Raw genomic sequence first — 71039 nt, 5'->3', positions numbered from 1 at the left:
GAGGGTGAGGTCCCCCGAAAGAAAACATGAACATCTAGTCAAATCATAATTGTAAGCAGGTGAACTGTCTGCTCTTGTGTTTTGCAATGTTTACACATTTTGCATGAATTATTTTTCAATTGAGGTAACTGCATTGAAATCACACCCACGTTGATTGTGCAAATAATGTAATCTTGTAAGCTCTGCTGTTTGATCAATGTTCCTTTTCAGGTAAACATTATCACCCTAAATGCCTCATATGAAAGTGCTGTGAACTTAACTCTGATGCTTCCAATCTACCACAAGTGTTCCTGTATTTTCAAGCACCACAGAACATAATGCCAGCCATTGTTTGAAATTGTTCACATGTACACTACATTGGAGAGGTTTGTGCATGCACAGGAGGACAAAGAGCGTTAAATAGTGCAACAATGGAGCTGAATGTCAGTGGCACCCAGCTCTCCTTTCACGTCATTTAAACACCTGGTTTCTTAACAAAAGGCACATCCAACAGATGGTTCCAGTGTGTATGTGTGTGTGGTGTGCTGAGAGAAGGGGGGGGCTTGCTATTTGTTCTCTATTGCTTCCTCTATTGTCCTCAATAGGAGGCGCCTAGATGACGTCAGAAGGAATCCCAACAGACCAACTCACTTGAATACCCTACTCCAGAGGATCAAATTCATCAATGGAGGGCATAGTGTCTGCAGTTTTTGTTTTTCCTAACCTGTTTTTCCTTGGAATTAAGGCCTAGACAACAGTGTGCGCTGAGTTACTAATTTGTTGACCTTAATTCATCAGTCAAAGTATAAGGGACAAGCGAAAACCCGCAGCCTTGCTCTCCGGGAATGAGTTACACCTGTGCCCTTACCTCCATCTGAAGTGTGTCTAAAAAAACACTATTGGCTCAAAATGTTATTGTTTTTACCACTTTGTGTGCTCACTTTACTATATTTATACTTGCACTATTGTGTTTCAACAGTACAATTTCAAAAATAGCGAGGACCTCTAAATACAAAGAGGAGGAGGAAACATTGGATTTATTAATGAGCAGTTATGCAAATACAGCTTTCATCCTAGGTCAATTTTCTCCTTCTAAATAAAGCATAAGACTTACCAACCTGCTGACTTTTACTACATTCAGATTCATATATTTTGACCACTATCTATATTAATGTGGATGCTACCATATAACGATAATCATAAGCATCCCGAGTGTAAAGCGTCTAAGGGGCTGCATCTCAGTGCTAAGTGTCACTACAGACCTGGTTTGATTCCCCAGGCGTGTATCACAAACCGGCCTGTCGGAGTCCCTAAGGTAGGCCGCCACAATGGCCCAGCATCGTTAGTTTGGCTTGGTGCAAGCTCGTTATTGAATAAGAATTTTTTTTATCTACTTGCCTACTTAAATAAAGGTTAAATAAACATACATTAAAAAAGGAATGAATATGGTGAGGAAAGTTACAGAGGCGTTAAATATATACCCCAGAACCAAATGCTAACCTCCGTTTACTCCCATGTAAAGGAAGGTTATCACATCTTGGGTTCAGATCTATTGCTGCATCTTGTTATTCTCACTCAGGTAAATGAACAAATTACTCAACTTTTGACAAAATGGAATACACTCAAATAAATTTGTCCTATTGCCTAATAGACATATCAAAAGTGGGACTAGATACATAAGTGCATTCATTTCTAAATTGCATTCATGTAGCCTGATATAAAAACATTTATATCAAATCCAAAATGCTGAGTATTCGACCAAATGAAACGTTTTAGACTTCACTGCCAAAGAATATGTAGGCTTGGTATGATCTCAGACTTAACTATAGCTGTCATTAGCATGCCATACCAGAATAATCTGGTTGATTAGTTTCTGTGTGAGATAAGAGAGAAGAAAAGAGGCAGGTGAGAAAGGTGTGATAAAAAACTAAAATGCTCAGTAGGCTATTCCCTTCCATTCATTTCAATGCCACTTGTCCATAAAAACCTTGAAGACTCTTTCAGCTGCCCATACATGCTGAATGGTAGATTTTGGTTAGTGATAAGAGAACTAGATTTGTTGTGTATAAGTAAAGTAAAATGCACTTCTTAAAACTAGTTTTACCTCTTGAGGTTTGCAGACGAATATTTTTGGAAAAAAAAAATACTTTAATTAGCATTACCATCCGCGAAGTGGCGGCTTCTTTTTGTTAATCCGTATCATTAGGAGCCCCGCCACATTACGCACTCGTATCCGACCCGTTGATTTGCTCCTCTGTAACTTTGTGCCTAATGCTTGTGTTTCGCTAGATTGGAGTCGTGATTCTAATGGTTGGACCAAACGCTGTGCAGACCTGACCACTGACACTTCCTTGAGTCTTACTGTTGCAGCGCGATAAGCAAAAATGGCGTGCTTGTCAGATTTACGAAAGGAGCGAGAGACGCCTTACCTGTTTCTAAAAGACATGTAGCGTAGTCAGCCTGCAATTTACACGGGTAAGACAGTCAATGTTTGTAATAATTCTGGAGCACGAACCTCAAATTATACCTTTACTACTGTTCACAGAGCTAGGATTTTCATAAGCAAGTGTTCATGATGACGTGGGCAGGTGACACTTTACTGTCTTGAAAGCCAATATCTGCAAAAACGTGACTGCTCGACATGCAGAAAACATTTTGGGACTGTGATCAACAGTTTATAAGATGATAAAAAATACCAAAAGATAGTTTTTGCATGAAGTCATTCCTTTAATGTTAGTGGCTTTGTTTAATAGGCATACAGACAATATCATTGCGATAAAATCTATTTCAATATCTGCCCAAATACAAAAAAAGATTCTGGACTAATGGAAAAATACCAAAATATCGTTTTTTTGTGGATTTTTCCTTGAATAAAGAACCAAGTGTAAAACTAACATAAAATTATAAAGAATTGTCATCTTCCCGTCTTTATGACGCTGACGTTTTAGAGAATTTCAATATCACAAACGAAAAAATATCTTGTTATTCGGCTGCTTTTACTCCTTAGTATGTGACAATGACACTTTTCTAGGTTAGTATCGGCCTTTCCCCCCACCACCTAATAATATCACATTGAGGGGTGCTGGCCACTGTCTGATCCTATAGGTGAGAACATATTAACAATATGAACAATCCATTACTAATTACCCATCTTTAATGGAATGAAGACGTGGCGGGGCAATCAATTGTGGTGCAGTAGACTAATTATAATATCTAAACTGAAGTGGGTCTGGGTATGGTGTATAAAGTTCCACTCTGGGGGATCGAATTCAGACGAGTCTTCCTGCAGGAGAAAGCCGTAGTGACCTGTAAAAACGAAGCGTGCGTAATTTACAATGGCGAAATGGGGAAATTCAATGGACGTTCTAAAATGTTTGCGGTTGCTGAGCTGGATGACAGGATTCAGACGGAAGGGGGGGAACTTGATGAGATGTATCAAGAGATCTATGATGATAAATATTGGCATTTTTCAGTATATTCCGATTCTGACTGTGAGACGTATGGATCCCTGCCAGGGTGCCAGCGGCACCCAAACGCAAGCAGCAAAACTCCCGCAGTTGCTACAGTCAACATGGGCGCAAAAAAGCCCCTACGTTGCCCACGTGGAGCCGTCACCAACTGAGATGGAGAGCGATAACAAGGGGTGGACGCACAGTTTGGGTGAAACAGCCTGTTGGTAACGCCACGGGTCGATTATTAACACAGAACGACACCAGAGTGGATCAGGCCCTACACCATATGCAAAAGACAGAATCGACGTGCCTACTCCAGCTTTCATGTTTGTGTACATGGAGATGTTGCAGCGCATCAGGACTGTACTGTGGCTGAGGCGCACCGGGCGCAAGGAAAAAACACAACATGGACTTGTCTGTGAGGAAATTGGAAGCATTCATTCGGTCCTGTATGTCCGTGGGCTATACCGCAATAGACAAGCGTCTTGGATGGCTACTGGTCATGTTTAAAATCAGATTTCTTTCGAGACACAATGCCAATGGACCGCTTCACAAAATCATGCGTACTGCGCTTTGACACAAGAGAGATCACGCCCCCGGACAAATTCTAACAAATTCGCCGTGGTCTCAGAAGTTTGGAACGCGTTTGTACGCGAACTGCGTTGCATGTTACAAGCCAGGGTTGAACATCACTGTTGAGGAGCAACGGTTCCTTACAAGTGGGGAGGTCATCAAGTTTTCGTTGACCGCTGACGTAGACAGCAAGTACGTGCTAAATGTCATTCCCATGTCGTTCCTTATTCGTGGGAAGATGAATCTCAAGCCTGAAAATGTGGCATTGAAGCTTGTGAACCTTACTCTTGCGGGGAGAAATGTCACTACGGACAAGTTCTCGCACATCCCTGCCATTAGCAAATAAGTTGATTGCCAACAATACCAACTTGGTGGGCCGTGAGTCATTGCGGACGAGAACTGCCTCCCGTGATGCGTAATCAGGCACAGACAAAGCTATACTCCACTACCGTGCTAAAGCATGACAAAGCAACCCTTACGGTTTACAGGAAGTAACCCAAGAAAGAACGTCTGTATTCTGGACACTATGCACCCGACTGTCGCCATCGGGAGCGACCGAACGAGAGAACCGGAGACCGTGACGTTCTATAATAGCAACAGGGTAGTTTCACAGTACGATATTTTTTAACATCATGCCATACACGTGTCATGCACTTGCAGACTACCAAATGGGTTGTTGTTTTTCATTGGGGATGTAATGCTAATCAATTGTATTCTATCCCATAGGTTGACGTAAATAGGATGACAAGAGAGCGTACGGTGGAGTGTGTGACAGGGTTGGAGAAAGGAGGTTCACACCGCTGCCCCTTGCGGTATTCTTCAACCTTCTTGACCTGGCTGCAATCAACGCATATGTTTTGTTCACGCAATGCACCGCTAAGACCGTGCCAAGGAGAGATTTCGTCATGATCTGGCATTCGAGCTTCGCGAGAAGCACATGAGGGCCAGTGCGGCACCGCCTCCTCCCCTCCCACCCATCCAGGACACATCTGTGAAACGAAGACCCGGACAAGTGCGCAGATCGACACGGAACAAGGCTCCTGAAGCTGTGGGTAGTGGCAACGGATTTGCTTGTGGTCTTGCGCACGCAATATCCAGAACAACAGAAGACGAGAGATGACTTCATGCTTTGCTAGGCCATATCCCAAAGCACAAGATACTGTGCTTCCAGTGAATTAACAACCGAGTCTGTGTTATAGCATGGATATATTGCCACTAATTCTCCTGATGCATGTGATGTTTCAACATTGTGTTTTGCACCCTACCAATTGTGTTACAAATAAAATGCAGAAACTTGATAACGTTGTATTTTTTTTATTCAAAAAAAAAAAATTAAAACACAAGACAGGTTTTACACGAATTGTCTATTATCAATTGATAACCATACATTTATGAGTTATGTAAAAAATGATGATTGTGACATTACCAAGTTTTGAATGCAGATGATTTGATAGTGGATAAGACATACTTTTGTAATGTCCAGCCATTAGAATTGTGTCATTACTAAAAGCAAGACAAGTGACTATAAAGTATTATGCCAAACGTGTAACCCCTGAAAAGTCGGGTGTTTTTAGTGTACTCTAATTCCTCTTCAACGTTTAGTAAAATATACACTAAAATGTATACACCCTATATTATCATACAGTAATTGATAAATATATAGGCTAGGCTATGACAAGAGTATGCTGCATGTGCAACAGCTATACCAGGGATTCTATGTTTTTTGGGGTATATAAAAACTGCTGGTAAAATGGCATATCGTTTTCTATTACTAAACTAGATATGCTGTTTACCTCAAGCATTTCATCATAATATGATAATTAAACTAGAAAGGTACTAGAAAACATGGCTTTGAATTACAAGCGACATATGATGATCGATCTCTCTATGTAGCCTATATTGTTTGTCTTTAATGAAACTAATTGGAATTTACACAGTCACTACATTCAGAAGTAACGTACCATCCCATTCCTATCAGGGCCTGGCCAATTTGATGTACGGTGCTTCTGACCGATTGTACGTCAATAGGAAATATACAGTATATATATATCTTTTTTTTTAATGGTATGATGCAATGCACCGCTAATCAAGATGCTTTCTTAACATACTTGCTTGCCCCTCCAAATAAAATATTCAATATTTAAACAGAAAGAAGCATCAATCTCCGATTAAGGGCTGCAGGTAGCCTAGTGGTTAGAGTGTTGGACTAACAACCGAAAGGTTGCAAGAATCGCAAGATCGAATCCCTGACTGACAAGGTACACATCTGTCGTTCTGCCCCAGTTAATCCACTGTTTTTAGGCCTGTAATTGAAAATAAGAAGTTGTACTTACGACTTGGCTAGTTAGAAAAAATGAAGCATCTGAGTGAGAGCTAAACATTGTCCCTTTGTCTCTGTATGTGTAGCGCATGTATCTGAGTTGTCTGGGCCAAAAAGATATGTCATGTACTTTTAACCAGACAGCATCAGATACATGGGCTGCATAAACTGAGTGTACAGTACAAAGCACCTTCCTGATATTGAGTTGCCCCCCCCCCCCAACCTTTGCCATCAGAACAGCCTCAATTTGTCAGGGCATGACTCTTCAAGTTGTCAAAAGTATTCCACAGGGATGCTGACCCATGTTGACTCCAAGCTTCCCACAGTTGTGTCAAGTTGTCTGGATGTCTTTGAGTGGTGGACCATTCTTGATACACACAGGAAACTGTTGAGTGTGAAAAACCCAGCAGCCCTGCAGTTTTACATCTGCATTGCTTGCTTTTTGGGCCTTAGCTGGTTACTGTATAGCACTTTGTGACATCTGCTGATGTTAAAAGGGCTTTATAAATACATTTGATTTATTTATTTATTGACACAAACCATTGCGCCTGGCACCTACTACCATATCCCAGTCAAAAGCACTTAAATCTTTTGTCTTGCCCATTCACCCTCTGAAGTCACTTTAATATTTTACCTACATGTACATATTATCTCAATTATCTCGACACCGGTGTCCCGCACATTGACTCTGTACCGATATCCCCTGATATAACCCCGCATTTTTATTTACTGCTGCTCTTTAATTATTTGTTATTCTTATCTCTTACTTTTTAATTATTTTTTGGTTATTTTCTTTAAATTGCATTGTTGGTTTAAGGGCTTGTAAGTAAGCATTTCACTTTAAGGTCTACACCTGTTCTATTCGGCGCATGTGACAAATACAATTTGATTTGATTTGAATGGCACACATACACAATCATGTCCAATTGTCTCACGGCTAAAAATCCTTCTTTAACATGTCACCTCCCATTCATCTACACTGATTGAAGTGATTTAACAAGTGACATCAATAAGGATTATAGCTTTCACCTGGATCCACCTGGTTAGTCAATGTCATGGAAAGAGCTGATGTTCTTAATATTTTGTATACTCAGTGTATATCGGCATATAGTGAGTAAAAAATCAAATCCAATTTTTTTGGTCACATACACATGGTTAGCAGATGTTAGTGCGAGTGTAGCGAAATGCTGGTGCTTCTAGTTCCGAACATGCAGTAATATCTAACAAGTAATCTAACAATTCACAACAACTACCTTAAACAGGGGCACAAACTCTGCAGTTGTTGAACCGATGTCTCTGAATATATCTCTTTCTGTAATGCTTTAATCAGTTAAAATACTTGACATCCAATGAGAGCAAAATTATACTTTTTTAAAACATGATTTTAAGCTCTACATCAGGGATCATCAGCTGCGGGACGATTTTTTTCATGAATGATGGACACCGGGCCGGAAAATAATTACAAATAATTTGTAGAGTGCAAATTGACCACAAGAAGCCCAAACATGACACATTTCCATGCCATACTGTGAGATGCTTAAGACAGCGCTACAGGGAGACAGGACGGACAGCTGATCGTCCTCGCAGTGGCAGACCACGTGTAACAACACCTGCCACAGATCGGTACATCCGAACATCACACCTGCGGTACAGGTACAGGAGCAACAACAACTCCCTCCAAATCCCTCCATCAGTGCTCAGACTGTTCACAATAGGCTGAGAGAGGTTGGACTAAGGGCTTGTAGGCCTGTTGTAATGCAGGTCCTCATCAGATATCACCGCAACAACGTTGTCTATGGGCACAAACCCCACCGTCGCTGGACCAGACAGGACTGGGAAAAAGTGCTCTTCACTGACGAGTCGCAGTTTTGTCTCACCAGGGTGATGGTCGGATTCACGTTTATTGTTGAAGGAATGAGCGTTACACCAAGGCCTGTACTCTGGAGTGAATCGGTTTGGAGGTGGAGGTCCGTCATGGTCTGTGGCGATGTGTCACAGCATCATCGGACTGAGCTTGTTGTCATTGCAGGCAATCTCAACGCTGTGCGTTACAGGGAAGACATCCTCCTCCCTCATGGGTACCCTTCCTGCAGGCTCATCCTGACATGACCCTCAGCAGGACAATGCCACCAGCCATGCTGCTCGTTCTGAGCATGATTTCCTCCAAGCAGGAATGTCAGTGTTCTGCCATGGCCAGCGAAGAGCCCGGATCTCAATCCCATTGAGCACGTCTGGGACCTGTTGGATCGGATGGTGAGGGCTAGGGCCATTCCCCCCAGAAATGTCCAGGAACTTGCAGGTGCCTTGGTGGGAAGGTTGGGTAACATCTCACAGCAAGAACTGGCAAATCTGGTTCACGAGGAGCAGATGCACTGCAGTACTTAATGCAGCTGGTGCCACACCAGATACTAACTGTTACTTTTGATTTTGACCCCCCCTTTGTTCAGGGACATAGTATTTAATTTCCAGCCATGTGCTGGTCATTAGCATGTCCATACCAGAATATTCTGTGTTGATGTGATGTTTCCTGTGGTGAGATAAGGGAAGAGAGGAAGAAGAAAGTGCAGGGGAGTTGAACAATCAAGTTCAAGTGAAGAATGGTTCATATCCACTTCTAAATCCACTGTCAAAACATGTTCTGCAGTTGGTTGAGAAAAGTTATTATGTGATTAATGATGAAATGACATTTGTCCATCCGTTTAAGGTCAACCCTGTGACGTGAGCTGAACTCTCGTTTTAATATGGAAATACAATTATATTGTAATTATTTTTCCCCCGAAAGAAACATTGAACATCTAGTCAAATCATATTGTAAAAGCAGGTGAACTGGTTCTGCTCTGTGTTTTGCAGTGTTTTACACATTGCATGTTATTTTCCAAATTGAGTGTGAGACTGCATTGAAATCACTGACCCAGTTGATTGTGCAAATAGATGTAGATCTTTTACAGCTCTGCTGTTTATCAATGGTCCTTTTCAGGGTAAGACATTATCACCTAAATGCTCAGTATGAAAGAGCTGTGAACTTAACTCTGATGGCTCCAATCTACCACAAGTGTCCTTTTATTTTCAAGCACCACAGAACATAATGCAGCCATTGTTTGAAATTGTTCACATGTACACTACATTGGAGAGGGTGTGGCATGCACAGGGAGGACCAAGAGGTTAAATAGTCAAACAATGGAGCTGAATGTCAAGTGGCACTCCAGTCTCCTTTTCACGTCATTTAACACCTGGTTTACTTAACAAAAGGCACATCTCAACAGATGGTCCAGGTGTTGTATGTGTGTGTGTGTGTGGTGGAGAGAAGGGGGGGGGGCTTTGCTATTTTGTTCTCTATTTCTCCTCTATTGTTCCTCAAGATAGGAGGGAGGCCAATGACGTCAGAGATTCCCAACAGGACCAACTCATTGAATACCCTACTCCAGAGGTTTCAAATTCATTCAATGGGAGGCATAGTGTCTGCAGGTTTTTGTTTTTCCTAACCTGTTTTTCCTTGAATTAAGGCCTAGACAAACAGTGTTGGGGTTACTTAATTTGGACCTTAATTCATCAGTCAAGTATAAGGACAAGCGAAAACCGCAGGCTTGGCTCTCGGAATGAGTTTGACACCTTGCCCTACTCCATTGAAGTTGTGTCTAAAAAAACACTATTTTGCTCAAAAGTTTATTGTTTTTTTACACTTTAGTGTGCTCACTTTACTATATTTATACTTGGGATATTGTGTTTCAACAGTACAATTTAAAAATAGCTGAGGACCTCTTTAAATACAAAGAGAGAGGAGAACATTGGGGATTTATTAATGAGCAGGTTATGGCAATATACAGCTTTCTCCTGAGGGTTTCAATGTTCTCCTTTCAATAAAGCATAGGACTTCCACCTGCTGACTTTTACTACATCAATCAGTCATATATTTTTGAACACTTCTATATTAATGTGGATGCTACCATTGATAACGGATATTCATAGCCTCCCGATGGTAAAGCGGTCTGAAGTGCTGCATCTCAGTGCTAGAGTGTCACTACAGACCCCTGGTTTGATCCCGAGCTGTATTCACAACCGGCCGTGATCAGAGTCCCCATAGTAGCGCACCAATTGCCAAGCATCGTTAGAGTTGCTGGGCAGGCCTTATTGTCGAATAAAATTGTTTTTATCTGACTTGCCCTACTTAAATAAAGTAAATAACATACATTTAAAAAAAATGAATAATGGTGATGAGAAAGTTACAGAGGCGATAAATATTATCCCCCACCAAAAATGCTAACCTCCCGTGTTACTCCCATGGTAAAAGTGAGAGTTTATCACATCTGGGTTCATGATCTTGTGCATCTGTTACTTTCTCACTCAGGTAAATGGAAACTAAATACTCAACTTTGACAAATGTAATAACAACTCAAGTAAATTGCCTAGTTGCCTTAATCGACGATATTCAAATGGGGACTAGATACAAGAAGGCATTCATTTCTAAATGCATTCATGTAGCCTGATAAAAAAACATTGATATCAAATTCCAAAATCTGGAGTATTGAGCAAATGAAACTTTTTAGCTTCACTGTCCAAATAATATGTTAGGATGTGTATGTCTCAGACTTAAGCTATATGCTGGTCATTAGCATGTCCATACCAGAATAATCTGTGTTGATGTATGTTTCCTGTTGTGGAGATAAGGAAGAGAGGAAAAGGGCAGTGAGAAGGTGGTGAAAAAACTAAAATGGCTCAGTAGCTGATTCCCTTTCATTCATTCAATCCCACTGTAGTCATTAAAAAGCCATTGGAGACTCTTCAGCTTCCCATACAGGCTTGAATGTATAGATTGTTATGATAAGAGAACTAGATTTTTGTATTGGTATAAGTAAAGTAAAATGCACTCTTATAAACTAGTTACCTCTTGATGTGCAGAATCAATTTTTTGGGAAAAATTAAATACTTTAATTAGCATACCATCCGCGAAGTCTGGCCTTTCTTTTTGTAATCCGTGATCATTAGAGCCCCTCCACATACGCCTCGTATCCACCCGTTGGATTGCTCCTCTACTTTGTGCCTATGCTTGTGTTCGCTATATTGGAGTGTGGATTCTGAATGGTTGGACCAACGCTGTGCAGACCTGACCACTGAACTTCCTTTTGAGTCTTTTTGCAGGCGGCGATAAGCAAAATGGCTCGTTTGTCAGATTTACTGAAAGGAGGACGAGAGACGGCCTTACCTGTTTCTAAAAGACATGTAGTAGCCGTTCAAGCCTGCAATTTACACGGGTAAGACAGTAAGTTTGGTAATAATTCTGAGTGCACGACCTCAAATTACCTTTACTAGTTCAAATGTAGATTTAAAGCCAAGTTCATGATGAGTGGCAGACACTTTACTTCTGATAACCTCCGGCTTCCCCTTGCATTCATAATCTGCGTAAAACGTGACTTGCTGACATGCAAAACATTTTGACTATCACAGTGTTCCAATGATCCAAAACCAACAAAAGATAGTTTTTGCACGCAGTTCTTCTCCTGTCCTAATGTTGAGTAGCTATTTGTTTTAGTAGTTTCCCTTCATCTTACAATATGTCTATTCAAAAAATAATTACAAATATAATTGTATTTCCATATTAAAACGAGAGTTCAGCTCACGTCACAGGGTTGACCTTAAACCGGATGGACAAATGTCATTTCATCATTAATCACATTAACCCTTTTCTCAACCAACTGCAGAACATGTTTTGACAGTGGATTTAGAAGTGGATATGAAACCATTCTTCACTTGAACTTGATTGTTCAACTCCCCCTGCACTTTCTTCTTCCTCTCTTCCCTTATCTCCACCACAGGAAACATCACATCAACACAGAATATTCTGGTATGGACATGCTAATGACCAGCACATGGCTTAAGTCTGAGACATACACCYCCCTACATATTCATTTGGACAGTGAAGCTAAAACRTTTAATTTGGCTCTATACTCCAGCATGTTGCATTTGATATCAAATGTTTTTTTATACAATGCAACTTGGAAATGAATGCACTTTATGTATCTAGTCCCCCCATTTCAATGTGTCTAGTAGGCAACTAGGACAAATTTACTTTGAGTGTATTACATTTTGTCAAAAGTTTTGTATTTTGTTCCATATACCTGAGTGAGAAAGTTACAGATGCACAAAGATAATGACCCCAAGACAAGATAACCTCTCACCATTACCAAAGTTTTGTATTTTGTTCCATATACCTGAGTGAGAAAGTTACAGATGCACAAAGATAATGACCCCAAGACAAGATAACCTCTCACCATTACCAATAACAGGGGAGGCTACACGACTAACTAGATGGAAATTATATTTAGCGATCTAGCTAATAGGTTTTGAGTTTCCTCTTCCTCAAATGGTGAACTTACTCCCAAATGAATTAGCCTATAGATATTTGTACACAACAAAAATATGTAAACAAATTCCATTCTGCAATTCTGGAGCCTTATTTTTACAGTAAAATGATAGCAACAATGCCTAATTGTCGAACCAAAAAGTATGCCAATCATTGGTTTAAGTGTTGGGACATAAAAATCTATTTGTCATTATTCCTGCTTGGACATTTTAGATTAAATGTAGGCCAATCTGAAACGTATTTACTGAATCAAACCAGCTCAATAGCACTGTGAATGACTGTATAACATTACTCCCCATTTTTCTATTGTTTGAAGCCAATGACCACATTTTGGTGGGACCAAATCTTGGGTCTGTGCCAACCACTGAAAACGTTAGTGGCACCAATCCTACATCTTGAAAACTATAAAGGTAATTTGAGGTCCATGCTCCAGAATTATTACYAACACATTGACTGTCCTACCCGTGTAAATTGCAGGCTTGACTACCGCTACATGTCTTTTAGAAACAGGTAAGGCCGTCTCTCGTCCTCCTTTCAGTAAATCTGACAATGACGCCATTTTGCTTATCGCCGCCTGCAAACAAAGACTCAAAAGGAAAGTTCCAGTGGTCAGGTCTGCACAGCGTTGGTCCAACCATTCAGAATCCACACTCCAAGGCGGTTTTGATCATGTGGACTGGAATATGCTCTGGGTCGCCTCTGCGGATAAGGTCAATGAATAAGCCGATTCAGTCACCAGTTTCATTWAAAAAATGCATAGATGATGTGATACCGACAGTGACTTTCAAAACTTATGACAAATTTACTTTGAGTGTATTACATTTTGTCAAAAGTTGAGTATTTAGTTCCATTTACCTGAGTGAGAAAATAACAGATGCACAAAGATCATTAACCCAAGACGTGATAACCTCTCACCTTTACCATGGGAGTAACACGGGAGGTTAGCATTTTGGTGGGGGTATAATATTTACGCCTCTGTAACTTTCTCACTCACCATTATTCATTCATTTTTTAAATGTATGTTTATTTAACCTTTATTTAAGTAGGCAAGTCAGATAAAAACAAATTCTTATTCACAATAACGGCCTGCCCCAGCCAAACTCTAACGATGCTGGGCCAATTGTGCGCCTACCTATGGGACTCCGATCACGGCCGGTTGTGATACAGCCCGGGATCAAACCAGGGTCTGTAGTGACACCTCTAGCACTGAGATGCAGCACCTTAGACCGCTTTACCACTCGGGAGGCTATGATTATCCGTTATCATGGTAGCATCCACATTAATATAGAAGTGTTCAAAAATATATGAACTCTGAATGTAGTAAAAGTCAGCAGGTGGTAGTCTATGCTTTATTTAGAAAGGAGAACATTGAACCCTCAGGATGAAAGCTGTATTTGCCATAACCAGCTCATTAACTAAATCCCCAATGTTCTCCCCCTCCTCTTTGTATTTAAAGGGGTCCTCCAGCTATTTTTGAAATTGTACTGTTGAAACACAATATCCCAAGTATAAATATAGTAAAGTGAGCACACTAAAGTGTAAAAAAACAATAACATTTTGAGCAAAATAGTGTTTTTTTAGACACAACTTTAATGGAGTAGGGCACAGGTGTCAAACTCATTCCCGGAGAGCCAAGCCTGCGGGTTTTCGCTTGTCCCTTATACTTGACTGATGAATTAAGGTCACAAATTAGTAACCCATAGGTAGGCGCACAATTGGCCCAGCGTCGTTAGCGTTTGGCTGGGGTAGGCCGTCATTGTGAATAAAAATGTGTTTTTATCTGACTTGCCTACTTAAATAAAGGTTAAATAAACATAAATAAAAAATTAATGAATAATGTTGAGTGAGAAAGTTACAGAGGCAAGAAAAGTTTGTGACCCTTTGGAATTACCTGGATTTCTGCATAAATTGGTCATAAAATTTGATCTGATCTTCATCTAAGTCACAACAATAGACAAACACAGTCTGCTTAAACTAATAACACACAAACAATTATACGTTTTCATGTCTTTTTTTGAACACACTGTGTAAACATTCACAGTGCAGGGTGGAAAACGTATGGGAACCCTTGGATTTAATAACTGGATGACCCTTTTTTGGCAGCAATAACCTCAACCAAACGTTTTCTGTAGTTGCGTATCAGACCTGCACAACGGTCAGGAGGAATTTTGGACCATTCCTCTTACAGTTACAGTTACAGTTTACAAAACTGTTTCAGTTCAGCAATACTCTCGGGATGTCTGGTGTGAACCGCTCTCGAGGTCATGCCACAGCATCTCAATCGGGTTGAGGTCAGGACTCTGACTGGGCCACTCTAGAAAGCGTATTTTCTTCTGTTGAAGCCATTCTGTTGCATCACCCAACTTCTGTTGAGCTTCAATTGGCGGACAGATAGCCTTACATTGCAAAATGTCTTGATAAACATGGGAAGTTTCATCTTTAGTTTCATCTGTCCACAGAATATTTTGCCAGTAGTGCTGTGGAACATCSAGGTGCTCTTTTGCGAACTTTAGATGTGCAGCAATGAGAGATATTTGGCGAAATATACCAGCATGCCCCTTCATAGGAAAACAATGGGGGGAGTTCAGCGGTCCAAGGGCAAAAAGTATTTTAGGGCTAGCGATCGATGACAACGAGATACACTGCCCAGCCTTAAATAATTAGAAAGAAGAGATTATCCTGATTAATATGGGGAGCTCAACAGCGCCTCTTCAACCTCAGGAGGCTGAAGAAATTTGGCTTGTCACCGAAAACACTCAGAAACTTTTACAGATGCACAATCGAGAGCATCCTGTTGGGCTGTATCACAGCCTGGTACGGCAACTGCTCCGCCCACAACCGTAAGGCTCTCCAAAAGGTAGTGCGGTCTGCATAACGCATCACCGGGGGCAAACTATCTGCCCTCCAGGACACCTACATCACCCGATGTCACAGGAAGGCCAAAAAGATCACCAAGGACAACAACCACCCGAGCCACTGCCTGTTCACCCCGCTATCATCCAGAAGGCGAGGTCAGTACAGGTGCATCAAAGCTGGGACTGAGAGACTGAAAAACAACTTCTATCTCAAGGCCATCAGACTGTTAAACAGCCATCACTAACATTGAGTGGCTGCTGCCAACATACTGACTTAAATCTCGAGCCACTTTAAAAATGTTAAATTGGATGTCATAAATGTATCACTAGTCACTTTAAACAATGCCACTTTATATAATGTTTACATACCCTACATTACTCATCTCATATGTATATACTGTACTCTATACCATCTACTGCATCTTGCCTATGCCGTTCAGCCATCGCTCATCCATATATTTATATGTACATATTCTTATTCATCCCTTTACACTTGTCTGTATAAGGTAGTTGTTGTGAAATTGTTAGATTACTTGTTAGATATTACTGCACTGTCGGAACTAGAAGCACAAGCATTTCGCTCCACTCGCATTAACATCTGCTAACCATGTGTATGTGACCAATTAAATTTGATTTGATTTGACACCATTGTTGAAATGGTACAGGATGTTGTTAATAGTGGTAAAACAGAGTTTTCACGCAATCATCACTTCAAAGACATGTCTACAAAAATAACAAACTTAATGGGTGTCAGAGCGAGCGTAGAGAAAACATTTAATGAGATTCTATCCCAGTTCAGGTCAAACATATTACCAGATATTGTAGATGGGTTCAATGACTTAGATGACACAGAAAAGGCTAGACTTTCTCTTGTCAATKAGCTATTTTGCGGTATGCACGTTATTGATGGGCTGGCACATCAGGCGGGTACAACATTAGCTATGTGGGAATCCCTTATTTTCCAACAGGACAAGGTAGGTAGTGCTAAAGTAGATCCCACACACACATCAGGCTGTGAGAGTGGTACAGTTAGGCTTATCCGAACTGTATGTAAAGCGGTACAGGAACGTGCATGTGAGAAGAGTGGCAAGCCAGTCGAATTCAGAACATTCTTGCTTAACCAGAATGGTTCTGACGACGTTCCTTAAGTTACTTTCAAAGGAAACCGCATAAATGTGATGTTCCACAATGCAGCAGGTGTTTGCTATCTCTACACTGACTTGTTGGACTTCACGAGACTCACCCAAAATGAAAACAGGTTAATTCAAGCCATTCATGCTGATCTGAATGTCATTCAGTTCATTGCGGGATGTAGGGCATTATGCCTTATATCCAAACAGGTTACAGAACCATTCTGGAGAGTTCTTGGAAAGAAAGAACATTTCCTTGCAATGAACAACAGGTATAGTGCTTGTTAGAAAGCTCACAGAGTGGCAGGCAGACAGCAGCACTTTCATTAGAGGTGAGGTCACTTTGTTTGACGGCGTAGACGTCCACAGGGGACCCATCTTCGACAAACTTATAGCATAAGAATCAGAAGAGTTGGATGACATGACAAAACAAGCTCTGGAGAAAAATTTTGCTAGTCTAGTGAAAGCATGGACGGTACGACAGTGTATCTGACGAACAGTATAAAGCATTAGAATCTGCTCCAGAAACACACGTTGCGTGTRAGAGGGATCTTGGGATATTTAATCAGTTAATAAGATTAAAGACTAGGGCAAGGAAGGTAGCATTAGAGGGCATGATCATGTTTAAACAGAATAGGTCTTGGGAATGGTTGGCTAGTTTAGGTCCTGAGAGGAAAGCTGAGGTCCTTGAAACATCTAGGGCATCAGTTAAAGGACAGAGAGCAATATATTGTGAGCGCATGTCAAAATAAGAGAGACTGCAGGCACTTAAAGAGAAACAAGATAGACAAAAGCAAAACGACCTTCAGGGAGTCAGTAAAAACAACAGATTACTGTAGACATGGGCAAATATGGTGGGTTCTGGACCAGTGTGGAGGAAGTGGATGAGCAGATAGCTAATTTAAGTGATGTGGACAAAATACCAGCCGTGACAGCACAGTTAAAAATTAGACGCTTTGTTATTAGGCCAGAAAAACGAGAATTCAATTTTGACCTTGTCAAAATATGGGAAACGGCTGTCATTGGATCAGCTCATCAGTAACCTGAAGAGTGTAGTAGTTGTTGCAACCAGCACACACTTCCATCCTCGCTGCTAATAAACATGTGTTCAATTTTTCCCCCTACCAGATCCTTTGCACAAACTAGGATTAGTTGTGTACGGTTTTCTTGATATTCCTGACCATAAGAGCAACCAGGGCATATTACAAGTTTTGTCATATTTTATTCTAAACTCATAAATGTCATCTGATGTTCTAATGTCTACCACTGTTGCATCATATTCTGTATCTCAAACGTTTCCACTAAACGTATGCTGAACACGTTTTCCAAGTAACTGCAGTGGCATTTTAATACTTGGTAATCTAACCACATCTAAATGTCCTCTCGTACATCCCAGATCTTGTGCTTTAAGGTGCTGTTTGGTAGCATTTCTCAAAAATACCTCTTTCCTTTGAGCAACAGTATCAGCTGGCGCAGTCATGCGATGCACGCAGTCATGCGTGCATCGTCTCACTCAGTTGCCGGGTAATGTAATTAGTTCTAAAGGAGATACATTTGTAATAGACTATGAAGAAGAGGAAGATGAAGAAGTGAGTAGTCCTGTATCAGAATATGCACTTCTATTCGACCATTATGAAAATGAGGTTAGAATTCTTTCATAGAATTGTGTTCGTTCTAATATATAACTCTGTTGCAATACAACGTAGCTGCTTTAGGAGGGTCGTTACAATATATATATATGTGTGTATATGTAAAGTAAAGATGAACCATTTGAGAAAATCATGGGACRAATAGTCTTTTGTTGCATGCTATTTTATGTCAATCAGGGTTAGGTTTAGGGTTAGAAAAATGGTGATCATTACAGCATCGTGTTACAAATCAGGGTTAGGGTTTAGGGTTAGGGCTAAAATAGATTATACCTAGGGTTAGGGTTTTTAAGGCAAAAAACAGTATGGTTTATAGCTCTCTTGCTCCTCCCTGTGGCCTTCTGTGGGTACTACATAACTCATTCGTGACACTTTTAGGTTCATAATCTGAAGTAGCAACTGCGTCAGATCTACCAGTCAATGAGCTTTTACCTATCCATTTTGTTTGCAACTCAGTGAACCTGCGCAGCATTCGCTCAAAATGTATTCTGGCTGTTTAAATCGGCCACATCTTGAAATCATTTGTTCAGGTTTACACCTATTTCTGAAAAAAAATATGGTTAACCATGACCAAATGTTTAACGTTTGATGGCTATGCGCCAGTCATCGTGACGCTGTGGGACACAAAAACGTGTCGCCAGGCGAACAGTGAGCTTGCGCACAAGGTAGCTGTAACCTTAAGAATAATAATAATCACAATCACATGAGGTAAGCCTTCGAGTTCAATGTGGGCAGGTCTCAGTGCCAGCGATAGCGAAGCAGGCTATATGACGTAGAACAATGGGCTGGGAATACAGGCTTTGTGACGTAGACTAATGGGCTGGGAATATAGAGCGTTCAGAAGGCGAGTTGATGACACCGTGCTCAGTAGAACTGTCATTACAATTGCTTCACSGTGACCTGGTAAAATTATGTTTGCAGTTTGGCTAGACACCAAATGTCTCTGAATTCACACTGAGCATGCAGTTAAAGCTATAACCACTGTTGGAACAAACTAGTGCTCTCAAATCATATCCTGATGTCGACAGCAGATGGGAGTTGTATTAATAACATGGATAACTTAGCTAACATACATTTAGAGACATGTTTAAGTTATATTTAGTTGCTAGTTAGCTAGCAACGTTTTATGATGGTTAATGTGACTGAGCTAGTTAACCAGCTGAGCCAGCAACTTATGGAACAAAATACTCCAACAGGCTCTGAATTTCAGGAACCACAGTAGCAAGTACCGCTGGTGCACTGTTCAATTATTTAACCATATACAAATGTTCCTCACTGGCTTTCGTGCTTTTTACACATGAGCTTCTTCTTCTGTGGGGTTTATAGCGGACTACAACCCAAAAAGGTGTATTGCCGCCACAAACTGGACAAGTTGAAACCCACAAAAAATAAGTCCATACGTAATCGTGAAACTAACTTAATCCACCCCAATAAAAATAGTACATTGCCAAAACAAACAGAACTTCCACTTCTTCCTTCTTTTAATTCTCCATATCTCCCTTCTCATGCTCTAGGACCTGAGAGGGTGGTACGACTTGTGCCAATATTCCATGTAACTCCTTCGCTGAGAAATCTTTCAGACCCAGGAACCGCTCCGCCGCATCCACTATGATTTCTATCTTCCTGGACCTTCTCTCCACCTTGGCACTGCCATTAATTACCATTGCTATAAAGGCCACAAAGTTCACCTTAACCTTTAAAATGTCTGGATCCTGCTGGTGAACGGCAACCCCTGCAGCCTGCAGTGTAGGCCTATCCACCACCATGGACTCTTCTGGTGCACCATTCAAACCCTCAACCCCTTTCACAGCTGCTGCATATGAAATGCTCTGTACAGCCCTGACTTTGGCCACCTCATTCTCTTTCACCCTTGTGGGGCATTCGAAAGTGGCTTCATGGTTCCCACCGCAATTGCAACATGTCACATATTCATCACTTTTATATAACACAAAGTATGATCTTTTCCACAACTTGGACATCTCAGCTTCTCCCTTTCGCAAACACTTGATACATGACCAAAAGCTTTAAAATGATCACGCTGCATTGGTCGATGAAATAAATGCTCTGACTAGTTATTATAAACTAACTGCACTTGAGTAGGGAGAGACTGCATATAAAAAAACAAAAGATCAGATAGACTCTACTTTTTCACCATTCACCACAGGATTCATCCGATGTGCTTCAATCACTCCAGGAATATTTGTAATCTCTTCAAAATCGACTTCCCACGAGACACCAGATATAACCCCTTTGAGGGGTTCCCTAATCCCGAAGAGACACACACGACACTTCAAACTGATCAAATCGGTTAAGACACAACGCACGTTCCTTCTGATCCACAGAAGCACAAAAAATCAAAACAAGCCCGCCTCTCGTGATCCTCACAGCCTTCACTTTACCCAGCACTCTCTCCACCAGTTTGGATAACTCAAATGGTGTCTTCAAGATTGGTACTCTGCTCAGCTGCTCCTAATTAACAAACCGTACTCCTACAAGATACGAAGGGTCATTCTCATCACTGTACACTACTTTGCTCTGTTTTCCATTCTTTTGGACAATACTCCAATTCTCCTTGATTCTACCTCCATTGTATTCAGAATYCACTTCATAATCCGCTTCCGCCATATTTCCTGGTCGTCATCCGTGCGTTTCTCCAGATCTCCAACTCTTACACATGAGCTTGTGTCTGACTTGATGACAGTTGCCATCCATTGGAGCGCTGCGATTGGTTGCCCAAAATTCCAGGGCGGGGGTTGACGAAGGGTCAAATTGACCAGTCCTTTATCAACACTTGGTTGTTCTTGTATTTTCACAACTGCATTTCTTAAGTAAAATAAAGACTATGTTTGGGTTAAGACCCTACCTGTTAATCGGTGTTGCCATTATTTTGTAAAGGTCACTACTGTAGGCTAGCCTGGTTGCCATCTATTCAGCTATTACATTCCACTCCTTGCCACTCCTGTCATTTGCCAAAGATTTAAAAAAGGAATGACAGGAGTGGCAAGGAGTGGAATGTAATAGCTGAACAGAGACTGCAACCAGGCTAGCTTACAGTAATGACCTAAAAAGACTGGAACCCAGACTAACTGTAGGCATGTTCAATGGTAAAAATTAAAGCAATGCTTTTTTCTTTGCTTCTTGCTGGACATGTGGCTGAAGAGGTAAATTGGTGTTGAGATCTGATTGGCCCGGTAAATGATTGTACACATATGATTGGTCAATTGCATTTGATTGGTGTGTGACCAAATGAAAAGTACAGTTCCCACCAATGGTTCTTGCACTCTGTAAAATGTAGTCTCCAACCCTTTTCTGCCTGAGCAGAATGTTACATTTTTTTGCTGGTTCATGACCTCTGTGTGCATTACTGAGTATAATTTGCTGGTGACAAACTATATATGAAAACATGATACATACAGCATTTTGAAAGCTGAGAAAGAGCTTTTTCAAATGATATGACATACAATAGCACCCCATCAATCAAATTGTAATCATTCAAGAAAAAAACACCTGTGAAAATGTGTATTTTATACGAAAATCACTGCTTTTCCCCCAAACAACTGCCATTTAAACAAGATATTGAGTCTTTATTATTCTGTTAGGCTTAACAATCTGAAATCAGAATAGAAATACCTTTTACTGTGAATAAGTTACAGCTATTTTAGTGGCCCACGGTATTGTTCCGTGAACAGACAATTTCTGGAGGGATAATCGTTTATCATCTTTCAACGCTAGGGCTGCTTTTCAAATCTAGGACTGCTTTTCAATGCTAAGGCTGATTTCCAAATGGCACCCTATTCCCTAAACAGAGCATCAGTTTAGACCTCAATGATAGCTAACTTTACTAGTGCCTACTTTCGCAATGATTCACACTCACTGGAGTTCCACAACCTAGAACATTTTCGGTCCCCTACGATGTATAACCACTTGCCCTCACATTCAGGTGCTACACAAACAACCGCCTCCTACTTCCTGTAACAAAGCCAACAATTACACTAGTCATCCAKTAAATCAAAGTTTCACATTTTCTGTTCTGACAAAAAGCCAAATGTAAGCGTGGTCTTTGATCTATTTGTGCCAGATAGCCAACTCCTATGTAAAGCCAACTCCTATGGTAACATGGCATGACAACAGTCATACAGTAGGACATGGCAAAACAGCATAAACAGATCTGGGATCAGGCTAGCCAAATGTCGATTCTCTGCACTCTTAGAAAAAAGGGTTCCAAAAGGGTTCTATATGGAGGGATAGGGTTCTACTAAGAAACACGTTGATCGGAATAACTATTTTTGGAAGACAAGTGTTCTTTGTAAGGCAAAGGGTTCTACCTAGAACTTTTAACACCCCAAGAACTGTTTTTGGAAGAAAGGGTTCTTTGATGATTCTTTGGAAGGCAAGAAGGATTCTTTGGGAGGCAAGAAGGGTTCTTTGGAAGGCAAAAACGGTTCTATATAGAGCCATATCGTATTTTCCAGCATGCACTATAGCAGGTTGATTTTTTTGTTAGTTGTAATATCTGTATTTTTGCATGTACGTTGATTGGTTGATTAATTGTATGCTACACAAAGATAAATAACCTACATTTTTCTAAACTAATCCAATCTGTTGGTAGTTGGATCCATTTCACTCGTTACTAGGATGGTTGTTCCAGTTTAGATTATTGAGGTAGTCTCAGTATTCAATCTTCCCTACCCTGGCAGTCATTCTGAATGCAGGTTGGGTGTGATAAAAAATTCCACTTGTTGGATATCGTAACTCTGGCTGGATTCCAATAGGAATTACACATGACTTTGCATGCCTGCATAATGTGACTTGCAGGCCTGATGTGGCCTGTAGACCTGGAGTTCCTCACAACCCTGTGTTAAGGTATAACTAGGCCCTCAAAGAAAGGCCTTATGGTATGTACTGTAATTATACAGGGGCTACTATGAACAACCATACATAGGGGGTTCTAGGTAGAAACCTTTGCAAATGGGTTCTACATAGCACCAAAAAGGCTTCCCCTATGCAGACAAACTGAAAAACCCTATATGGTACTACTTAGCACATTTTTATCTAAGAGCGTGCCAGTCAATGTTAACCTGCCTGTCCTCCTCTGTCCTCCTCTTAACCTGGCCTATTGTATTGTGCTCACCTGGGCTGTGAAGGTGTGTCCTGTGAGGTCTGGTTGTCCCTCAGGCCTGTCTGCAGCATGTTCTCCACTCTCCAGTCCTTGCCTGTCCTTGTCACCGTAGGGACAGATTCAATTGACTACCTGGTGCACAGGTGATATGTCTACAGTGTCCTTCACACGATGGTCCACCACAACATCATATAGAGAGAGAATGAGAGAGAGGAGACTATTTAAAAAACATAGACCTAATATATATGCATACTGTATACAGTTGAAGTTGGAAGTTTACATACACTTAGGTTGGAGTCATTAAAACTAGTTTTTCAACCACTCCACAAATTTCTTGTTAACAAACTATAGTTTTAGCAAGTCTGTTAGGACATCTACTTTGTGCATGACACAAGTCATTTTCCAACAATTGTTTACAACAGATTATTTCACTAATATTTCACTGTATCACAATTACAGTGGATCAGAAGTTTACATACACTAAGTTGACTTGCCTTTAAACAGCTTGGAAAATTCCAGAAAATTATGTCATGGCTTTAGAAGCTTCATAGGCTAATTGACATAATTGAGTCAATTGGAGGTGTACCTGTGGATGTATTTCAAGGCCTACCTTCAAACTCAGTGCCTCTTTGCTTGACATCAAGAGAAAATCAAAAGAAATCAGCCAAGACTCAGAAAAAAAATTGCCTGAAGGTACCACGTTCATCTGTACAAACAATAGTACGCAAGTATAAACACCATGGACCACGCAGCCGTCATACCGCCCAGGAAGGAGAAGCGTTCTGTCTTCCTAGAGGATGAACGTACTTTGTGCGAAAGTGCAAATCAATCCCAGAACAACAGCAAAGGACTTGTGGAAGATGCTGGAGGAAACGGGTACAAAAGTATCTATATCCACAGTAAAAGGAGTCCTATATCGACATAACCTGAAAGGCCGCTCAGCAAGGAAGAAACCACTGCCTCAAAACCGCCATAAAAAAGGCAGACTACGGTTTGGAACTGTACATGGGAACAAAGATTGTACTTTTTGGAGAAAATGTCCTCTGGTCTGATGAAACAAAAATATAACTGTTTCGCCATAATGACCATCATTATGTTGGAGGAAAAAGAGGGAGGCTTGCAAGCCGAAGAACACCATCCCAACCGTGAAGCATGGGGGTGCAGCATCATCTTGTGTGGGTGCTTTGCTGCAGGAGGGACTGTGTGCACTTCACAAAATAGATGGCATCGTGAGTAGGAAAATTATGTGGATATATTGATGAGCAACATCTCAAGACATCAGTAAGAGTAATAAAGCTTGGTCGCAAATGGGTCTTCCAAATGGACAATGACCCCAAGCATACTTCCAAAGTTGTGGCAAAAAGCTTAAGGACAACAAAGTCAAAGGATATCGCGAGTGGCATCACAAAGCCCTGACCTCAATCCCATAGAAAATTTGTGGGCAAAACTGAAAAAGCGTGTGCGAGCAAGGGGCCTACAAACCTGACTCAGTTACACCAGCTCTGTCAGGAGGAATGGGTCAAAATGTATGCAACTTATTGTGGTAAGCTTGTGGAAGGCTACCCGAACGTTTGACCAAAGGTATAAACAATTTAAAGGCAACGCTACCAAATATTAAATGAGTTTAGTTAAACTTCTGACCCAATGGGAATGTGATGAAAGAAATAAAAGCTGAAATAAATCATTCTCTCTACTATATTAATACTGACATTTCACCATTCTCTAAAATAAAGTGGGTGATCCTAACTTACCTAAGACAGGGATTTTTTACTAGAATTAAATGTCAGGAATTGTGAAAAACTGAGTTTAAATGTATTTGGCTAAGGTGTATGTAAACTTCCGACTTAATCTGTAATTACAAACCCCTGCCTGACCTCGACCTGCCCTTTGTCTGCCCCGTGTTAACAATAAATAATCTGAGAACCGCACTATCTGCCTCCTGGGTCTGTATCTGGGTCATATCCTGAGTAGGTATACAGGTCTTTACCTCCCAAAAGCAAGAAGTACAGTTTTGTACCAGCATCAGTAAGCTTTTAATTGAAAATCGATTTGTGTTACTTATGTTCATCTTGTATAACAAAATGCTTTAATTAAATCGTTTTTTGTGACATACATTTATCTTGTATTTACCATTTGTATTTGTCAATTGTGAATGTTGCTGTTTACAGTGCCTTCAGAAAGTATTCACTCTCCTTGACTTTTTCCAAATGTTGTTGTGTTAACAGTAAAAGGCCCAACCTGAATCGGCAGTCACTCTTTTGTGTTGACACAGCAAAGACCTTGAAGTCATCAGCCACTCCAAACCAGAAGGTGGCAGTAGCGTTGTTTKGCAATGCATGTCCGTGTGTGTTGCTTTAAGATCTAGTCAATGTTTGCTAGCGGCACGAATGTTGCTGTTGTACAAAGCCCTTGTTGATACTAGCCATATGGCCACAGCTAGATAACAAGCTAGGAAGATGACAAAGAAACAATTTTATTAATTCTCCATAATCGCACACTGCCCATAGATGCATTTTTAGCTAGCTGGCTAACGTTAGCTAAATGGTTTAGCATGATTCGTTAGCAAGCTGTTGTGCTAGCTAGCTAGGTAAAGTAAAGACACTTCATTGACTCTCGGCAGCCAGCAACAGCAGATGCTTAATGGAAACGAATCCATTGTGATTTAATTATAATATTACTTGCTACAGAGAGAGCTAGATTGGTAACGCATTTAGTGCTACATTGTGCTGCACTTGCTCAGTAATCGCTAGGTAACTAACCTAACAAAAAATCCCCCCATGCAGCACAAAACTCCATAGCTAGATGTACAGTTTTGCTCTATAAAAAAATATGCATTATGCAGTTTTATTGTTTTAGAACAATTAGATTAGGCCGGAAAAAATGGCCTGGTTTTTCCTTTTTACTTGTCAYTCCTGTCGGCTACCCCACATGGATGTTCGAGCTCTCTGATTGGCTCAATGTCAAGTTATTGGCCACTGCCGATTCTACAAGTAGAAACGGCAGGTTCATCGGTAACAGGTCAGCACATAGCAGGTAGTCTTTTGTTCTAGCAWGAGAAGGAACAGCCTCTTACTGTGATAAGTACCTATTGACAGGGCCGGCATTATGGTCGGACCTTAGAGGCCTTGCCCGCCTTACCTTACCTCATTGCCCGTCCTAATAAAATATTTGACTATTGATAATTTATTTGACCGAGTCGTGCTGTGTGCTTAGGGTTGTTGTTCTATTGAAAGGTGAACCTTCGCCCCAGTCTTTGGTCCTGAGCACTCTGGAGTAGGTTTTCATCAAGTATCTCTCTGTACTTTGCTCCGTTCATCTTTCCCTCGATCCTGAAAAGTCTCCCAGTCCCTGCCACTGAAAAACATCCTCACAGCATGATGCTGCCACCACCATGCTTCATTGATGGTGCCAGGTTTCCTCCAGACGTGACACTTGGCATTCAGGCCAAAGAGTTCAATCTTGGTTTCATCAAACCAGAGAATCTTGTTTCTCATGGTCTGAGAGTCCTTTAGGTGCCTTTTGGCAAACTCCAAGCGGGCTSTCATGTGCCTTTTACTGAGGAGTGGATTCCCTCTGGCCAATCTACCATAAAGGCATGATTGGAGTGCTGCAGGAAGGGTCTCCCATCTCCACAGAGGAACTCTGGAGCTCTGTCAGAGTGACCATCGGGGTTCTTGGTCTGACCAAGGCCCTTCTCCCCCGATTGCTCATTTGGCCAGGCGGCCAGCTCTAGGAAGAGTCTTGGTGGTTACAAACTTCTTCCATTTAAGAATGATGGAGGCCACTGTGTTCTTGGGGACTTTCAATGCTGCAGAAATGTTTTGGTACCCTTCCCCAGATCTGTGCCTTGACACAATCCTGTCTCAGAGCTCTACGGACAATTCCTTCAACCTCATGGCTTGGTTTTTGCTCTGACATGCACSGTGGGATCAGCAGTGGGACCTTATATAGACAGGTATGGCTTTCCAAACCATTTTCTATCAATTGAATTTACCACAGGTGGACTCTAATCAAGTTGTAGAAATATCTTAAGGATGATCAATGTAAACAGGATGCACCTGAGCTCAAATTTGAGTCTCATAGCAAAAGGGTGTGAATACTTATGTAAATAAGGTATTTCTGTTTGAGTTTTTTTATCAATTTGCAAAATGTCTAAAMACCTGTTTTCGCTTTGTCTATATGGGATATTGTGTGTAGATTGACGAGGGGAAAACATTTATTTAATACATTTTAGAAAAAGAGGAACATAACAAAATATGGAAAAAGGGAAAGGGTCTGAATGCACTTTAGGTAGGTAAATGGTGGTTTCTTCCCTGTCTTCTCTCTCTCTCTGGCGGTGGCGCAAATGATGAATACTGTAGGCTTGTGTGCAGAGGCCAGTCGATCGGTCGGACCAAATCCGATGTAACAAGACCATCCACAGAAAACTCTACAAGGTGCTAGAAACGGCTGTCCTCAAAACAATTCATTATGGGCTTGGGGCCCATGTACGACACACTTGAACTCGCCCTACTGTCTGAGTGCTTAGCTTACAGAAACGCACCACCTCTATTGCGTATGCAGACGAACTGATCCACCACATGAACCTTATCATCCCACCAACGAGTTCTAGGATCCAAATTCACTGCGTGTCTGCCTTGAAGTTCATATAACTCCACCGACCCCCTCTTGCACAGTGGAATTCAGAGYGATATGTGAGCACTTGGTTACGGTGCTGTCCTTTCAGCACCATGATTCTGAGGGCGCTTACATCGCTTAAAATAACCCTCATCAAGTTCTGTTGCCTACGCCTAATAGTCATACTCATCAATTATTATTATTATTATTACAAATAGACGATTGTCCATTCTCACAATGGTGCTGGTTTAGTAAAGTAAGAATAAAGCTGAATCAATGTTTCGCAAGACCACAATGATTCATTCGTATTTTGCATAACAGAATATAATAGCATACATTATACTGTAGCATAGAGTTCAGGTGGGCCTTCGCGCTTCAGCAAACAAAAGAAAGGAAGGGTGCTCAACAACAATGACAAAAATCACGAGAATGGCTTACCAAGAAAATCATCCAAAAGGACTAATTCGAGGTAAGAAAGGCAGAGATTGATTTCTTATTGCTCACTTTAATCCATTGTACAGGATGTGGACAGGTGACTAACGTTTCAAGCTGATGTCTTCCTCAGTGACCTGAATATTGCACTTAAATCCTATTTATAGCCTAGTGGCTCATTGAGACACAACAATATAAAGAAAATCACAACGATAATATGTTTCAAAAGTAAATGGCAAATTATAGCGCATAATAAAAAGAGAAATAATCATCAAGAAAATGTATTTATAAAGCCCTTTTTACATCAGCAGATGACACAAAGTGCTTATGCAGAAACCCAGCCTAAAACCTCAAACAGCAAACAATGCAGGAAGAACCGTAGAGAGAAACCAGGCTCTGAGGGGTGGCTAGTCCTCTTCTGGCTGTGCCGGGTGGAGATTATAAGAGTAGATGGCCATTAAGGCCAAATCGTTCTTCAAGATGTTCAAACGTTCATAGATGACAAGCAGGGTCAAATAATAATCACAGTGGTTGTAGAGGGTGTCTCGTGAATCAATAGGACATGTCAGAATATACATAGGTGACATATGGGTGTCTGTGAATCCAGAGACACAGAGAACCAAAAAATACTGTAGCATAGTAGGCTTATAATATGTTATACCAAAAACACATCCTCAGTCATTTCTTATCTGAAGCTGAATAGTCAAAAATATAATCATCATGCGGCCAACGCTCAATAGTGCCACTAGGCAGGATATATACTGAGTGTACAAAATATTGAGTTACACCCCGTTTTGCCCTCAGAACAGCCTCAATTCGTAGAGGCATGGACTCTACAAGGTGTCAAAAGCGTTCCACGGGGATGCTGGCCCATGTTGACTCCAATGCTTCCCAGAGTTGTGTCAAGTTGGCTGGATGTCCTTTGGGTGAAGCACCGTTCTTGATACACAAGGGAAATTGTTGTGTGAAAAACCCAGCAGCGTTTCAGTTCTTGACACACTTAAACCGGTGCACCTGGCACYTACTACCATAACCCGTTCAAAGGCACTTAAAATTTTGTCTTGCTCATTCACCCTCTGAATGGCGCACATACAATCCATGTCTCAATTGTCTCAAAGCTTAAAAATCCTTCTTTAACCTGTCTCCTCCCCTTCATCTATACTGATTGAAGTGGATTTAACAGGTGATATCAATAAGGGATCATAGCTTTCACCTGGATTCACCTGGTCAGTCTGTCATGTTTTGTACACCCAGCGCATAATAGAATTGTGGGTAGATTTGTGGACAAAATTCTTACTCAGCCAAGTGGTTAACTGACATATTTAAAGCACGAACCACTGTGATGCATCCATTACACAACCTTCTGTATGGATGGAGGAAATAAGAAATGAGGAGAAACAAATGGGGGAGGGGCGAAAAACAGTTGGCACCGGCTGCATGATGATGCTGTCTATGACAGAAGAGGGGGGCGGGAGCAGATGACAGGTCCCTCCAGCACGTGGTCTAAGGTACAGTCAGTGCACCTCTCGCTTCCTCCCTCCCTCTCTCTCTCGCTCTCTTTTTCTCGATCCATCTGTACCCTCCCTCCATCCTCTTCAAATGCATCACAGCCTCCTGCCGAGCCCCCGGCCAATGAAATGCTCCGAGCCACGGTCATGTGACATTGCCTCCAACCACTCTCCGAGGAGCACCGGCAAAAAGAGGGGAGTGTCTCTTTTCCCCCTCTCCTCCCTCCTTTGTCTCCCTCCCTCTCGCTGAGTCAGACAGCAGAGCTGTGAGTCTGAAGCAAAGGCTCCATGGAGAGGAGATATCGTCTCTACCAGCCACACATTGCCTGAGAGAGAAGAAAAAAGAAGGATTCCCTTCTTTCTCTCCCTCGTTGAGGAACAGAGGATGAATGGAGAAGCGATGGACATGTCCCTGGAGTCATCATCCCAGGTGGTGGAGAAAAGCACCGTCGGGGGGATGTCAGCGGCACCTGAGCCGGCATTCACGACGGCAGCAGCCGGTAACGGCTCCCTGCCTCCCCCGCCCACCATGACCCCGGCCATCCCGCCCTACGTCAAGCTTGGCCTTACTGTGGCCTACACCGTCTTCTACTCTCTCCTCTTTGCCTTCATCTATGCCCAGCTGTGGCTGGTGCTCCGATACCGACACAAGCGCTTCAGCTACCAGACGGCCTTCCTCTTCCTGTGTCTACTGTGGGCCGCGCTGCGCGCCCTCCTCTTCTCCTTCTACTTCCGCGACTGCGTCACGGCCAACACGCTGGGGCCCTTCGCCTTCTGGCTGCTCTACTGCTTCCCCGTCTGCCTGCAGTTCTTCACGCTGAGCCTCATGAACCTCTACTGCGCCCAGGTGAGGATGCGCTCCCAGGGGCCACATTGAGGGAATGGGGGGTCTCAGGAGGCCACAAGAGCCATATTGGGGCCATTTTGAGGTTCCATTGGGGTCCAAATTGTGGATTACGGTTGGATGCTATATGTTGTATATACCAATCTGTCCTTGTTTTCAGCCTCAGTGTCTAGGTAGTAGTTCAGAGTATGAATATGATTATACATTGATGTGTGAGTGTTGTGTATACAGAATAGCTGTGGACTGTTATTTCCGATATTGTTGAAATGGTGGCATCCCCAGTAGCTGGGATATACAATCCAATGGGGAAAGCTCCCCTAGAAGAGGTAAGTGGTGGTAGGGTCGTGAAGGCAGTGGGAAGGAGGGGGCGGTTCAACAAAGACAGGAGTGTTAAGGTATGAGGCCCCCGCAAAGGAAGATTAGCAACGTTTTCCTAATTTAGTAGCTTAGCACAGCCACCTCATTGTGCAATGTGCACACCGCATTTGGCAATTATATATTCATACAGCTAGTTATTTACAATATATCATAGCGGGCGTTGTGGTGAGGTGTGGGCAATACGGGTCAGACAAGAAGTCATGCTGCTTTTAGATACAGGGAACAAAAATATAAACGCAACATGTACTGAGTTACACTTCATATAAGGAAATCATTCAATCAAATAAATTCATTAGGCTCTAATCTATGGATTTCACATGACTGGGAGTATATATATCCATCTGTTGGTCACAAATTCCTTTGAAAAAAAAGGTAGGGGCGTGGATGAGAGAACCAGTCAGTATCTGGTGTAACCACCATTTGCCTCATGCAGTGGGAAACACCTTTGCACAGAGTTGATCAGGCTGTTGATTGTTGCCTGTGGATTATGTCCCACTCCTCTTCAATGGCTGTGCGAAGATGCTGGATATTGGTGGGAACTGGAAACGCTGTTGTACACGTCGATCCAGAGCATCCTAGACATACTCAATGGATGTCTGGTGAGTATGCAGGCCATGGAAGAACTGGGAGATTTTCAGCTTCCAGGATTTGTGTACAGATCCTTGCGACATGGGGCCGTCCAAGCATTATCATGCGGAAACAGGAGGTGATGGCGGCAGATGAATGGTACAACAATGGGCCTCAGGATCTCGTCATGTTATCTCTGTGCATTCAAATTGCCATCGATAAAATGCAATTGTGTTCGTTGTTATTAGCTTTTGCCTGCCCATACAATAACCCCACTGCCACCATGGGGCACTCTGTTCACAACGTTGACATCAGCAAACCGCTCGCCCACAAGACGCCATTTGCCCGGTACAGTTGAAACCCGGGATTCATCCGTGAAGAGCACACTTACCCAGTGTGCCAGTGGCCATCGAAGGTGAGCATTTGCCCACTGGAGTCGGTTACGACATCGAACTGCAGTCAGGTCAAGACCCCGGTGTTGACGACAAGCACGCAGATCAGCTTCCCTGAGACAGTTTGTGCAGAAATTCTTCGGTTATGCAAACCCACAGTTTCATCAGCTGTCCGGGTGGCTCTTTTGAGACCATCCCGCATCTGAAGAAGCCGGATGTGGAGGTCCTGGGCTGGCATGGTTACACGTGGTCTGCGGTTGTGAGGCCGGTTGGACGTACGGCCAAATCCTCGAAAACGACATTGTAGGCGGCTTATGGTAGAGAAACTATTGAATTCTCTGGCAACAGCTCTGGTGGACATTACTGCAGTCAGCATGCCAATTGCACACTCCCTCACAACTTGAGACATCTATGGCATTGTGGTGTTTGACAAAAATGCACATTTTAGAGTTACCTTTTTTATTTTTTATTGTCCACCTGTGTAATGATGATGCTGTTTAATCAGCTTCTTGATAGGCCACACCTGTCAGGTGGATGGATTATCATGGCAAAGGATAAATTCTCACTCACATGAAAGTAAACAAATTTGTGCACAAAGTCTAAGAGAAATATGCATTATGTGCTAAACATTTCTGGGATATTTTATTTCAGCTGATGAAACATGGGACCAACACTTTACATGTTGCATTTATATTTTTGTTCAGTGTAGATGATGAATCATTATCAGAAGCACAAAATTAAATTGTAATAAGACTTAAATAGAGGATCTAGTGTTTTATAAATKATTTGATATAGATTCTTCGCATCAGCAGTTATCACAAATTGCTTTACATTTACCCGGCTTAAACCCCAAAGAGCAAGCAAAGCAGAAGCGAAAGCACAGGGCAGGAAAAATTCCCTAGGAGGAAGGAAACCTAAAGAGGAACCCGGCTCAGAGGGGTGGCCCACAATAGAGACTTACACAGCCCTGGTCTGCAGACACCAGCAATCACACACTTGCTTGACATTCTCATGCCCACTGTTCTGTATAGCCAGTTAGAGACACAATGCTACATCTATTCGCAGCATTTGTTTCCCTTCACACATGACTATTAAATATAATACAGTAGGGCCTCGTTTGTCTGCTGTTGACATCACATCATGGGTTTGTTTTGGTGCTATTTACAGTAACTGATAAGAGCTCAGTCTACATAGTGAAAAAGGGTTCCAATTTGTTTGGATTTCTTCGGGATCCCTTCAAATATATCTGCTCTGGAGACAGAATCAATTCATTAACTGGTTCTTCAGCTGAGGGGCCACATTGTTGATTGTTTGTTTTCTTGGGAGCAAATTCTTAAAGAACATTGGGAAAATATAACTTGCTTTCTGATGTCACTCAAAACAGGTTTACTTCAAGGCAAAGTCCAAGTATACCCCAGAGCTCCTTAAATACAAGTAAGTAGGCTGTTTCCCCCTCTCTTCCTCTCCATATACAGAACCCTCACATAGCTCAAAGGCTGTAACTAGGGCCCAGACATTTTATTCATTTCATGTGGTATGTATTACAGTGTTTTAGACCCCCCTCCCCCTTACATATTTTTCCTTCTGCAGGCTCCCTCTCTACCTGGTGTTCTTGGCGGTCAGTCTTCTCTTCCTGGTGGTCAACCTGGCCTGTGCCCTGCTGGTTAAGATGACCGCCACCGAGATCAAGACCATTGTCCTGGTCAGAGTCACCATCAACGATACGCTCTTCGTGCTCTGCGCCGTCTCGCTGTCCATCTGCCTTTACAAGGTGGCTAAGATGTCCCTGGCCAGCATATACCTTGAGTCCAAGGTAGGACCTTCAGAACTTGTAGATACAGGGCTGTATCAAGCATCTCAGAGTAGGATTGCTGATCCAGGATCAGGTCTTGCCTGTCCATGCGATCCTAAATCAGCACTCCTTCTCTGAGACACTTGATACATACAGCTACATACTTAAGATTGTCTAGGTCTGCTCCATGGTTTTCTGAAAGTAGGACACAACATATAAGATTTAAGGTCAACTTAAAAAGCAGTTCAATTTAATGTCTTTATTTATTTTGGAGGTGGGAAATTGTGTGAACCTGGTAGCACTAAATTGTGCTCGGAAATACTAATGCTGATTGGTAGTTCATGACCTCCCTCAACATTGGTTGCAGGGAACGTCAGTGTGTCAGGTGACTTTGATTGGCGTCCTGGTGGTTCTGCTGTATGCATCACGGGCCTGCTACAACCTGGTGGTGCTTGCTCTGACCGACATCGAGACCATCAACTCTTTCGACTACGACTGGTACAACGTGTCCGACCAGGTAAGGATGACACGCTATCCCAGACACAGAATGAGGAAGAGCGACAGAGAGAAAAAAAAGAATGTGACAGACACACCGAGACAGGCAGACAGACACAAACACAGTATATGTGGGACAAGTCAAATACATTTCGCCAAACACAGCCTAACACCAACGAGCCACAAATGAAGACCCTCTGGAGGGATAAACACAAATGCACTCTCTCTCTTTCTGTGCAGGCTGACTTGAGGTCCACTCTGGGGGACGCTGGCTACATCGTGTTCGGGGTGATCCTTTTTGTCTGGGAACTGCTGCCAACCTCCCTGGTGGTCTTCTTCTTCAGGGTCCACAGGCTGCCACAGGACAGGGTGAGTGTGTGTTCAGATGACAAGGAAAGAGCAGCTTGGAAATGTTTGATTGATTTGTAAAACTCTTTAATTTAACCAGCTAGTTGTTTAAACAGTAAATACCTAATAATTGCTTCGCACTTTTTATTTGAACCTTTATTTAGCTAGGCAAGTCAGTTAAGAACAAATTCTTATTTACAATGACGGCCTACCGGGGAACAGCGGGTTAACTGCCTTGTTCAGGGGCAGAACGACATATTTTTTACCTTGTCAGCTCAGGGATTCGATCCAGCAACCTTTGGGTTACTGGCCCAATGCTCTAACCACTAACTGCCGCCCCAAACCAGGGACCTTCTACACATCGGTTTCACTGGGATTCATTGGCACTCGTGTCACTATGTAAGCCAATACCATTTGATGCCAGGTAGTTACTAATTGTGTTAAATTCTGGAGGTAAGTACTAGCTTAAACTGGACTCTTAAATAAAGCGTTACCGATTTCTTTAGCTTATTCGGTATGCTCTGTCTTTGCAGAGTGGATCAGGGATCCCGAACCACGTGCTCTCGTCCAGAGGTTACTTCTTTGACAACCCCCGTCGGTACGATAGCGACGATGACCTGGCGTGGAGCATCCCTCCTCAGAACAACTCCACAAGGTACAGTACAGTTAAGACAGGGAGAGGTTACTTTTCAGTATGTTTTAGATTTAAAAGATATACTGAAATAACTACACTGAACAAAAATATAAACACAACAGGTAAAGTGTTGGTCCCATGTTTCATGAGCTGAAATAAAAGATTCCAGAAATGTTCCATATGCATTTCAAATGTTGTGCACAAATTTGTTTACATCCCTGTTAGTGAGCATTTCTCCATTGCAAAGATAATCCATCCACCTGACAGGTGTGGCATATCAAGAATCTGACTAAACAGCATGATCATTACACAGGTGCACCTTTTGCTGGGGACAATAAAATGCCACTCTAAAATGTGCCGTTTACTCACACAACACAATGCCACAGATGTCTCAAGTTTTGAGGGAGCGTGCAATTGGCATGCTGACTGCAGGAACATCCACCAGAGCTGTTGCCAGAGAATTGAATGTTAATTTCTCTACCATAAGCCACCCCCAAAGTCATTTTAGAAAATTTGGCAGTATGTCCAACAGGCCTCACAACCGCAGACCACGTGTATGGCGTTGTGTGGGTGAGCGGTTTTCTGATGTCAACGTTGTAAACAGTGCCCCATGATGGTGGTGGGGTTATGGTATGGGCAGGCATAAGCTACGGATAACGAACACAATTGCATTTTATAGATGGCAATTTGAATGCACAAGAAAACTGAGATCCTGAGGTCCATTATGAGGCCCATTTCTTTTTTAAAGGTATCAGTGACCAACAGATGCATATCTGTATTCCCAGTCATATGATATCCTTAGATTAGGGCCTAATGAATTTATTTAAATTGACTGATTTCCTCATATGAACTGTAACTCAGTAAAATCAAGGAAATTGTTGCATGGTTGGTTTTTATTTTTAAACTAAAGTATTTGTTTATCTTTTGTTTCTATAGCCTAGTTACAGACTGCTATGACTGGGGCAGCCACAACAGCAGTTTCACTGTCCAAAAGGGGACGGACGAACAACGGTTGGCACCGGTGAYGGGAGAGCTTCATCCATACTGAGACATAAGTCCAGGGTCGGGGTCAATTCCATTTCAATTCATTCAAATCAGGAAGCAAAAATTCCAATTCCGATTTTCCTAATTGAAATGCAAAAAAAATGGAATTGACCACAACTCTGAACCAGTCCACACTGCACTGTACAGCACCGCAATGCACTTTGTAAACTTTGACACTTCTCGACAGCATCCGTATTTTGTCCATCATCAGCCACCGTACTGCATTAGTCACTTAGTGATAATGTAGACCAGTGGTTCCAAAACTATTTCACTCGGGGCCCCCCTTCCATCATTGGGGAACATCCCGTTAGCCGACATGGGCTAGTTGATCTGGACATTTCTGACAAGTTATCGAAGGTATGCAATTAATGACAAGAGGAAAACGGATGATACACTACCCAAAATTGTGCCTTGTGCATTCTACTATTACAACTTTCAAGAGTACGTTGTAAGCCTGACAGTTTTACAAAAAAAAAAAACTCTGTGTCCCCCACCCCACAGTTTGGGAACCACTGATAGACATTTTAGAAAGCCATCGAGAAAACCCATGAAATAAACCCATACTATAAGCTAGCACAAACATATACATCAAGGTAGTTGACCTTAGACAATATCCTAAAGCCTGTATATAACAATGATACAAATACAGAAACAAAATCATGTCATATCTATATCCGGAGTAAATATGACTATGAACATACGTTAATTTATTGGTGATGTAATGGTGAAAAAAAATGTATTCTATATTTCTAAACAGGAAGTTTTTTTTTAAATTGTAATTTGTAATGAAGAAAGTTTCACTGATCAGATGCTCTATTTTGTGTCCTCTTTTCTGTCTGTATCGTGGTCGGTATTGACACAAACATAAATAAAAGGTCATTTGTGGTGACGGCTTACTTACTGTTCTTGATTTAGTCACTAGCTGAAACAGAATTGACCCCAACATTGTCTACAATTTCGTTTATGATGAGGTCAGAACAAGTACAAATAACACAACAGAACCCTTTTCAGGGTTTGTTGCTAAAAATTACTTAAAAATATTAAATTAAACGTATAGAGCAGGGGTACGAGGTCCGGAGCCTGCTGGTTTTTGTTCTACCTGATAATTAATTGCACCCACCTAGTGTCCAAGGTCTAAATCAGTCCCTGATTAAAAGGGGAACAATGACAAAACAACACAGTGGAACTTGCTTTGAGGGTTATAAAGTATACCTTTGTTACAGTGAGGTCAAATAGTATTGTTCCGAAGGTGCTTGCACATAATAGATCATGGTACAAATCTGAAAAGATGCACAAAAAGTTTTGAATGACAACCAGAAATATTTATTCAAATAAATATAATCAAATAAGAATACACATCAATACAGGTGCAACTATATATATATATTCATATAGATTTGAAAAAAGTTCAGTAATTTTCCTTTTACAAATAGTACAACTTTCTGGGTAATCTGAATATGTTACAAAGGCAGAGCTAGCAGAAGAGCGTTGAGATCATTGGAGACAAAATGGTGGATTTCATCCAAGAAAGCAGGCTCAAGCTTTTTTTATGATGATTTTTTTTAAACACTTTTTTGGAATTTAAGGCAGACAAGTGGATTGCACAGGACGTTCTGGTGTTTTTGAAAGCATGCGAGGCTCAGTCACACACACATGCACGCTTTTCCTCTAAGATAATATTTTATCTATTTCCTTCATTTTAAGCAAAGAAGGAACAGCTTGTTCAATCTCCATAGCGTTCACTTTCAAGGCGACATTAGCGTTCCTATTTATGTTAGCATAAGCATCCGGCAGCTTCCACTGACTCAATTCCTACTTACTGGACCCCATGTCTACCTTTGTTTGATTGGATAGAGATCTTTCTTTTACAAAATATGTGTTACAAAGTATTACACAGGTATTGTATGGCTACCGATTGTTTGATCTTTGCACACAAGTCAATCTTCGCTTGCGACATTTTCTAACCAATGTTACTCAAGGGGGTGAGGATGCACAAACTAAACACGTATCTGGCGGAAAAACTCAAATGTGCTTTGACATGATAGAAAAAAAGGCAATGTAAAATCTTTGGTCCACATGGTGAAATAGCTACTTCAGACAGAAATAAAACATGTATAGTGTGTGGAACGTTAGGGCTGTTTTCCTAAAGAAGTTACATCCGCTTTGTGTTTTGTTTCCTTGCCACGATACTAACGAGTATCGCAATACTGGTATCGTCCAAGCCCTAAAGGGTATGACAGTATAAAAAGGTTGTGTGACGTTAAATGCCATTACACGTATCCATTTTGAATTGATTTACATGGCAAGCTCACCAAGACACCCCAGTGAACTTGACCATCACGGGGGAACAAATCCCACTGCTTGTTTCGAGTTGCTTCTTTTCACACCATTGGCTGCATTCTCCATTATACTTTAACAGTACTCTTCTCCCTCATGGCAGTTTCACAGGATGACGGCTTATTTCAGTGAACTATGAAACAAATACTGGTTTCGCTTTTTCATTGCCATGAAAACACCTCTTACACATTTGGGATTGCCGTCACCCTGGCAAGTCTCGTCTCATAAAAAACAATAAAATAATAGGATAAGAATAAAACACCATGAACCGTTCTGCCACCAAATAGAATAGGTATGAGAGAAGTAACGCAAGCGTATCGTTGTCAACAGATGCACAATCGGCAAATTGTTCCTTTTTCACATTTAAATTAGGCTTTATATAATACATTTGTGATGCGCAGAAAGACTGGATTGCCACGTGGAGATGATGTTAAAAACACAGCTAAACAGTTAAATGCACAGACAAAAGCAAAAAGCAGACACAGTCGCTCACATAGACGTTCGTTCATTACATGCACTCACTCACACAGAAAAAAGCTTACACCTCTAGGATAGCAAAACGCAGTATGCTTATCAAGTTTGTGGTCGTAAAAGTATGGAATGAATCCTAGTTCTCGTTATCATTTAGCTGCAACTGGCGATCAACGACAAACAAGTACTCTCTCACAAACACACAACAATAATTTAAAAAAAAACACACACACCAATAACACACACACTCACTGATGGGTCTAGTTCACAACTAGTATGCCTGAAATGGTGAACACTTTCACCCACAAAAGTAAAAACAAACATTTAAAAACAACAAAATTAAATGAGGTACAGATTTCTCACATTGAGCGCTATGCTCTATGGAAAGACGAGACCAAGATTTAGAAAGAAAGGGAGAGAAGGAGAGTTATACATAGAGGAAGAAGGAAGGAGGGAGGAGGGGATGGGGGTTCAGTGTCTGTCCTGAAGTCCCTGAACTTGGTCTTATTCTGGGGAGGAATAAAACTATTGCAGTTCCCTCTGGGCTGGCTCTACCTGGTGGCTAGGAGGTGGTAGTGCTGTTGGAGGGTGTTACCTCTTCTCCTTCAGCAAGGCACGGAAACTATGGAGCTGGTGGATGCTTGTGGAGAGCCTAAGGGGAGAAACAGAAGGGGGAGGAGATGGGGAGAGAAATAGATTGAGAAACTATTTATGACAATGTATGCAGTATTTGGCAATATTTACTAAATGTATGTTATGCTAATAGTCATTTGAAATGGCAAGACAGAGAAAGCGCGAGAAAGAGTGYGAGAAAAAGAGAGAGATGCTAACACTACTTGAATGTACCAATTCCATAGCACATGGTTTATGAACTGATACGCAAAACGATGCCGGATTCAAAACTTCTGATTTTTCAATTCTTGCAACCAATAGAATGTAATATATATGGGGGACTGTCCATATGTAGCTTGTTTTTGGTCACAGGTCCAGTAATGGTTGAAGAATTGCAACATTTACCTGGAGCTAACGCTGCAGATAGTGATTTGAAAAGTCATAATCAATAATAATAAAACAATTKTTTTKGCAAATAGTATTATATTATACTTTTAGCAAAAAAATGTATCTTTAATTTACAATCTGTAGAAACTATGAGAATAGAAAGGTTCAGAACTTTTGTGAAGCATCACAGCACAGTTGAAAAATATATGGCAAATACATATCCAATATGGATGGTGTTAAGAGATAGATGGGAGGAGTTGAATGGAGCAGAAGGGTGGGACTAATAACAACAAGATAACAAATGCAAAATATTCTGTGTCTGTAAAATGTATATAGGTTCAGAACTTTTGTGAAACAGCACAGTAAAAAATATATGGCAAATAGAAAAAATCTAAATCAAAAATAGATGGGAGAGGTTGAGGAAGGACAGGACTAAAAACAAACAAAATATAACTATTGTAAAATTGATTGTGTCTGTAAAATGTATATAGTGTATATACGCTGGAAGTAGAAGCCTGAGTGTTGTTGTTTTAGTTTAATCCAATTTGGGGAGGGGTGGTAGGGTTAGTGGGAAATAATATGAATCCCCCATCATGAGGCCAACTGTGTTCATTACGCACCAAAAGGAGCAAAACAGACTGAAACCGAAGGACTATCTGGATTTTTCCAGCATGAAATTATCATTTTTGTTTTCTGTTTTAAAACGTTTTCCATTGTGTGCCCTAATGAACACCACCCAGTTTCCAAGGCAGTAGCACCAGCCATTTTATTTATTTTATTTTACCGTTATTTTACCAGGTAAGTTGACTGAGAACACGTTCTCATTTGCAGCAACGACCTGGGGAATAGTTACAGGGGAGAGGAGGGGGATGAATGAGCCAATTGTAAACTGGGGATTATTAGGTGACCGTGATGGTTGAGGGCCAGATTGGGAATTTAGCCAGGACACCGGGGTTAACACCCCTACTCTTACGATAAGTAAGACACAACGTGTATAAAAGTGGTATCAACCTCCCAAAACCGTTGAGCAAGGCCACTATCTCCTGCCGTGTCAGCTGGAAGCCCTTAGAGGGGCTGTGTTCCGGTAGATTCTTGATCTCCTTCTCAGAGAAGAGGATCTTCAACGCTGTGCCCAGCCCTTGGGTCTGCAATGGGGTGTTGGGAAGCAATGGGTTTATCATGTGAGAAAGCCTGAGATCGCACACACGCCAATCCATGATCCCACGTGGTTTATTGGTGATAAGGTTTCATGAGCGTCTAATTATTTTAACGTTTCTCATACCTGGTCCTGCACACTTTTGATTCAACTAATCATCAAGTCTATGATTAGTGGAATCATGCGTCTTCTTATTAAGGCAAAAACTCAAATATGCCCTGGGTCCCCAGGACCAGGATTGAGACACTGACAAAAGGGTTGAAACATTGTCGCCCATGAACCACATGGGAGCGTAGATTTCAATGTTCAGAGTCTCTTTTTACCTTATGAACATATTTGATATCCAGTAAATGCTCAGAAACATTGGATGTGGATACTGGTATGTAATATTTTCCTGTACATCATCAGATCTAACACTGTCCCACGATATAGGGTACAATTCCATATTGCTTCTTCCTCTTGACTTTACTCAAAATTGATTGGTTTTGGTTATTGTCCCAAGGGTATTATTACTGCTTATAAATGGTGCCCGTGTTATGTGCCCGGATCAGTTTGAAATCAGAAAAGTAGCCTTTTAATTAAGTCTTCATACATCAAGAATTTAAGATATATTTTCTACAGTATGTATTAAACTGAAGCAAGTTGCACTGTAATTAGCAACGTAACTAAATAACCCTGATATGAAGAGAAATAAATGAAAAATCGTCTGATCACATCCACAAATAGCACTCATTGCATAACAGCTAACTACAGCACAGCACAATAGATAATGGGTAACTACCGCTAAAAATAACCACGGTGACAGGACAAGAGGCACAAAATGGCGTACCTGTAGCTTCCCCCACAGTCGACATTTACTGCAGCCCACACAGTCCATGATCCGGGAGATGTTTTTAAAATGTAGCCGGAATTCCTCCTGGTAAAAACGGGGAGAGAGACGGGAACGTTTCAGCCTTTGCTTCCTGTGGGGGTATGAGCTAGGCTCAATGTGGATAAATAGCCTGCAAACACCTGCATTCATTCAGTATAATTTGAACAGATTTAGTCATAATCAGTGAGGCTGAGGAATTAAACACACACACACAAAGTCAGTTGTCATTAGCTTAGCTATTATGACTTCATGTCAGCCTAAATGTACAGTATGTAGGTCTACTAGGCCATAACATGGAAGTGTCAAGTCAAGATCAATGGACATAGTGCATAAAAAACACTGTCTGTTGACCGAATACTAGCTCCTTTAGTTAGCCACTCGTGCAGTGAGCTAGCACAAAAATCTGCATAGACACATCTGCTCTCCACAGTCCAAATTAAGTCCCACTGTACAAAGCTATGGTAGGGACCAAACCATTGAGATACGGGTCAAACCTATTCTACGATTTGCTTATGGCAAATATAAGCATGTTAGTTAGCATTGCTATGTGGTACTAATAGTGAAATGAAAGTGAGATGCATGGACTCACCTTCAACATTTTTGCTTCGATCTTCTGCCCAGCAAACATGGACTTCTCGTCAAAGTGCATTGAGAAAGCTCTGGGAGACGAGAATAGACGGTTATTTCAAAGCCAAGACAATATCCGCTCGAATTCAGTCAAAACCGACCACTTGAACTGAAACTCATGGTCTCATTGAAGCCCTAGAGTTCAGTAGGGCGAAAGATCCTTAAGACTCAATTGGTCTTGTGGCCTGGTTGGTCTAGCTGTAATGCTGCAGCCTCTGGCGCATGTCTACAGTGTCGGCATAGGTTTGAATCCAGCCTACGGCAAATCTATCCACCTTCTCTCGATCTTTCTTCACTGTCACCCTCCTCTCTCAACATCTCTTCTATAAATATTTTTTTAAATCCCTTTAAAAAATATATACTACTGTTCAAAAGTTTGGGGTCACTTAGAAATGTCCTTGTTTTTTAAAGAAAAGCACATTTTTGTCCATTAAAATAACATAAAATGGATGCTGGCCTTCTAGGCAGAGTTCCTCCGTCCAGTGTCTGTTCTTTTGCCCATCTTAAAATTAGATTTTTATTGGCCAGTCTGAGATATTGCTTTTTCTTTGCAAGTCTGCCTAGAGGGCCAGCATCCTGGAGTCGCCTCTTCACTGTTGACATTGAGACTGGTGTTTTGCGGGTACTATTTAATGAAGCTGCCAGTTGAGGGCTTGTGAGGCGGCTGTTTCTCAAACTAGACACTCTAATGTACTTGTCCTCTTGCTCAGTTGTGCACCGGGGCCTCCCACTCTTTCTATTCTGGTTAGAGACAGTTTGCGCTGTTCTGTGAAGGGAGTAGTACACAGCGTTGTACGAGAGCTTCAGTTTCTTGGCAGAATAGACTGACGAGTTTCAGAAGAAAGTTCTTTATTTCTGGCCATTTTGAGCCTATAATCGAACCCACAAATGCTGATGCTCCAGATACTCAACTAGTCTAAAGAAAGACAGTTTTGTTTCTTTAATCAGTACAACAGTTTTCAGCTGTGCTAACATATTTGCAAAAGGGTTTTCTAATGATCAATTAGCCTTTTAAAATGATCAACGTGGATTAGCTAACACAACGTGCCATTGGAACACAGGGGTGATGGTTGCTGAWAATGGGCCTCTGTACGCCTATGTAGATATTCCACAAAAAATCTGCCGTTTCCAGCTACAATAGTAATTTATAACATTAACAATGTCTACACTGTATTTCTGATCAATTTGATGTTATGTTAAAAAAAAAATGCTTTTCTTTCAAAAACAAGAACATTTCAAAGTGACCCCAAACGTTTGAACAGTAGTGTATGTAAAATAAATAACAAAAAACTAACTTGGTCTCGTTGAAGAACTGCAGCAGTAACTCTTTGGTGGCTCGGTCCTCTTGACGGTCACCCGTGTACAGGTTGACGAAGGCTCGATCAAAGTAGGGCGCCACCTTGGAGAGGGCGCGCAGCTCGATCAGGTAGAGAAAGTAGAGGTTCTTGAGGCGCCGCGTACCCTCGCCCTTGGTCTCGGCCGGGTCGAAGCGCTGGCGGAACTCCTGCACATTGGGGCCCCACAGGGACTTGTCCCAGCCCTCTGACGAGAGCAGGAGTGAGTGAATAGTGAGGGTTACATTGATGTTGGCACAACGTTATGTTGACGTTAGGGTGAACAATTGGGACCACTGATTTAGAAACCTTTATGCATTGACKTTACAAAGTAAACACAGTGAATCAGTTATACAATGATAAAACAGACCCATATGAAAGTATCCCAATACAACACCACTTACAAAAGTAGAGTAAATATACAGAAAATGCTCAATTGGTTTCACAGAAACACCAATACACCACACACATTACTACAACCAGAGATCGAATCCGCCACCCAAATTGCCATGGTTCATCATCAAAATTGCCATAGACTCGAGGTGCTTCTTCTATTCTAAGAATTATAATTATATGACCATATAACGCTGGTGACTGTTTTTGACATCTATGGAGAGGAAGTGGTCTGTTTTTCCTACCGTCCAATAGGTACTCTGCACACAGGTGGATGTTTATGCTGCTGTGGAGACCAGAGATGAGCCGGTAGAACACCCTCTTCTCCAAACACAGACCTAGAAGGGAGGAAGGGGCGAAAGAGACAGAGTGTGTAGAGGGGTGATGGGAAGAGAGAGGGGGAGAGGGTGAGAGAAAGAGGAGAAAAAATGAAAGCTTGAGACACACACACACTCCTAGTTCAGAAAAATTCTGCCATCACTGTGTATGCGTGTGTTGTCGACTCATCGCATTTGAGTGACTAGAGTCCCCTCCTCTTGGTCCAGTAAGGGTGTCTGCACGTCACAGGACATTCACAACAAAGGCTTATTTCATAGTCTTCGCTATACTAGAGCCAAGGAATGGAACTGTGTAGCCCACCCCAATAGGTTTCCACCCCTACTGTCTGCCTGAGAAAAAAAAAACTTAATGAAGGCATACAAAGTGGCCACTTTTTTCCCTATATTGTGCACTGCTTTTGACCAGAGCCCCCAAATGTAGTGCATCATGACATAGGGAAAATATGACATTTGGGATGCAACCTGAGAGATGTTGAAAACCCATTGTCAAGAGAAAAAGTTGAAGAGAGAGAGTGTCTCGGCTGAATTAGTTTGGATGCGAGTGGCTGTTCTGAGTGGTGTGGTTAAGGGGCATTCGACGATGACACGTAACATTCAATTGATTCTGAAACGACTAAATAACCCCTTTCTAGTGGAATTCATTTAGAAGTTTCTACCTGTCCTGTGGTGTCTTATACAGGGAAATGACTGTAGGTTGTAACAGTGCTGATACAAGATGTACCACTGCTTCATTCCAAAATATATTGTGTATTTGAAGTGAAAATAATGCTAATTCGAAGAGAATTTAAAAAACATTTGATGAGATAAAAAAAATATATATATAAAGTTTACCTTCCAGCCAGTTGTAGAAGCCTTCGCCTGCACGGATACAARACGACAATAGGCCTTGTGTCAGTTTGCATTCATTAAAGCATATTATAAATAGCACAATTCAATATACATAGATTAACATGCATAGATTCCAACTTACCGTCATCATCTCCTCCTATGGCAATGAAAAAAAATACAAGAGAGAGATGAGGACAAAGGCATGTTATACACGTACTGTGGGCTATTAATATTACACATGCACGAGGACACGCATTCACACAAACTTCTGGGAGGGGAAAACTCTACAGTTTTTACTTATGAATAACTTAAGTAACACTACAAGGCAAACATGAACAAAAACACTGCTATAATTATTACCATCAACGATCTATTACCAGCAGGTAAGCTGATAGAGAGGACAATATCTATTACACAGAAGCTGAATATGCACACACACATTTCTAGAAATGATTCTGGAAACAATATAACAACTATTATTATAACCTAATAGCGAAGTGAAAGCATGTGAATACAGAGGGCAAATGTAAAACAAAAATAGCTGTCGGTTTAAGTGTGTAAAATACAGGCCATCCTGACAAGGACAATGGAGACAAGACAATCCATGATGGTGAATACAGGCTGCAAGCTAGAAGAGCATCCCTTACCTCTGGGCGGAACCAATGGGTTAAGAGGCCGGTACACTGATCTGGGCCTGCAAACCACAAACAATGCACAATCAGACCCTATACTGGATTTATCACAAGACATACAGTCAGGTCCATGATTGTTGGCACACTTGACAAAGACGAGCAAAACAAATTGAGAAACAAATACTATAAAATAAATTTGACAAATACTGAGCTATATTGCATCTTCAAAGTAATTGGGAAATTATATTATTTTACACTAATACAATTGATGATTGGCACCCCTGTTTAATACTATAGCACCCTCCCCTTTTTCTAAAATCCTTTGAGATTAGAGAACACAGTAGCAGGGATTTTAGACCATTCCTCCATACAGAATCTTGCCATATCATTCTCCTGCTCTTATGGACTTGCCCTCTTCAATTCAAACGACAGGTTTTCAAATGGGGTTCAAGTCTGGAGACAGATGACCATTGCAAAATGTTGATTCTGTGGCTAACCATTTCCTTGTGGATTTTGATCAGTGCTTCGGGTAATTGTCTTGCTGGAAAATCCACTTGAAGCCAAGGCAGAGGCAACCAGGTTTTTTGGCAAAAATGTCCTGGTACTTGGTAAAGTTCATGATGCCGTTGACCTTAACAAGGGCCTCAGGACCAGTGGAAGCAAAACAGCCCCATAACATCCAAGATGCACCACCATATTTGACCATAGGTATGAGGTACTTTATTGCATATGCTTCCCTTTCTTGATGCCAAACCCAGCACTGGTGTGCGTGGCAAAATAACTCTATTTTCATGTCATCTGACCATAGCTCCACCTAGAGTTTGATAGGAACCTGTGCTATGGTCAGATGACATAAAAATAGAACTCTTTGGCCACGCACACCAGTGGTGGTTTTGATGTTGAAAAACAGAAGCATATGCAGACACGTACCTTGTAGCTGCAGTAAAATATGGTGGTGGATCTTTGATGCACACACAAGATTCTGCACACACAAGATTCTGTATGGAGGAATGGTCTAAGATCCCTGCTACTGTGTTCTCTAATCTCAAAGGATTTTAGAAAAAGGGGAGGGTGCTATAGTATTAAAAACTGGGGTGACAGTCAATTGTATTAGTGTAAAATAATATAATTTCCCAATTACCTTGAAGATACAATATAGCTCACTATTTGTATAATTTATTTTACAGTAGTTTTTCTCCTATTTTTTTTGCTCGTCTTTGTCAAGTGTGCCAACAATCATGGACCTGACTGTACATCAGCCCATCGAAGCGAGGGAAGAAGCTGAAATATTTCAGCTGGCTACAGATTAGGGAACATGTCCCTCGTGGTGTGTGTGAGTGGACTGTGCGCAAGGAGGCATGTGTGAGATTGAGTTCATGTGTGTGTAAAACTGCATTCAGAGGCATGTGCACAAGTTTATTTTGTGTGTGTGTGTGTGTGTGTGTGTGTGTGTGTGTGTCTTACTTGAAGCAGTTTTCCTCGTAAATGCTGTTCCACACTCTCCAGGCTGAGGGGCCCTTGTAGCCAGTGTAGCGCTCTGGGTTTAGGAGCAGGTCCACATAGTCTGCATCTGGTGACGTCTCATCTGACAGAAGAAAGGTGTGAGAAAGAATGAGAGAACATTGGGATGGATGGATAGATGAATCACTTTCACCATTGAGATACCCCTTTAACATTGACAAGAGAGATTTTATAAAGTGTATTTGACCCCAATAACAACATTTGTCAGATGTTTTCACACCTCAAAAAGTGACTGTTACACTAAATGCACACTATTTGCAGAGATGCTCCTACTAATTTGAATGAAACCTGGATGCAAGACGCGCATCTTCACGAGAGGCTCGCGTTGCTGAGTGTATAATCTCAGACACCCAGAACTAAATATTTTCGTAATTTGATCAGATGCTTGATTATGTTCTGGGGGGGGGGAGACGTGTTAGAAAATACTCTAACGAGACTAGAGAAGTCTCCACCTCTCTAAACAGATACTCTCAGACAGTTACATGCGTTTGTCCATCATAGATTACTGAGCGTGTAATTAAGTTCTGGTTCTATTTTCAAGATTTGTAGCGTAGCTCTAGCCCAAGAACAATTGATAAAAGTGGTTCTCACACACTGGCCCCTTCCAGTCTTAGAAGAAATACACCAGCCTCGATCCCATATGAATGGAAAAGATAAGACTTTTTTGACGATGCCTATAAGTCTCTTAGGTGGAGAATTGAAGTGGAAGAAGAGTGGGCCTTACCATCTAGCTCACAGAAGTGGTCCTGTGCGTCATCATGCCGGGCCCAGTCCTCAAAGGCCTCTTTACTATAGTTACTATAGGAGGAGGAAAAGTAATACAGAAAACCACTCTCGGACAATGCTTTCATTCATCTGAAATAACCACYATGTTTTGCAGTGTTGGTTTAGTATTTTCTTATCAAAAACAGATGCCCATGTATGTATGAGGCCTTTTAGGGAAGTCGCATGCGTGTGCTCTTACCTCAGGGTGTTGTTAATGGCCCCCAGGTCTTGGGCTTGTTCACAATCTACTATGTCTGTGTTGGCGTTGGCCACCTGGGAGTACTGGCCACAAGGATAGAAAGAGAAAATAGCATTAGCATTAGCTAGAAGAAATAAAATAACTTTGAAGAAAAACTCTGTAGCCTAAGAAAAATGCTCCAGCTGGGTTGTTCAATTGGATTTAAATCACTTTTTGATGGCACCCCTTCTGATTTGAACAAAACTTTCCATACATATTTGCCCATGGTTACTTTTTGGACCTGAATGCCAAAACAGATAGACGTGCTCAATGTTGAACCACTTCGCATGCTCTCACTACTGGTGTCACCCAGGGCTCGGTTCTAGGCCCCTTCCTCTTTCCTCTCCATACACCAAGTCACTCGGCTCCATCATATCCTCTTATGGTCTCTTCTATCATTGCTATGCAGATAACACTCAACTACTTTTCTCATTCCTCCCTTCTGACACCCAGGTGGCGACACGCATCTCTGCCTGCCTGGCAGATATCTCAGTTTGGATGTTAGCCCACCGCCTCAAGCTCAACTTCGACAAGACAGAGCTGCTCTTACTCTCGGGGAAGACCTGCCCGCTCCAAGACGACTCAATCATGGTCGACAACTCCACGGTGTCCCCCTCCTAGAGTGCACAGAACCTTGGCATTRCCCTGGACAACACCCTGCCGTTCTCGGCAAACATCAAAATAGTGACTCGCTCCTGCAGGTTCATGCTCTATAACATCTGTAGAGTACAACACTTCCTCACACAGGAAGCGGCGCAAGTCCTAATCCAGGCCATCGTCCTATCCCGTATGGACTACTGCAATTGTCTGTTTGCTGGGATCCCAGCTTGTGCCATCAAACCCCTGCAACTTATCAAGCACACTGCAGCCCGTCTGGTGTTCAACCTTCCCAAGTTCTCCCATATCACCCCACTCTCCGTAGACATTGGCTACTTTTTAAGTAAATACCTGTAGTCAACTTGTGCAATACGTTAGGACAGGTATTCCCAAACTGGGGTACGTGCAATGCCGTCGAGGGTACGCCAAATAAAAATGTGATTCACATTAAATAAATAAAAATCTTCACATTTTCAAACAGTACATTTATATTTTCCAACGCGGCTATACATTTGGGTGAAGTTTTTCCGAGTTGCCTCGTTTCACTGCCGAAAATAAAATCAAACCATCTAGTGTTCAGCGAAATAACAACAAGATGTCAAATACAGGTAGCCTAGTCAAAAATTGTACATCCAATCACATTAACCATTACTCTCTCACGGGAAACCTTCACTCTTGCGCAGACATTTAGAAACGAAACATAACAATTTGAAAAGAAGGCCACAGGAGTTTTTGGAACGAGAATAAAGACGACTTTCAAGTAGTAAGACATGTATAAAAGCAACAAATACCATTAATAAGAAGGGGCTAGAAGCGTCTTATATTGTGAGCTACCGAATGGCTAGGACAGGCAAGCCCCATACTATTGTGGAGGACTTAATTCTTCCTGCTGCTGCAGATTTGGCTGGGACAATGTTGGGGGAAAAGGCCCAAAAAACTATACAGACAATGCCTTCATCAAACAACCCTGTTTCACGACGTATCAGTGACATGGCAGGAGATGTTTTGAAACAATTACTGCTTCGCATACAAGCCAGTGAATTATATGCGTTACAGCTGGATAAGTCAACAGACGTGGTGGGCCTGGCACAGCTCCTGGTATATGTCCATTACGTTTACGGGGGGTGGGGGGGGGTCAATTAAGGAAGACATCCTCTTCTGCAAACCATTGGAAACCAGGACAACATGAGAGGATATTTTTAAAGTACTGGACAGCTTTGTGACATCAAATGGACTTTGGTGGTCAAGATGTGTTGGTATCTGTACTGATGGCGCAAAAGCCATGACAGGGAGACATAGTGAAGTGGTAATGCGAGTGCAAGCAGTTGCTCCCGACGCCAATGGGGTACATTGCAGAATCCCCCGAGAGGCTCTTGTTGCCAAGGGAATGCCTGACAGCTTGAAAGACGTTTTAGACACTACAGTGAAAATGGYTAACTTTTATAAAGCAAGTACCCTGAACTCTCATGTATTTTCTGCATTATGCAATGATATGGGCAGCGACTATGTAACACTTTTACAACACTGGTTATCAAGTGGCAAAGTATTGACACATTTTTTAAATTGAGAAACGAGTTTGAAGTTTCCATTCTGACCATAACTTTCACTTGTCTGACAGCTTGCATGATGACAAGTTTCTCACACGACTGGCCTATCTGGGTGATGTTTTTTCTCACCTGAATGATCTGAATCTAGGATTACAGGGACTCTTCGCAACTATATTCAATGTGCGGGACAAAATTGAGGCTATGATTAAGAAGTTGGAGCTCTTCTCTGTCTGCATTAACAAGGACAACACACAGGTCTTTCCATCATTGTTTGATTTTTTTGTGTGCAAATGAACTCAAGCTTACGGACAATGTCAAATGTGATATAGCGAAGCACATGAGTGAGCTGGGTGCGCAATTACGCAGGTACCTTACCGAAACGGACGACACAAACAACTGGATTCGTTATCCCTTTCATGCCCTGCCTCCAATCCACTTACCAATATCTGAACAAGAGAGCCTCATCAAAATTCCAACAAGAGGTTCTGTGAAAAATGTAATTCAATCAGAAGCCGCTGCCAGATCTCTGGATAGGGCTGCGCTCAGAGTTTCTTGCCTTGGCAAATCGCGCTGTTAAGACACTGATGCCTTTTGCAACCACATACCTATGAGTGGATTCTCGGCCCTCACTAGCATGAAAACTAAATACAGGCACAGACTGTGCGTGGGAAATTATTTAAGACAGACTCTCTCCAATACAACTCAATTCAAGCACACCCTTCTCATTAACCTGTGGTGAGTTATTCACAATTTATTATGAACAAATAAGGTTTTATATGTAAGATGGCTAAATAAAGCGCAAAATGATTGATTATTATTATATTATTATTTGTTCCCTGGTCCTATAAGAGCTCTTTGTCACTTCCCATGAGGCGGGTTGTGACAAAAACTCACACTTATGTTTAATAAATGTATCATATAGTGTGTGTGTGGCAGGCTTACAATGATGGCAAAAAACAACATTTGAGAGTGCGCTGACCCTGGTGCTTGAAGGGTCATGTTTGAAGGGGTACGGGACTATATAAAGTTTGGGAACCACTGCGTTAGGAGATAAAGAACATTGCGTTCATCATTTCATTTGTCACATTATTATGTAGCTTACAGTAGTCCCCAGTCACGTGGTGTTTGTTTAAAGCACACAACGAGAGACCCTTGTGAGACCCTCACTGTCATGCAGCATGCGCCAACTAAATGTTTGCCAACTAGATATTTTATAACTATTAAGTTAACTGTGCTAAATGCTCTGCATTTGTTTTTTAGATGGTTWAATTTTATTTTTGGCAGTGAAACGAGGCTACTCGGGCGAGAAAAAAACCTCAACCAAACGTTGGAAAATATAAATGGACTGAACATTTTTTTGTTTTTTTCTGTTTTGAAATGTGAATCACATTTTTATTTGGCGTACCCCAGTTTGGGAATACCTGTCTTATAGGGAAGACAGTACGACTAAAGGAGTCTGTATTGAAAACATGCCCATGTCAAGGGAGATACCCATTTAGGCCATCCCTAGCTGCTGGGCTGCTCAGTCCTGGCCCTGGGGGTGTGCCGTCCTGTGGGTTGTCACTCTGATCTTGGCCTAACACAACCGAAACTAATCATTTATTGTTTCGCTAAGATCCTAAAGCTGAGTGGGGTGTGTTTGGGGACTGCAGGGTGTTGGACCCCTAGGGACAAGACAGGGCGACATATTAGCTATATTGTGTGCAAGCTATATTGTGTGCATAGCTATATTGTGTGCAAGTAAAAAGAGCTCACAGTACTATTAGTCAGAGATTGAGATTAATTCTATGGAAAAGTTGCGGTTTCTGTGTGTTAATGTATATTTAAGGTGTATGTGGTTTTTTTTTTCATTTTTTTTTTCTCAAAACTTTTAAAAAGGTGTGAACTGGGAAGGAAATTGTGTTGAGAGTTGAGTTATTGACTAGACTGGTGGGGGACAGGCATGCAGGTGGCTCGGCCTGGTTGGTCGTTCTGGCTGAAATTTGATATAGAGGATTTCTTAATGAAGACAATTCAAAAGTCTGTTTTTTAAAGAGTTTGTTCRGTGCAACACAATATTTATTATTGAATTACCTTCGATCTAGCTCGTCTTATTAATCACTTCAATTTAATAATGATCCCCTACCTAGCTTGATGACTGTGGGCATTTTTGCTTACTTTTTTGTTCTAAATAGAGATGGCATATTGAATTGTGTAAAAATGCAGGCAATTAGCTTTAGATGCCCCAAACAACTTCACCAGGTTATGTCCCCCCCACTTCTAAAACTAAAGTGGTGACCCTGCATGCAACAAACTGTGAGTAGCGTTTTTGAGTTACTTGTATAGTTTAGGTAAGAAACTGTACAAAATGTGCTCCTTTATGAGGATCCCTTAGTATTTGTTAGCATGTTGTTAGCATACTGGTAAGTGACGTTTTTTTTATATATATAAATACCTGCAGTCAACTTGTCCACTTGGTAATAGATAAGCCAGAYTGCGTTCATCATTTCGGCCGTTAAATAATTTTTCATTATGAAGCTTACCAGTACTACAGTACAAAAACAGCAGTTTGAGCCACTCGTGTTTGTTTACAAAGAAGCACAACGAGCAACATGGGTGAGTCACTCCTGCAGCACAACGTAAGTGAGGTGATCAAGTTACACTTGTATGAAATTCACTACTGTTTGCCAGCTATATATCCTATAACTATTAAGTTATCTATAAATAAATTCTCTCCAGCTGGGTTTTTACTAACTTGTTAATTTTGATAACTTGCTAATGTTAGCTTGCAAGATCAAGCTTCTTGGAGCAGCAGAGAACATCCCCTCCTGTATTAAGATCCCTGCTGCCTAATATTTGTTTTGTGCGTGCTACAAACTGTGTTTTTCAATATTTGCATAACTTTGAGCTGGGTTGTCTGTCCTAATAGTAAATGTTKGCATGCGCTCATTAGCATTTACCTAGCATCCGCTATGAGTATTCCTTAGTACTTGTTAGCATTTTGTTAGCAATTTTGTTAAGTGACATTTTAGGAGCTTTTTTTACGTTATAATTATAAAAGCGCCCCTTGGGGGCACTACCGGTAATACAGTATATCCCGGATGGCACAAGCACGGTGTGAAGGTATGGAAATCTGGATACTGCTCAACACTAGGACATATCCCTGCAATTTAACTGGTGCATCATTTATATGTTAATTGAAATGTTTACTTCCAATTACTACCACAAAGATGGCCACTAGTCCACCCACCATCAAATGTCAATTGAAATGTCTACTCTATTATCTCTATTTCAATAGGTTTCCTATGGAAGATTGGCAGTATAATTTAAAACAAAAGATATTCTTATTTAAGTCTGATGTGTGGACCTCCAACCATCCTTGTGCTACCATTTATTTGAAAGTTGACATTTCAATTGTATTGCCATTTAAGATCATGTATCACCCAAAACACGACACACAACCTGTATTCAAGACCATGCAGATGCTGCCACAACACAAACACCTCAGWTGATATAAAATCGGGTCTAAGATACATTTTGTTTTACCTAAATGTTGTATGTCATTGTCACAAAATTATACAATAGTTTGACAACCCTGTCTATAATTTAAAAGCTTATATCAAACTCAACCTATCTTTTCCAGTGATGAAGACATGGATGTCTCATGGTAGGGAGGGGTATGCAAAATGGGTCATCTTTGAGCACCTCTATCTCCTAAATGTTTTGGCATTCAAGCCCAAAAAGCTACTTTCTGACCACTTCTACCATAAATATGTATTAAACATTTCGTTAAAATCAAAAGGGGTGCAGTCAAAAGGTGATTGAAATCAAATGGAACGACCCATCTTTGTTATCAATTAGGCTAGGCTAAATCCGTCATTTAGGGCTCCCTACTCTGCATACTTCAACTTGAGTTCTTCACACACTGTCTGCAATAGGACTAAACTTTTTTAATAAAAAGTCAGTCAAGAAATTAAATGCCCGAGGGGCTAAACAAATTGGTTAAGCTAATGCCACTAGCAACGAAGCATTAAACGCTAAATAAACAACTCTAATGTGCACAGTCAGCTAATGTTTCGTCACGACCTCACACACAAGCACCTGCTGTGCTTTTCCTGCGGCATGGCCACGTCGGCAGCCACATAGCGTCTCTAGCCAACGCTGCCTAGAATATGCTAGACAGTTCTCCCTCTGTGCCTTCTGCTGTGGGAGAGCCCCACCACACCTCTAACTGTGAATTTAATCAGCCTTTTGCCTCACACGTCTCCAGTAGCACACTTAGYGCTAACCCCTAACACTGGGGGTGATGTGGCAAAAATCCTCATACAACAGACCACACAATAAGGGACCAGAGACCTCGGGAGGTCAAACCAGATGTGGCTAATGAACTACTGTACAGTTTTGAAGAGCTGTCTGGCTTAACGCTGTTGGTCGAAAATCTATGAGATGGGGTTGATTTCATTAAAAGGTGAAAAACAAACCTTGCCCTGTACATAATGTAGCCTATAGCCATGTTACTACCCCTATCATGGGTATAGCCCCTCCTGGAGTGGAAAGTGTGAAAAAGCCATGGGACTAAATACACCAAACTAGGAGCCCATTGAAAAGCTCAACCGACGTGTCCAAACATCAACTTTTCCCACTAACTAAAGATACAGCAGGATTTGACCTTGACTGGCAATCAGTCCAGATGTCCAACAAACACTGGTGGGTCATTACAAGATAAACAGAAGGCACTACGCCAGGGTTGTGTTCATTAGGGCACATAAAAAAAACACTTTGCAGAAGAGAACAAAAACAAGCATTTGTAATTGGACAAAATCAGATAGTACCTGCCGGTTTCACACCTTTTCGTGCCTACTGAACACGACCCAAGCGTTCGCCAACAAACATGTCCCTCGCTTACCCCTACCACAGGAGATAGCCAGGAGGACAGAGAGTAATGAGTGATTTCAGTGGCCACTAAGTATGGAATCAGCAGCCAAGTCAGACAGAGACTGCATCCCAAATAACAACCTATTCCCAGAGGCCCAAAGGGTKCTGGTCAAAAGTAGAGTATTATATAAGGAATAGAGCGCCATTTTGGACATAACCTATTCAGAAAGTGCTTGAGCAAGCACACACACTATTTACCTGGCCACACTGTGACAAGGCAAACAAACGCTTGCTTCTCTTTCCTATTTCTGTCTGCTCTCTAGAGGTAGCCTAGCCTACATGTACATAACACTCCAGAGACCCTCAGTTAAATCAGATATAAAATAGAACATGTTTTAGAACATATCCAACTATTATAAATCCTTCCAACCATCAATTTACACAGTATTATCTGTTTAACTTACTCCTTCGCCCTAATTCTTTTAAAACATAGTAAGCACACTCCTGTTTCTTTGCCATATTGCATGAAAATCAAGAGTGCATATGGTACATTCTCTGTCCTTTCATTTTAACGTGTTTGTAGAGTGTGTTTGTATTCATTACAGTTGAATGACTGAGTGAACGTTGCCTGTCTGTCTGGGGAGTGACCGCCTTACCCTATTGTAGTTTCCAGACTTAATTCCCACTGGAATCTTGCTCTGTAAACAAACACACACAAAGAAAACCGATGGGACAGGTGAACATCACTGTCAACAACGCAGAACGCAGGTCATAGAGGCTAAGCTATAACTAACAGAAAACASAGATTAGAATACAAAGACTCGGGAAACAGTATATTAACAATTGTAAATTAACCCACTAGGGGTTAGGGGCCCTTGCCCCAGTCTCTTCTTGTAGTCCTAGAACTAAAAGAATTAGAGTGATTAGCAATTTACTAATAATAGCTCCACCTTGTTGTAGCCTACGTGGAATTTTCACCACATTGCCAATACTTATTTAACCATTTCAGACCTACGGGAGGTGCCTGTGGGTAATTAACACTAGAAGTCGATTTGGGAACCAACGTAGATAATTGTGGGTCGGTTGAACTGACCTCTGGGCAGGGCTCCACTTGGCAGTCCTTGATGGAGCAGTGGCCATCGTCGGCCCAGAAGGGACAGGGCCTATTCAGGTTGACCTGTGGAGAAGAAAAGAGAAGAGTTGGGATGGCATGGCATGGTATATGCTATGAAAGTGACTGCGTCACACAGAGATGTGATGTGTTGGAGACAGGCAAGACAGAACAGCTAGGCTAAATTCACTGTTTTCCCAATTCAGATTTCTATGTATGAGCATAAGTGTCTCAAATAACGATGTTAACAAATGACTCAGATTCTCTTTCCGTTGACGCGTTCCAGAGACGAGCTCCGTCGTATACGCCACAGGGAATAGTCGCTGCTGGTGACCTTTTTCCAGTCGTGCTCGTCATTGGATACGTCGACCTCATACGAAGGCGACGGTGTGAGGAGAATACTTCATAATTATAAAAAGGTGACACTGTCTGTGGGTTCAAAAGTGTCGCTCAGTCAATGGGATGGTGACTAGTAGAGCAGCAGATTACTAACCAGCGGTAGACAGAAACTTAATCGGATCATCACACTAGGGGCCAGATGAGTATTCTGAAAATATTAATGATGTTCCTAAGAGTCCATTCTTCCTTTTCAGAGTTCCTGATGGGATGTTCACAGTGGGAAAAGGGCAATACACACTGCCTTTAGAATGAGGTGGCTTGGTGTGTATGAATGGTGTATGAACGCAACAGCCGGACTCACACTGAGTGATTGTTTTTTTACTGCCTTTGTGAAAAGATTAAGTGACTCAATGGGCCTCAATGTTTCTTATGGATGCAGGTGTTGGGAAAGCGTTCGAGCAGTTATACAAATGTAACAGCACTCTGTCCCCTGTTATCAGAGAGAATGATATCATATTTGCATCAGGTTCTACATATGTGCAACTCGTAAGACTGTCTAGAGAAGCAAAAGAGGATGATTGGGAAAGAGGGATGACAAGGTTTGTCAGCACTGGACTGGACCTACTGTATTTCCCTTTAAGATTCAGTTACATCCACACGGTGATGTCATCCTCATGCATTCTTTCTAATACCTAGGTTTCAGTATGAGGAGCATCTAATTTTCACACTTCCTGTACCTGACAAGTATCACATACCATGATTAGAACACACAATTCGTTTTTGCTGTAACAAGGGCCCAAGCAAGTTTTTCCTGGTCAGGGTGTATTCATTAGAGCACACTGTTTTGCAATGGAAAATGTTTTGCAACAAAAAACAAGCCTTTCTTATAGAATGGTTAGCTTACAACGTCACAAAAATGATGCGTAAGCATCAATGAGGCAGAAGGCCGTGTGGGGTTATGATTCTGAACAGTCAGATAGCTAGCAACAATAACGAGAAGCTGCCATGTTGGGAATCGTAGGTGGCTCGTTTTAGCTCATGTCATGCCTATGCTAATATGGCTAAAATTAGCTAGCTAGCTAACCAACAAACGATTTATTTGAGACCATAAGTGCTCATTTATATATTTTTTTCAATAATCTAAGCTAACCCTGTCTGTTTTGCTCCATAGTTGGGCACGCATTGGTTTTGTTGCTAAACAACCAACCCTATGGGACAAGTTCAGGTTAGTCCCGTCCTATTTCAGACCGTTTGCATCCATTTGGTTCCGAGTGAATACATTTACATTTAAGTCATTTAGCAGACGCTCTTATCCAGAGCGACTTACAAATTGGAAAGTTCATACATATTCATCCTGGTCCCCCCGTGGGGAATGAACCCACAACCCTGGCGTTGCAAGCGCCATGCTCTACCAACTGAGCCACACGGGACTACACCCCTGGACATTATAATGTAAACAAGAGTAGCACAATTCCAACAAGAACAGTAGTCCCAAGCGGAGACATCCTCTGCAAGACTAACACCATCATTAAGTTTCCTGATGACACAAAAGGGGTAGGCCTGATCACCGACAACGATGAGACAGCCTATAGGGAGGATGTCAGAGACCTGGCCGTGTGGTTCCAGGACCACAACTCCTCCTTCAACATGATCAAAACAAAGGAGATGATTGTGGACTACAGGAAAAGGAGGACTGAGCACACCCCCATTCTCATCGACGGGGCTGTAGTGGAGCAGGTTGAAAACTTCAAGTTCCTTGGTGTCCACATCACAAACAAACGAACATGGTCCAAGCACACCAAGACAGTCGTGAAGAGGGCACATGCCAGATGTGTTGTTACCTACCCTTACCACCTGGGGGCGGCCCGTCAGGAAGTCTAGGATCAAGATGCAGAGGGGTGTGTTTAGTCACCTCTGCAAGTCTATTTAGTACTTACCCTGTAGTACCTGAAGTAGTCTCTCTCGGTCAGCTTCTGAATGCGGGGGTAGATCTTGAAGTTGTTGAAGACATCGATGCTCTCGATGTCACAGAAGCAGTCATCCAAGACGCCTGTCAACTGAGGGAAACAACACGGAGAACGCCTTAAGAATTAAGGTTGTACACCAGTGTTAAAAAAATATATAACACAAAAATAGTGACTAAAATATTAATCAAACAACAATTTTTCAGTGGCAATTGACTACACCRTAACTGACTAAATAGACCCAGGGAAAACAATAACAAAACAAAAAATATTGTTAATTTCAGTTGAYTAAAACGAGACAAGACTAAATTATCTCTCTACATAAAATTAGACTACTAAGTGGACTGGACAAGTGTTTTTGGAGAGATTGAGAGCTTTTCAGTGATAAGCACAATTAATACTAACAGTATAGATGCTCAGCACGGCTCTGTTCAGCAGTGAGAAGAACCTGCCACACACACACCCTAACCTACATCAGCTGGTGAGCTGCAGGTGAAAAAGCGATGAGTGTGGGCAGGTTAGGCAAACAGGCTCCGCTCAAGCGCCACCGCCGATTATACACATCGCACAGGTGACTCTTTTTGTTTCCCTGTAGCTAACCAGTCATCACCAGACACCCTTTGCCTGGTTAAGAAACACATGCTGCTTTACGAAATTAAAAACAATAGCAGCATTAAGTTTAATAGTAAAACTAGTCTAGCTTGTTTCTAGCCATTACCGCTCAAAATAAATTATCCATAATAACCGTGCTATTATGTTCAATCGTGCATTGGCAGGCCGCATTTTACATTCATAAAGCATATCATGGGCTATTTTAAAACTAGGCTACTTGCAGACCGGACCGTTAACCATTTGTTTAGGCTACACCTTGTTGGGGTGAAATTGCACAAAATAAAATAACACTCCGCTCTGAAGCAGCGTTGACTTGTCAAAGTGGCTATCGAAGGGTCTAATTAGGCCCTAAACCCTCCAAAATATTCCCTCATTCAGCTTTGGGACACTTTGGTGAAAATGGAGGGCCGTGGGGCGAGATGGGATTCAGACAAAAAGGGGGGGGCAGAGAGAGGGACAGAACGAGGGCAAAAGATGGCCTGCAAATCTTAACTTCCTCGTACACACATTTAGCCTACTTTAAAACTGCCACATACTCTCAAACACCACAAAACACTTAAGCAGCATGATGACGTTTGTCCCAGCTGCCGGTTGAGGTTGTTGGCCAAAATTTGGTTACCAAAACATTTACCATTCTCCCTCCACCTTTTCATACATTTGATACCTGCAGACAACCGGCTTAACTCCCCCATGCATAATGAAATAGACAAACTGCGTTGGTCTGGTCCAGAAGACACCTAAGTCTTCCCACTCTCTCTCGCTCATCATAAAGTATTCAGGTCTAGACCCAATCAATGCAAATGGTGTTACAGAAAATATTTGTTAAACTCATTTCAGGAGTATATTCTAACTACAGTCGTATGAAAGGTATGTGGGTCACTGTCACCAAAGCAGAGACATTCACTATTTTTCAAGAACAAGTTGCACAAGACTGTATGTTGCAAGAATTCTATGAAATTAAGTTCTCTTAGCACTGTGTAGACTATTCAGTCACTTTCACATCAATGGCTGTGTGTCATGAGGAGAAAACCAAGTAGCCTATCTGACCAGCTGTTACTGACAACTAGTTTCACAAACTGGCTACAAAACAAAGAGCAGAAAGACATTTCTCTTTCAGTTTATTCTATGTCATTGTGACAATATGTCAGAAATGTAACTAACAGTTGTACATTGACACAAGCATCATCATATAGCCCACAGCTAGAAACATAACCATATATCTGACCTCTGAGTGTAGCTGTCCAGAGAATGTGATGGGAAGCAGTGAAGCCATCCATAAGTAACAAAGTCCTCTGAGCATGCCGGAGAATTCAAAACCATTGAGTGGTTTCCCTGGTTGTTGTTTATTAAAATTATAGTTTAATTTGCCTATTTCTCTGAGGAGCTGCTATCTTTAACAGTAGTTTTAAATTACAAAACTAAGACCAGCCTTATGGACTGCTGTATCCTACTTCAACAGACAGGTGAGAGTTTGCCAGAGTTGATGGGACGACTCTGACCTAACCTGGGGATGAGCTGTCATTTCAGACCACTTATTTTCCTCGTGCATAATTCTCCTGCCCAGGCCTAGCCTCCAAACAAGTTTGTCTGCAGCTGTCAAACTTAGTCCCGCCTCTATACCTGACATTTGTAGTCTTCACTTCGATTCAAGGACATTTAAAACAAGTATTACTCACGGAAGAGAAGACTACATGTCCCACAAACTCATTGGAAGGAAACTTTAGTATGGCCAATCAGACGATACCACGTCTCGGGTCTTCTCATATTACTCATGTGAGTGCAATTTGTTAGAAATAATAAAAGGCACGTGCCATAGTATAAAAAAATGGATTGCAGTATGTGGGTCAAGTCAGCCGTCGATCACATACATTCATCTCAGTAGCTAACTAATTTCAAAAGTTGGCATGAATGACAAACATCAAGAAAACATACATAGCAATATAACATTGCACGACATAGGCATACAAACACGTGTGGGACTGGAAGTGGCAGATTTGGTGAATTAAAATCAGATATTCGCATGATAAGGGAAAGTTCGACAATGACAGGGGTAACGTTATTGAGTGGAGATGCGCACAAGCACGAGATATTGGTTGTGTCAAATTACACCATACAGCAATTACAAACAACTGTTGAATTCAGGAAATAGCTGGCTAAGAGTATCTTTATCCAGCCATTTTAACAAGTCAGTGTGTTTCGATGTGCAAGGCAAAATAAACCATATGATTAGGGTTAGATGTTATGCCCGGTTGTCCATAAAGTTGGATGTTAGGGCGCCAGCAAGCTATCTTGGTATGATGACGTCAAATTAACGTGACAGTAGAAAACGCTAGAAGAATGTTCCTCCAACGCAGTCATTTAGCCTTCCTAAACGGACATTGATATTGCAAGTTGAATGTACTTACGTGACAAAAACAGCTCTGGTCTTGACTGTCAGGAGCATCTTCTTTGGAAGAGTATTGGTTGTTGTACGTTTTGACTCTGTTGTGAAACCAACCCAGAACAAAGACAAAGTCCCCAAATAACAACCACAACAAAACCAGAAGTCCGGCAGATTGTCTCGTGTTTTTTATCATCACTGATGCAAATGCAACGCGCCACGAAAAACAAAAACAAAGGACAGTTTTGAAATATAGATGGATAGTTGGCAGGCTAGCTAATGATGATGTGCTACTAGCTAACGTCGTTGGGTAGTGCGCACTAGCAACAACAAACAGCGGAGAAAAGCTTCTTCGCTTGTCGTAATGATAAATGAAAGTCTCCAACCAAAGCTGACAGCTGTACGACTGTATCTTCAGAAGTAACTTGTGATAATGTCTAGTATCACCAGTAATCGTTGTAAATAATATTTACATATCCGAAAATCCCAAGTTTTGCCATCTAAAAAAACAGTTGTCGACCCGAGACGATTGAATAAAAAATCAGCTACGGAAAGCAAAGGGGTACAGGTGAAGGACGTACAGCAAAAATGAATAACATGTTACTGCGTGTTTTACATCCTGTGTGTATACATGTGAAACGCATTCATGTGACTTGTTATAATAGCCTAATGAAAATACACTGTAATTTGAGGCAGTGTAATTTTTGCAGTACTAGCTGATTTTCCTTAGGCCCTAAGCTTTAAAACATTGTCAGTGATGATTTGCACTGAGTTGGAAGAGGCTGGCCAAAGAGACAATATCGAGATCTCTGCATCAGACCCTCTTGGGGAAAGGCTGATTGGCTGCAAGGCTGTTTGGTGAAAGGAGGAAGATGCTGATCCCTCCTCAGAGAATGGAGACTCTTCCTGGTCCTTTGCCAATTTTCCGAGGTGTGAGTAGGAGGTCCTCACTCTGAAGGAGGAAGGAGTTCCTGTAGAGCAGAAGCCAGTCCAGGTCAGCCTCCCCCTGTCCAACCAGCTCATCACAGAGGACACTCTGCTTGAAGTGGCTGAAGTGGAGGACCATGATGATGCCGATGACACGGAAAATGAGTCTTTCTCTACTGCAAAGCCAAAGTTCTCTGCCTGGAAGAGGTTCCTCAACTACCTGAGGAAGAAGACGAGATCTTCCTCAGAGCAGACCCCAGGGTGGAGAACCTGGACCAGGACAGGCTGCTGGATGCCCTACTGGCAGTTGTTTGAACTGTTCTGCAAAAGAAAAAGAAAATGGCATTCTATTTTGCCTTGCACATAATAATAAAAAAAAAAGTGCCCTTTCCCACCTGGACAAAAGAAACACCTACATGAGAATGCTATTCATTGACTACAACTCAGCATTCAACACTATAGTGCCCTCAAAGCTCATCACTAAGCTAAGGACCCTGGGACTAAACACCTCCCTCTGCAACTGGATCCTGGACTTCCTGACAGTCTGCCCCCAGGTGGTAAGGGTAGGTAACAACACATCTGCCACACTGATTCTCAACACGGGCCCCTCATGGGTGCGTGCTCAGTCCCCTCCTGTACTCCCTGTTCACCCATGACTGCATGGCCAAGCACGACTCCAACACCATCATTAAGTTTGCTGATGACACAACAGTGGTAGGCCTGATCACTGACAATGATGAAAGACCTGGCAGTGTGGTGACAGGATAACAACCTCTCCCTCAACATGATCAAGACAAAGAAGATGATTGTGGACTACAGAAAAAGGAGGAACAAGTACACACCTATTCTCATCGACGGTGCTGTAGAGGAGCAGGTTGAGAGCTTCAAATTCCTTGGTGTCCACATCACCAACAAACTAACATGGTCCAAACACACCAAGACAGTCGTGAAGAGAGCCAGACAACGCCTATTCCCTCTCAGGAGACTGAAAAGATTTGGCATGGGTCYTCAGATCCTCAAAAAAGTATACAGCTGCAYCATCGAGAGCATCCTCCTGGTTGCATCATTGCCTGGTATGGCAACCAATCAGCGTCTGACCGCAAGGCACTACAGAGGGTAGTGTGTATGGCCCAGTACATCACTGGGGCCAAGCTTCCTGCCATCCAGGACCTCTATACCAGGCAGTGTCAGAGGAAGGACCTAAAAATTGTCAAAGACTCAAGCCACCCAAGTCATAGACTGTTCTCTCTGCTACCGCACCACAAGAAGTACCGGAGCGCCAAGTCTTGGTCAAAAAAGGTTTCTTAATAGCTTCTACCTCCACGCCATAAGACTCTTGAACAGCTAATCAAATGGCTACCCGGATTATTTGCATTGTCCCCACCCCACCCCCATTTTTACGCTGCTGCTATTCTCTGTTTATTATCCATGCATAGTCACTTTACCTCTACCTACAGTTGAAATCAGAAGTTTACATACACTTAGGTTTGAGTCATTAAAACTTGTTTTTCAACCACTCCACAAATGTCTTGTAAACAAACTATAGTTTTGGCAAGTCAGTTAGGACATCTACTTTGTGCATGACACAAGTAGTTTTTCCAGCAATTGTTTACAGATGTCACGCCCTGGCCTTAGTTATCTTTGTTTTCTTTATTATTTTAGTTAGGTCAGGGTGTGACATGGGGGATGTTTGTGTGTTTTTGTCTAGTCTAGGGTGTTTGTATTGTATAGGGTTTTTTGTAGAGTTCATGGGGTTGTGTTCAGTGTAGGTGTTCATGTAAGTCTATGGTTGCCTGAGTGGTTCTCAATCAGAAACAGCTGTCTATCGTTGTCTCTGATTGGGAGCCATATTTAAGGCAGCCATAGGCATTAGGCAGGTTGTGGGTAATTGTCTATGTTTGACGTTAGTAGCTTGTGTCTGCACTTTCGTTTGTAGCTTCCCGGTTGTTTTTGTTTAGTTTGTATTAGTGTTTCGTGTTCGTTTCATCTTCTCAAATAAATAGAAGATGTATCTATATCAAGCTGCGCCTTGGTCCTCTCTTTCACAGAAAGACGATCGTGACAGACAGCTTATTTCACGTATAATTCACTGTATCACAATTCCAGTGGGTCAGAAGTTTACATACACTAAGTTGACTGTGCCTTTAATAAACAGCTTGGAAAATTCCAGAAAATGATGTCATGAATTTAGAAGCTTCTGATAGGCTACTTGACATAATTTGAGTCAATTGGAGGTGTACCTGTGGATGTATTTCAAGGCCTACCTTCAAACTCAGTGACTCTTTGCTAGACATCATGGGAAAATCAAAAGAAATCAGCCAAGACCTCAGAAAAAAATGGAGACCTCCACAAGCCTGTTTCATCTTTGGGAGCAATTTCCAGACGCTTGAAGGTACCACGTTCATCTGTACAAACAATAGTACGCAAGTATAAACACCATGGGACCACGCAGCCGTCATACCGCTCAGGAGGGAGACGCATTCTGTCTCCTAGGGATGAACATACTTTGGTGCGAAAAGTGCAAATCAATCCCAGAACAACAGCAAAGGACCTTGTGAAGATGCTGGAGGAAACWGGTACAAAAGTATCTATATCCACAGTAAAACAAGTCCTATAATCTACATAACCTGAAAGGCCGCTCAGCAAGGAAGAAACCACTGCTCCAAAACCACCATGAAAAAGCCAGACTACGGTTTGCAACTGAACATGGGGACGAAGATCATACTTTTTGGAGAAATGTCCTCTGGTCTGATGAAACAAAAATAGAACTGTTTGGCCATAAGGACCATCATTATGTTTGGAGGAAAAAGGGGGACGCTTGCAAGCCGAAGAACACCATCCCAAACGTGAAGCACTGGGGTGGCTGCATCATGTTGTGGGGGTGCTTTTCTGCAGGAGGGACTGGTGCACTTCACAAAATAGATGGCATCGTGAGGTAGGAATATTATGTGGATATATTGAAGCAACATCTCAAGACATCAGTAAGGAAGTTAAAGCTTGGTCGCAAATAGGTCTTCCAAATGGACAATGACCCCAAGCATACTTCCAAAGTTGTGGCAAAATGGCTTAAGGACAACAAAGTCAAAGTATTGGAGTGGCCATCACAAAGCCCTGAACTCAATCCTATAGAAAATTTGTGGGCAGAACTGAAAAGCGTGTGCGAGCAAGGAGGCCTACAAACCTGACTCAGTTACACCAGCTCTGTCAGGAGGAATGGGCCAAAATTCACTCAACGTATTTAAACAATTTCAAGGCAATGCTACCAAATATGAATTGAGTKTATGTAAACTTCTGACCCACTGGGAATGTGATGAAAGAAATAAAAGCTGAAATAAATCATTCTCTCTACTATTATTCTGACATTTCACATTCTTAAAATAAAGTGGTGATCCTAACTGACCTAAGACAGGGAATTTTCACTAGGGTTAAATGTCATGAATTGTAAAAAAAACTTAAAAAAACTGAGTTTAAATGTATTTGTCTAAGGTGTATGTAAACTTCCGACTTCAAATGTACATGTACATGTACATATTTCCTCAATTACCTCGACTAACCGGTGACCCTGCAAATCGACGCTGTACCGGAACTCCCTATATATAGCCTCGCTACTGTCATTTTATTGTTGCTCCTTAATTACTTGTTATATTTCAAATAGTATTTTTTTCCTAAAACTGCATTGTTGGTTAAGGGCTTGTAAGTGAACATTTCACTGTAAGGCCTACACATGTTCTATTCGGCGCATGTGACATAACATTTGCTTTGGTTTGATTCACTCAGACTCCTCTGAACAGTGTATGTTGAGATGTGTCTGTTACTTGAACTCTGTGAAGCATTTATTTGGGCAGCAATTTCTGAGGCTGGTAACTCTAATGAACTTATCCTCTGCAGCGGAGGTAACTCTGGGTCTTCTTTTCCTGTGGCGGTCCTCATGAGAGCCAGTTTCATCATAACGCTAGATGGTTTTTGCGACTGCACTTGAAGAAACTTTCAAAGTTGTTTAAATTTTCCGGATTGACTGACCTTCATGTCTTAAAGTAATGATGGACTCTCTCTTTGCTTATTTGAGCTGTTCTTGCCATAATATGGACTTGGTCTTTTACCAAATAGGACTGTCTTCTCAATACCACCCCTACCTTGTCACAACAAGACTGATTGGCTCAAATGCATTAAGAAGAAAAGAAATTCCACAAATTAACTTTTAACAAGGCACACCTGTCAATTGAAATGCATTCCAGGTGACTACCTCATGAAGCTGGTTGAGAGAATGCCAAGAGTGCAACGCTATCATGGCAAAGGGTGGCAACTTTGAAGAATCTCAAATATAAAATATATTTTGATTTGTTTAACACTTTTTTGGTTACTAAATGATTGAATGTGTTATTTCATATTTTTTATGTCTTCACTATTATTCTACAATGTAGAAAATAGAAAAAATAAAGAAAAACCCTTGAATGAGTAAGTGTGTCCATACTTTTGACTGGTACTGTAAGTATTCAGACCATTTACTCAGTACATTGTTGAAGCAGCGATTACAGCCGCGAGTCTTCTTGGGTATGACGCTACAAGCTTGGTACACCTGTGTTTGGGGGAGTTTCTCCCGGTCTTCTCTGCAGATCCTCTCAAGCTCTGTCAGGTTGGATAGGGAGCATCGCTGCACAGGTATTTTCAGGTCTCTCCAGAGATGTTCGATCGGGTTCAAATCCGGGCTCTGGCTGGGCCACTCAAGGAAATTCGTAGACTTGTCCCTAAGTCACTCCTGTGTTGTCCTGGCGTAGGGTTGTTGTCCTGTTGGAAGGYGAACCCTCGCCCCAGTTTGAGGTCCTGAGCCGCTCTGGATCAGGTTTTTATCAAGGATCTCTCTGTACTCTTTGCTCTGTTCATCTTTTTCTCGATCCTGACTAGTCTCCCAGTCCCTGCTGCTGAAAAACATCCCCACAGCATGATGCTGCCACCACCATGCTTCACCATAGGGAAGCAAACTCCAAGCAGGCTTTCATGTGCCTTTTACTGAGGAGGGGCTTCCGTCTGGCCACTCGACCATAAAGACCTGATTGGTGGAATGCTGCTGAGATGGTTGTCCTTCTGGAAGGTTCTCCCATCTCCACAGAGGAACTCTGGGGCTCTGTCAGAGTGACCATCGGGTTCTTGTTCACCTCCCTGACTAAGACCCTTCTCCCCTGATTGCTCAGGTTGGCCGGGCGGCCAGCTCTAGAGAGAGTCTTGTGGGTTCCAAACTTCTTCCATTTAAGAATGATGGAGGCCACTGTGTTCTTGGAGACCTTCAATGCTGCAGAATTTATTTGGTACCCTTACCCAGATCTGTGTCTCAACACAATCCTGTTTTGTACCTCTATGGACAATTCCTTCAACCGCAAGGCATGGTTTTTGCTCTGATATGCGCTGTCAACTGGGGGACCTTATATAGACAGGTATGTCCAATCAATTGAATTTACCACAGTTGGACTCCAATCAAGTTGTAGAAACATCTCAAGGATGATCAATTGAAACAGGATGCACCTGAGCTCAATTTCGAGTCTAATACCAAAGGGTCTGAATACTTTCTGGATGTGCTGTATACATCCCCAGGAAGAATAGGACAGTTTAAAAAAAAAATCTGACAAGCAACCACTTAAATGTGCTAATTTTCACGTTGTCATACATTCTTAGAATGTTTGGGAATTACTTATATTAAGGCATATGTGAAAATTCTATAGCAATATAGAGTGGGAAAGCGGCCGTACATTTGGACAATTAATAGACCACGGCAGTAAATAAAACCGGGAAAAAAACATCTATCTTGTCCAGGACTGGAGTCTACACAGACGGTGCGCTATAGCCAATCAGCGCTACAGTAGAGCTTTATACAAACAAGCCATTTGCCACACGGGCCTGCCATCATTCACTTTGAACTGGACTGTGTGTTTTACCAGGCAGAAATGTAAAAATGTAAACACCACGAGAGTCCTCTTACATTTGGGAACTTTACAGTCCTATTGATCAAATAACCATGACAAGGTAGGCTCGTCTCCCTAGTTATGCACATCAACAACAAGGTCAACATCTATTGCAAGCCAGAACAAGATGAGCTAAAATCTAACGAAGGAACACTAGATAAACCCTCTGAAACTTATTTTTTTATCTATTTGGCCGTCAAAATTGCACTGATAAACGATGGAGAATTCTGGAGCTTGCCACAACAAAGCACCCAAGCTAACTGTCTAGAGTTGGCTAGCTTGATAGCTAGCTACTTCCAGAAACAAATGAGAGAACACCTCATTCTGACCATTTTACTCACCGTAGCAGAGCTGGTTGGGCTGTTTTCAAGTTATCTACAGTAGAGCGTTTTTTTGCCTATGTTTACTGACACTGTCATTTTCAGCAGGTGATGCGCGTTTGTAAATTCATCAGTTGTTCAGTGCTATGTGGAGTATATAGTCAGAGTGAATTTACGAATGCAAGATATATGCTAATTGTATCACAGTATAAGAGTTATTGCTAGCTAACCAAATGACACCTGCATCTCTCGCTGTGTATAGCCACCGAAAAATGATATGAGGGGGGAAAAGTCACACTCACCCACTCCTCCAATGGCATGACATCCTCCTAGCAGCTAGCTAGCAACTCTAGTCTAATGTTAGGCTCTGTGTTTTTAGCTTGCTACATAAATAGATACTCTAGCCTATTAGCCACGTTGACTGACTTGTGATCATTGCCTTTGCTAGTTTGATTGTATTGACCTTTCCAGCCTTAGTTACATTCATTCGTTTTTGTCCAGAGTATTGAGTCATTGAAACTGAAACAGTGCATCCCGAATGGAGGCAGCAAACAATGTACCAGCAGCAAACAATGTACCAGGCCAGCTGTGATTTACAACCCGATAGCAATATTTTTTTGGACTACCAAGAAATGTATTGGTGAATTATATTAATCATGCATTGAACTGCATCCATCTATTCAGCCAACATTGCCTTAGTGTAAGTCATGGAACGTTGAGTCAAATAGAACCTATTTTTAAAACCTCTTATAAAGTTGGTTTTGTAGCTTAAACTGGAAATTTGATATTTTTGACTGATATTATGATTGTCTGTTTGTTTCTGCAAAGTAGTTCAAATGCTATACGTTCCACTTTAAACTTTAGGCCAGGTTACTGTGTGCTAAACGTGAAATGTTTTTTGCAATGGGAAGTAATAGTTGTACATTTCGATTGTGAAATGCTTAATGGTTGTGTTTTTGTAAACTTATGATTGGAACCTACTGGCTTATTATGTCCGAGTTTATGGACTGCTTGTCCTTTAACATCATGCTGTGTGTGACTGCTGTCTTTCCATCGGCCCTATGCGGTGGTGTAGTGGTGCCTAGAGAAGTGGGTATACTCAAATTTTGCCAAAACGTTCCCAGGCACCATGTGTGAAAAATACTATGTTTTCCTGTGTTTTTTTTTCTTTCCCCAATACATTTGAAAGATTTTCACTCTCAAAATCACACATTCTCTTTATAGAAAAAAAAAATGTGATGGTCTAAATCTACAACAATGCTTAATTAAAACCTCTAACGAGTCACAAACCCGGATCCGGGATCCCCCCCATCAAAGAAGCTGACTAGCATAGCCTAGCCTAAAGCCACAGGGATATCATAATCAGAAATGATGGCTGGATTCACAAGATGTGTATCTTTCATTTGGTGTCTTGGACTTGTGATTTCATGAACATTTTATT

General features: G+C 41.7%; 2 protein-coding genes and 1 long non-coding RNA gene across 4 annotated transcripts; 2 read left to right on the top strand and 1 right to left on the bottom strand.

Annotated features, from left to right (window-relative positions):
• Nucleotides 1-4239: 4239 nt before the first annotated feature.
• Nucleotides 4240-5305, top strand: LOC112080821 (uncharacterized). Its single transcript, XR_002896237.2, has 2 exons — nucleotides 4240-4605; nucleotides 4731-5305. It is a non-coding gene; the product is annotated as an uncharacterized lncRNA (long non-coding RNA).
• A 22103-nt stretch (nucleotides 5306-27408) lies between these two features.
• Nucleotides 27409-37379, top strand: LOC112080826 (G protein-coupled receptor 137Ba-like). Its single transcript, XM_024146761.2, has 7 exons — nucleotides 27409-30836; nucleotides 33555-33604; nucleotides 33761-33983; nucleotides 34330-34479; nucleotides 34698-34826; nucleotides 35339-35460; nucleotides 36376-37379. Exons 1-7 carry the CDS (start codon nucleotides 30375-30377, stop codon nucleotides 36485-36487), a joined length of 1248 nt encoding a protein of 415 aa, XP_024002529.1. The 5' UTR covers nucleotides 27409-30374; the 3' UTR covers nucleotides 36488-37379.
• Nucleotides 37380-37783: 404 nt separating this feature from the next.
• LOC112080825 (ERO1-like protein beta) lies at nucleotides 37784-62952 on the bottom strand. 2 transcript variants are annotated; one of them, XM_024146759.2, is made up of 16 exons: nucleotides 62423-62952; nucleotides 59379-59498; nucleotides 57085-57168; nucleotides 56648-56689; nucleotides 48955-49037; nucleotides 48715-48788; nucleotides 47934-48054; nucleotides 46485-46531; nucleotides 45980-45994; nucleotides 45841-45867; nucleotides 44917-45009; nucleotides 44240-44486; nucleotides 42907-42976; nucleotides 42276-42362; nucleotides 41302-41435; nucleotides 37784-39943 (listed from the first exon to the last, which is right to left on the bottom strand). In XM_024146759.2, exons 1-16 carry the CDS (start codon nucleotides 62591-62593, stop codon nucleotides 39883-39885), a joined length of 1476 nt encoding a protein of 491 aa, XP_024002527.1. In that variant the 5' UTR covers nucleotides 62594-62952; the 3' UTR covers nucleotides 37784-39882. The 2 variants fall into 2 exon arrangements, with proteins under 2 accessions (XP_024002527.1, XP_070298826.1); XM_070442725.1 differs by lacking the exon at nucleotides 62423-62952 and adding an exon at nucleotides 61243-61549.
• Between the last annotated feature and the right edge of the window lie 8087 nt (nucleotides 62953-71039).

The sequence above is a fragment of the Salvelinus sp. IW2-2015 genome, unplaced genomic scaffold, assembly GCF_002910315.2.
Source record: "Salvelinus sp. IW2-2015 unplaced genomic scaffold, ASM291031v2 Un_scaffold16521, whole genome shotgun sequence".
In the NCBI taxonomy this organism is placed as follows: Eukaryota; Metazoa; Chordata; class Actinopteri; order Salmoniformes; family Salmonidae; genus Salvelinus; species Salvelinus sp. IW2-2015.
This window is presented reverse-complemented; position numbering and strand designations above follow the sequence as displayed.

What these genes read in the sequence shown, in the direction of transcription:
- LOC112080825 (XM_024146759.2), bottom strand. Translation starts at nt 62,593, where the DNA reads ATGATAAAAAACACGAGACAATCTGCCGGACTTCTGGTTTTGTTGTGG. An exon ending in TACGAGGAAAACTGCTTCAA is followed by an intron (nt 46,532 to 47,933) that starts GTAAGACACACA and finishes TGTGGTTTGCAG; the next exon opens with GCCCAGATCAGTGTACCGGC. An exon ending in CAGTTCTTCAACGAGACCAA is followed by an intron (nt 42,977 to 44,239) that starts GTTAGTTTTTTG and finishes CTCGTCTCCCAG; the next exon opens with AGCTTTCTCAATGCACTTTG.